Source organism: Hyalella azteca, unplaced genomic scaffold, assembly GCF_000764305.2.
Source record: "Hyalella azteca isolate HAZT.00-mixed unplaced genomic scaffold, Hazt_2.0.2 contig17496, whole genome shotgun sequence".
In the NCBI taxonomy this organism is placed as follows: domain Eukaryota; kingdom Metazoa; phylum Arthropoda; class Malacostraca; order Amphipoda; family Hyalellidae; genus Hyalella; species Hyalella azteca.
The window spans coordinates 195562-250950 of record NW_025947278.1 but is presented as its reverse complement, the minus strand read 5'-3'; the positions used below and the strand labels follow the sequence as shown (position 1 = coordinate 250950).

The 55389-nt window shown below is 40.0% G+C and overlaps 2 protein-coding genes across 6 annotated transcripts in view; both read left to right on the top strand.

The window, feature by feature from the left end:
- Window positions 1–3365: 3365 nt before the first annotated feature.
- On the top strand, window positions 3366–39743 carry LOC108677275 (protein lap4). 3 transcript variants are annotated; one of them, XM_047885295.1, is made up of 32 exons: window positions 3366–3452; window positions 4485–4605; window positions 4975–5267; window positions 5729–5862; window positions 6435–6546; window positions 6873–6969; window positions 7318–7393; window positions 9679–9815; window positions 11186–11215; window positions 14427–14549; window positions 14934–15158; window positions 15471–15719; window positions 16126–16149; window positions 17949–18033; window positions 18769–18932; window positions 19752–19892; window positions 20603–21175; window positions 21435–21524; window positions 21662–21742; window positions 21935–22423; window positions 25328–25444; window positions 26026–26205; window positions 27045–27203; window positions 27614–27745; window positions 28253–28363; window positions 28896–29015; window positions 33473–33569; window positions 34366–34425; window positions 35727–35898; window positions 36174–36339; window positions 37148–37211; window positions 38001–39743. In XM_047885295.1, exons 1-32 carry the CDS (start codon window positions 3418–3420, stop codon window positions 38024–38026), a joined length of 4683 nt encoding a protein of 1560 aa, XP_047741251.1. In that variant the 5' UTR covers window positions 3366–3417; the 3' UTR covers window positions 38027–39743. The 3 variants fall into 3 exon arrangements, with proteins under 3 accessions (XP_047741251.1, XP_047741250.1, XP_047741252.1); XM_047885294.1 differs by lacking the exon at window positions 16126–16149 and having other exon boundaries at window positions 21935–22717; XM_047885296.1 differs by lacking the exons at window positions 33473–33569; window positions 34366–34425; window positions 35727–35898; ... (1 more) ...; window positions 37148–37211; window positions 38001–39743 and adding an exon at window positions 29839–32294 and having other exon boundaries at window positions 21935–22717.
- A 4292-nt stretch (window positions 39744–44035) lies between these two features.
- The window catches only part of LOC108677278 (protein expanded), a 52460-nt gene continuing 41106 nt past the window's right edge, over window positions 44036–55389 (top strand). For 2 of the 3 annotated variants that reach the window (XM_047885291.1, XM_047885293.1), the window contains exon 1: window positions 44036–44573. The gene's annotated coding sequence lies outside the window, so the exon portion shown is untranslated. The remainder of the gene's footprint in view (window positions 44574–55389) is intronic. The other variant, XM_047885292.1, reaches the window with a different exon arrangement.

Sequence of the window (55389 nt, the reverse complement as noted above, 5' to 3'; positions counted from 1 at the left end):
CGTTGAATTAGGTTTTCTGCTTGATTTTATTGTATTTGTGGTAGAAGTTAAGAATCCTAAGCACCTGAATCCAGCACACCAGCAAATTTTAAGTAATGTCAGTATGTCACTAATGTGCCAGGCTTGTGTCAAACATAATCCTACTTCTATCAGCATAGTGTCAAACCAGAGATTTTTTGGAATCAGTTCATTTTTAATTTCCTCATTTACCTAATATTTAAACCAATTTCCTATGCAAGTATGTATGATCAGGCTGGTATCCAGTTCCAGGATACTTTACTCGCAGTATGGAATTCTGTATAGGTAATATATTATCATGTTAACATAATAAAATGTATCGAAAACTTACCACCTTACACCTTCCACCAAAGTGACAATTGATACTCATTACACTGAGCTCGTCCTGTCTCTTATACACATCTAGATGTGTATAAGAGACAGGTNATAATTTGTTCACGTTTTAGGCTTCCGAAAATATTTCAAACCTCTATCAAAAATATCATAATTAATCATTCTCTTGCATTGAGCATATGAACGTTATGCCTCGTGCTGCCGCATCCGCGATCGTCATTCGTTTCTGTCAGTTGCATGCCGGGACTTGCTCCGATGAATTGCGTGTTTATTGTGTGCATCATGGAAAAGTTCTTTGCTGTCACATTAAGAGACAAATCTTTAACGAACTAGTACTTTTTATAATTTTAATTGTTGAGTGCAAGCTGCCCTGCAGACACGCAACATTTCCAAGTTAAGTGATTACTTTATAGAAACTTTTTATACCTTTACCTATACGTGTTTAAGCCTATAAGAAGTTTATTTTTTTGCCTCAAATAATGTTGTATCGAAAAACTGGTCTAGGTGTATCGGGAATAATATGTGAACTGTAAATTTTAGAATTCCATCCTGCTTTACTGGTCTACTTATAGGACACAAAAATGATCTTGAGGGAGAGTCTAAAAAACTCTCTTCTTTGCCTAGTTAGTTTATCAGTGACAATGAAGTGAGTGGCATGATTGGAAATTTCCTACTTGAAACTATGGCACTAATAATCTCCATTCTACACACCAGGGTGAAGAAGGTGGAAGCAGCGTTGCCAATATATGGGTTTTTAAGCCCAAAGCATCGCCGACCATTTTCAAGATGCGTCGCCGGGTAATTTTTAATGAAAAGGCATTTACACTGAGTAATGAAAAACTATTTACAAGCCACAAACTTATTTACAAGGTTACATGCACGTGTTACCCCAAATAACTAATTTTACCCTAAAAACAGTCCGACTGTACAGCAAGTGTCAACTGAACATGTGATGATGCAGTCTGACTGCTCTAATGTGACCGCAACTATGATTTTGTTTACATTTTTTGGCAGGAACTCATCGCAACCAATTTCCGGACAAGCTTTACTGCATCCTGATCCATCCAACCTACTGTACTGAAAACCTTACTTTTTCTAAATAGTTGGCTGAAGACTGACAAATATATTAAATGCAAGAATTACAATCTAAATGTGTTGGCAAGATCTTCTAAAGGTGTAAATTTTGCTACTGAAGCATTGCCAAAGATCTTGCAATATTCATCCACTCTCTGCACAGTGGTACTACACAGTACACAGATTCTTCCTGAGCCTCCTAAAGAATAATACAACTCACAACTGTACAAGACATATCATATATTGTATTTTAGACATAGGTAATATGCCTTGAAAAACTTTCTTGCATGCGTTGTGTGCATTTTCTTGCATTTGCAAAGGGTGCCACTTTATATATTATGCTATAAAAAACATTGATATTGGGTCATTAATGATGGATAGTGAGAAAACAAGCTAACAGTTTTCTGAGGCTTTGAGCATGTTTCCTGAATTTCAAAGCTTTGCCTATGCCCTATAGTTGCATAGTGACAGTCACAGTGGAGTCAGTGGACAGTGCAATTCTAGGATTAGCTGTAATTTTCAGTATTGGCAAAGTGCACCTGGTTTTGGTACCCTCATGGTTAAATACCTTTTTTTCCAGAATTTCTTTCGGCTGAACAAGTTGCGACGACTTGGTCTGAGCGACAATGAAATTCCTCGCATCCCTCCTGACATCCAGAACTTTGAGAACCTGGTTGAGCTGGATGTGTCTCGTAATGGTGAGTTAGAACTTTTGAGCTGGATGTGTCTTGAAATAGTCAGTTAGAACTTTTGAGCTGGATGTGTCTCATAATGGTGAGTTAGAACTTTTGAGCTGGATGTGCCTTGAAATAGTGAGTTAGAACTTTTGAGCTGGATGTGTCTTGAAATGGTGAGTTAGAGCTTAAATAACCTAGTTGAGCTGTATGTGTGGTGAGTGTATACAATGACAAAAAAATCTTTGACTGCAATGACCAAAATGAATATGAATATATATAAATGTATGATTGTAGAACAATATCAGATGTCATGGTGTGAAAACCCACCAGTATCCTAGTATCCTAGATTTTTACTATTGGATGGCTTTCAAAAATTCATCCAATGCAGATGAAAAAACTAAATCATAAAATTATACCTACTTTATCTTAAAAACGCTATTTGAAAAATAATTTATACATATTTCTTAAGTTATAATTTAATTAAGTTTATTTTGCAGACATTCCTGATATTCCTGATAACATCAAAGCCCTCAAGAGCCTGCAGGTGGCTGACTTCTCCAGCAATCCCATACCCAAGTGAGCAATGACTCTGCAGACTTTTTTTCCACTTGGAACTTAATTTATTCATTTTTATTTTTTTTTATTAATTTATCAGCTAATTCATCTTGCCTATCTTAAATGTGTTGTATGGTAAACGGTTAAAGTTTTTTTATTTGATTTAGTTGCCCATTTTGAATGAATTTGTGATGTTGTTTAGTTGATAATTTAAATATTATTGTTTAAATTTTTGGTCATGATGTTAAATGTTGTGTATTTGAATTCTGGATGGCATATGTGTTGCATAATCATTTCTGATGACTTGAATCATTCTAGGATTTTGTTGAAGAATTCATGCTATATGTAATTGTCTTACCTCAATTCACCTATTTAATAAATTATTTATGTATTCATTAATTGATTTATGTATTCAGGCTATTAGTGGATGCTGAACATTAATAGGTCTTAGGCTATTAGTGGATAATAAAGACTAATAGGTCTTAGGCTCATAATAGGTCTTGAAATTTGACTGAAAATTGAGGCTGTGCATGATCTCTATCATTTATGAAGTACGGTACTTATATAATTAGTAAGTATCTAGCTTTGCTATGTTCTGGAAGTTTAGTTCTGCATTGAATTAATGATTACATGCTAGGAAAGAATGTTCCTTTCCATTGTCTGTAAAGTTATTCACTTTTGATTGAAAATATTTTTCTTGTGCAGGTTGCCCCCCGGCTTCACGCAGCTCAAGAACCTAACAGTCCTGGGCCTCAATGACATGTCCCTCACCAACCTCCCTCTTGACTTCGGCAGGTAGGAAGCTTACTCATGCATATAGCAACACACTCATCTGTTCCATATATCATCATTCCTGTCTCCATTGCTGAATGTTGAATTGCGCTGGTAGAAATCGTACTCATGCATATAGCAACACACTCTTCTGTTCCATATATCATCATTCCTGTCTCTATTGCTGAATGTTGAATTTTGCTGGTAGAAATCGTACTCATGCCTGTAGGGACACACTTTTCTGTTCCATATATCATCATTCCTGTCTCCATTGCTGAATGTTGAATTTTGCAGGGAGGAAGCTTACTCGTGCATATAGCAACACACTTTTCTCTCCCATATATCATCATTCCTGTCTCCATTGCTGAATGTTGAATTTCTCTGGTAGAAATCGTACTCATGCCTATAGCTATACACTTTTCTGTTTCATATATCAACACGCCTGTCTCCATTGCTGAATGTTGACTTCGGCAGGTAGGAAGCTTACTCATGCATATAGCAACACACTCTTCTGTTCCATATATCATCTTTCCTGTCTCCATTGCTGAATGTTGAATTTCGCTGGTAGAAATCGTACTCATGCCTATAGCAATACACTTTTCTGTTTCATATATCAACACGCCTGTCTCCATTGCTGAATGTTGAATTTCTCTGGTAGAAATCGTACTCATGCCTGTAGGGACACACTTTTCTGTTTCATATATCATCATTCCTGTCTCCATTGTTGAAGTTTACAACAATAACATTCCTATCATCAGAGAAAACAGCAACGTGCAAGAGAGAGTTTTGAACAGAATCGTGATAATTTAATTTCATCAGTACTTATGCCTTGTATATATGTAATCATTCCAAGTGTCACTCACAAGATGAGTTTTGAGTTTACATGTCATTGAAATTCATTATGAGTAAACGGGTGTTATTTTTCTATACTTTAAATTTGATGAAAATTTCCAAATTACATTTTTTACCTTTGATGATTTTAATTGATGCAATTTCTTATGATTGACCTTACAAAGGAAAGTGTAACGAAAATTTTATTGACTTTTCTTCCGGCAGCCTTGTGAACCTGACTTCACTGGAACTCAGGGAGAACTTGCTCAAGAGTTTGCCTGAGAGCGTTGCTCGGCTCACCAAGCTCGAGAGACTCGACATTGGTGATAACGACATCGAGGAGCTGGTCTGTATTACTTACTTTCTTTATCCTTAATTCCTTCTGTAATGAATTAATTTTTCTGCCTAAAGAGATATATACAGAGAATGATGGGATGTCAGCTGTACTCCATTACATTTTTCGTGCTGATGTCTAAAACATGCAGAAAAAAATTTAGATTGTTTTTTTTTTCATTCCAGTCATATTCAATGGTTGATTTAGAATTCAAATTCTTCATGTTGCTTCATTTTAATATTCACAACTATACTAGAGCTTGATTTTCAAGCGATAAGGTATATTTTTTCATTCTATTTGATAATTGTTGTTTCAGTAGAGCCTCAATGGTTCTAGATTTCATATGAACGACATTAATGCATATTTTGTTCATTTTGACAGCCAAGTCACATCGGTGACTTGCCATCTCTGCAGGAGCTGTGGCTGGACCACAACCAGATGAGTCACCTACCCCCAGAGATTGGCAAGCTCAAGAACCTGATGTGCCTCGATGTCTCCGAGAACCGTATTGAGGACATCCCTGAAGAGCTGGCAGGCCTCGTCAACCTCACAGACCTGCACCTCAGCCAGAACCTGATCGAGACGCTACCTCCCGGCATCGGCCACCTGCAGCACCTCACCATATGCAAGCTCGACCAGAATCGCCTTATTTCCCTCCATCCCAACATTGGACGGTGGGTATTGCTTCTTTATATTTATCATTAATCACTATAGTCTACGTGATTCATATTAATTTTGGTAATAAATTGACATTGGGCAATGTTTTTTTTTTAAACTTTAATGAGACATAACATAGGTTTATTCATGTAGGTAATCAATTATAAAGTAATCAAGTACATGTTTCTAAGGAGAATATAATGATTCTGTAGTATCTTTATTATCGTCCACTATCGAGTGTCAGGTTTCAAAACTAGGAAATTTATAATCGTTTGTACACATGCTTTATGTTGTACGTGATGATATATTTTACTTGAAATTAATATACTAATTATATGACCAGATTATTCAGTAAGCTTATTCATGAGCACTCTAAGTTAATTTTCACTTTCCCATTGAAGGAGTAAACCTCAATTCTAATGATGCCAGCAGCTTGTGAGCTCCTGGTTAATCCATGACAACATGTGTTTGTTTTCAGATGCGAATCTCTGCAAGAACTCATCCTAACAGAGAATTTATTGTTTGAACTGCCGAGTTCTATCGGCAATCTCGTGAGACTCACAAACCTGAATGTGGACAGAAATCGTCTTACTCATCTACCCCGAGAGATCGGTGAGGCCCTTGACCTTTTATGTTTATTTAGTGTAATTTGGGTCGGGGGTAAAGTAACTTGTAAATTTAAGCAAAACTGCTGCGTAAGTTTTTCGTCTACCTTTGATTTAACTGGTAATTGATGGAAGGCACCAGTTATTGATGATACTTCCAGGAATTGATGGAAGCATCAGACTGGATGCTTTAAAAGTGATTTTAAAGCATCCAGTAGATTCATTTCTCATTGTCTGTCTGGATTTAGAGCCTCAATAAGGTCTGTTTGTTAATTTGAAGAAACTATTTTCATGAATTTATTCATTCTTAATTGGTTTTGAAATCCATGGATTATTATCTGTCGCTTTATAGCAAAATATTAATGAGACATTCCTGGTATTTAGTAGCGTCATGAAATATTCTTTACTATTGTCTAGTGCTCTCAGGACACAAATAATTGTACTACCACATGTAGAGCTCGTGCTAATTGGTGTACTGTCTCTTCATAACGCTAATAAAAAGTGTTAATATTAAACATGAATTCATACATGTAGAGCTACATTCCTATTATTCATGTAAATATTAATTCATGCGTGCAGGTGAGCTGGTTAGCCTGGGCGTTCTGTCTCTGCGTGACAACAAACTCACGCACCTGCCCTCTGAGACCGGCAACTGCAGGAACCTGCACGTGCTCGACGTCTCTGGCAACAGGTCTTTCTGACGAGCAGCTTGCTTATTATTATAAGAAATCGCTTACCAGTTCCCATTTATAACGCTTGCTACTCCCCCGCCGGTGTTTTTTTTTATAGAAATGACGAATAATTTATCGCCTTTTAAGTAGGTTATAAATATTTGCTTTACGATCGCGTCTTGTCCGGGGTTGACTTAATGAAGTTTTCTCAGAATGCTGTAGGACTGCTTACGTGACCATGGGAAAAATTGAGGTTCAAAATTGTTCATCATTTCTATTTGCTGGCAGGGTAGAGAATGTGCTGCTTGAGATTAGCTAACTGATTAGCATTCTGTTGTACATGCAGACTGCAGTATCTGCCGATCTCAATCACGGCGCTGAACCTGAAGGCGGTGTGGCTGAGTGAGAACCAAGCCCAGCCGATGCTCAACTTCCAGACTGAGGTGAGAAGCTTCATGTCTACAACTGAACCATCAAAACTCAAATCTCTAAAGCAACTATACAAGACTGAAACTTGAATCTTGATTCTCTCGAACTGTTCAGGTTTGAGATTTACAGTTTCCGTATTTAATCAAAACATTGATTTCAAAACACTGATGGCGTCTTACCTTTTTACCTAAAAAGTTTTTCCATTGATTTAGTAGAAAACATATAATCTTATATTAGTGTGTATCACACAAGGCTCGACTTTTTTCGCGAAATATTTGATAGAAAGCTCGTGAGGTTGAGCACGCGTTTATTCATAGCAACCACGTTGCAATTTATGTATACAAACTTTTATTATGTATTAGATCATCGAGGAGACGGGAGAGGAGGCGCTGACGTGCTTCCTGCTGCCTCAGGAGGAGTACCAGCACGACGGTGGTGGTGAGTGGCGTGCCCTGGTGGCGGTGGTGGGATTATTGATGCTGTTCTTATTATTACTAATTAAGATTAACTGGTGCTATGCTAATGCTAGTCAGCTGGTCTTGCTGCTGCTGAGTTTTATTCTGTGGTGCAAGGAATTGAGGAAAGCATAACACATTTCCGCAAGTCGCTGCCTCCTGCTGATTGATAACCGCCATAAATTTGCAATATCTGCCTGTAACTAATATGCGACGCCGCTATAAGATGAAACAATACCGCGCTACGAATAATCAGTGCGACTACCAGACAACTGCTACATAAGGTCTTCATTTACACCTCGGAAACTTGGTTCTTTGTGCAATAGTGAAATTCTCAATTGAGTGCCAGTCGCTTCGCACTTGTGTTGTTTATCTGCTGCTGCTATTGTGCTCCTGTCGTTGCTAACATGTTTAAGTCTGTCCTTGTGGCAGCAAAAACTAGAACAAGGTTAGTGAGTAGAGAACACCACATGGATATATCGTTGTGAGAGATGCGCTGACATTTGCGTGCAGCTGTACGTAGTGAATGGCATCTGAAAGTATCAAAAACGCCCTAAGGACTGGACGACTCGTCTTTTTGATTATAAGTCAATATAAGTTATATTATGCGTAGTCCAGTGTACGACTATAGTTAATTATATGGCAACCTCAAATACGTCTCTAGTTGAACGTTGGGTAATGAACTACAATTAAAAAGAAACGTTTTTTTTGTCTGAAATCTTATTGAATTTAAATATTGTTTTGCGTTCGAATCAGAGTTCATTAATTTGCAACAAACATTCTGCAAATATTCTGGTGATGCTTGCGTACATGTCATCATCATTTTTCCTTCCCCTCGGTACAGCCAAATTTTTCGGTCAAGTTCATAAATTCACCTGTACATTGCTTATGCGGGCTCAGAAATTGCAGAGTATATATATTTTTGCGTTTTTTTATAACTTGTATTTGTATCTCGCACGTGAGACCTCCCACGGTAGAAAGTGTCAGGTGTGTATGGTGCATTTGTTTCCAGTGACAAAACTAGTTTTTGCGATCGAACACGAAACAATTCAGTGAAAAATTATGCGTATGCTGTAGTCCAGTTGCCGTCTTAATTGTGTTTTGATCAGGTCCTAAATGAGGCTAGCGCTGATGGCGAACTTGAGTAGCTTAGACGTCGTGTGTATGATGTATATGAGACAGTGAATGTTGTGTCTCGTCGCCTGGACATGAAGCCATAAATAACAAACGATAGTAAGAGTTCAGCTGTTGTCACATACGTCGATTGTGTACACTATCTCGTAACACTTGCGTACGTTGGTGCTGCAGTAACTCCTATGTACACAGTCTACACCGAGACACTCGCAAACCTTGGTCGTTGCATCGTGTGTCTCCTCCGGCAGTTTGTCTGCATCTGCTGAACAGAAATTATCAGCAGCACTGTTGTGCAAATGAATGAGAGTGAATATATATTATCTTGTGGGGTTCTACGTGTTAATAATATACTAAAAAAGCTTCATGCTTATGCCTTTCGGTTTTTATCTATCTTTAAAAAATTGAAATTTGATGAGCTGTTTTTACAGAGGTGAGTCTCGCTCTTTTGTGATTTATGCAAATCACCGTAGTTGGTATGTCTTTAATGCTCTGCGTGCGTATTATTAAATTTTTTATAAGTTTGAAGCTATTTTAAATATTTTAGCAGGAGCTGCAACCTAATGAGACAGGTTGCTTGTTTGTTTTTCAAAACGCGATTCTCGAGCGGCAAAGACGTCGCACAAAAGTTTTTTGAAAGACGATCTGCTGAGATGGAAGAAATTATTTCCTAACGTTCGCTCTCCTGCTTTGTTTTACATAAGAATTATCCATTCCGACTCGAGCTTCATTCCTATCAAATAAAACTTACCGCGCACCGCGCGGCATTCACGCGTAAAATAATATACAAGCCTTGATCTCCGGACTGTCAAATTGAGCTGCCACGATCTAACACTTGAACTTTCTAAGAGTAGCATTGTAAAACATGCAAAAAAGTTGACTTACGAATTAAATACGCGCTAATAATTATAGTCGTGTGGTGTTTGGCTGGAAATTGTCCAGACCTATTTACTATTATTTGCTGGAAATATAGGTTGAGAATCACTATATAACAACAGTGACTGTGAAGGATAAGTAACGAGTGGCGTATGTCAGGCACTCACTTGAGTGGCGGCGTGGATATATATTTATTATAGTCGATTATTAAGTATAATTATAATATTCGACCATGATAAATAATTCAGTGGCGTGTGTCAGGCATGAGTGGCGGCGTAGACTCGTGGGTGGGCGACGACGAGGACGACATGGACGAGAGCGGCGCCCACAATTTGGACGGCACGAGACACTCGGTCGTCAAGTTCCAGGAGGACCAGGACTACGACCTCGCTAAGGAGGTATGTTATTCTTCCTTACACTTACACATTAATTTATAAACTATTCAATAAATTAACTATTGTTAATCAATTTGATAATAAATTTGTGTCCGCTTCACCACTTTGATGAGCTCTTTATTCCAGTTCGCGGCAATTTTTAGTTGGACGTTTTGTTCGGTTTCCAGTCTTCTTCATTGAGCTTAACATTTCGGTTCCTCACACTTCTCTTAGTTTTTGTATGGGTTCTTGCTGTCCTTTTTTTAATTCATTTGTTCCTCGCACTTACTTCAATTGTTTGTTTACATATTTTTTCTTTTAATTCACTTGACTGTTTGTATTTCTTGGCACTTTCATTTTGTTGGCTGAATACGCGTATTATTTCTTCGACCTAGGAGGCAAGAATGCTGTACGAGTATGATGCAATACGCATAATTTACGACTACTCTTTTAATTTATGCACTTGTTCATTTGGCGCACTTTTTCATAATAATCTCTTGCTCATATTACACTCTTGTTCATTTTTCGCACTTTTAATTGAAATCGCTGCTTTGGTTCCTCTTACTTTATCCTTCTACTCACCTGTTAATTTTAGTCATATTGCATTTTTTGACATGTTGACATGTTTTAATGGACATTCGAACCAGTTTTGTTACATTTTTCGAATGGAGTTCACTAATGATATTTGGTAGTTTCATTCACTCTCATGGCTGCGTCAATGTTGTCGAGATTATGCCCACATCGCAGTGACGATTACTTCTCTTCAAGCTCTGTAGAATTTATAAAGTTGAACAAATATTTATTATAATGAGAGATAATTCATTACCACGAGTAGTCGACCAACGAACGAGGTTGGGTTTCGTGATCTGCATACTGAGCTAAGGCCGTTCTATCAAAATTCGTACAAGTACGGATACATTTAGCGGATTTCTTGTCTGTGATTGGTGGGTTTAACTTGAAATTGAAAAGCTGTCAGTGATTCGCTGACAGGGTTAAGAACTCAACTATTTGACGCGATGTCGTCGGTAGGTGAGCATCTCTCACATCGCTAACGCCGAATGTTCGAATGATTATACGACGATTATAGAAGCTAAAATGCACCTCAAGAGAATTCTAAGTTGGAATTTCATCTTAGCAAACTTGATCTATAATTGTAAGATGCTTTGATCTTAATTGAAATGCTCCAAGATAATTATTAGTGTCGGCAAAGATTGTTATGAGTTGATAAAGAGATCGTGCTACGTTATAATCTCGTTATTTTTTTTTTAGGAAATCCTGCCTTGGATCTCACTTTCATGGCAGCCATACTAAGTTTGGAAATTATGACAATGATAGGAGAGTAGCAGTCGTGCTCACGGTTCTTTTCTCCCTCTTTGTGCTGCTGATGTGTATAGCAATTATACAAACGACTTGTTGACACGTTGGTGAGTGAGTGCATGATCCGTGCCACTTGTTCAGTGCTCAGTGCCGAACCTGAGGCGGTCTTTTTGTTGTAATTTTTCTCCTATTCTGAGCTATCTCAGTCTCTAATATAAGATCGCTCTGATACTTTTGATACTTTAATGCATGAGCACTCGAATGTAATTTATGTATGAAGAAGAGTTTGATAAAAATGATATCGTTATCGAATTACGTGGAGGCCCCGCTCTACAGCTACGTCAGCTCTGCAGTTCTACTGTCATCTCTGACTCAGGATATAACGGGCACCGCAGAGCTTGTTGTAACGTCTGCTAATGTTCTTATTACTTCATCCAAAATTTTTTGATGTCACTTCCAAAATTCTTGTCACTGCTAAAATTCTTCTCACCCTTGCAAGAATTCTTTCTGTTACTCCCAAAATTCACATTACCCCGACCCAAATTCTTGTCATCCCTGCAATTTTTTGTTGCCCTAACATAATTTAATGAGTTTTCTGTGATTTTGGCCACGTTTGCAATTTTTATTGCCCCGGTAAAAATTATTACACTGCTGAACTTCGCATCAATGGCTCGTGCGGACATCTTTGCCTCCACACTTGTTACTCTCGTCGACATTCTGTCCATCTTCGAGATGAAGTTGTGTGAAGCTAGCCTGTGACAGTGATTCTTTGACGGTGTGATGTGGCATGGGGAAGTTGACCTCTGTCTCTTTCTCTGTGATCGCTGCGTGTTTTATGATGTTAACGCACCTTAGTTTTGAAACCTCAAGTACAAGGCAGGTTCGTTGTTCTTCACCGTTGAGAATCCAGTGCCTAGTTTAGTCGAGTTTCCAGAGCGTGAATTTTTGAACATGCATGGGATGGTGGTATTTTGGTCATTGCATCTGTACCGCTTTGCTCAGATATTGTTACGGCGAGTGCATTTTTTTCTTATCGAGTTTTTTTCTTTTGTCGGAATATCATATGTTGCTACATGCTCGAAATTTGTTAAGTTTAACTCTATTCCTTGTGTATTTTGGCAACCTTTTTAGCTCCTACAGTTCATTCCTAGAATTTAAAGTACTAGTTATCTTGTGAAGTGTGTCACCTAAACTTGCTAGAAACTTCATGGATTGCACGTTGCCAATATGCTTGTTATTGAGCGCTGCAACGTAAAGCTCGTTTTATCTGACAGTATATCACACTTTGGGGTTAAGTTTTCATGTAGTTTCGCTGTCAAAAGTAGTAATGTGAATTTAAATCGTCGCAGTCGGGACCAGCCTCGTGCGAACATGACTTGATGCGACTTGAATTCGTTATTGACGGCCTAGTTTGAGCTGTTAGCGAAGGTACTGCAGTCACGGCGCGAATTTTTACTGAGTTGAAGTTGTTATTCGGGTCCCTCTGCCTCTAGGCCAAGAAATACGTGCTGCGCAGAAAGCCCACCTCCACTCAACTGTTGCTCAAAACACAACTGCGATTGTTGTTGGAATTGTCGATCTTTTGATAGTGGCAACTTGGTAGTACGGTTTATAAGTTTTTCATTCATGACACTAAGGCCACTGGTAGTTTTATCACTGGTTTGCTGGACAGACCGAATCATTTCTTGCATTACGCAACACCCTGGACAAGTCAGGTACTTTTTATAAACCAGAATTGAATGGATGGATGGCTGGCTAAGTTCGCTATGAGCCGAGTTGCCCGAAAGCACTTGTCCTGAGTGAGATTCGAACCCGTGTAGCTGATGTGAGGGTCAGATCTTTCACCACAGCAACTCTACAACTGCGGTCCTCGCAACAGTAGCTCAGACCACAGTTGCATGTCAGATGCTCAGCTAGACAGCACTAATGCTGTCTGTTATAGCCGTCAATACCGAGCAATCTTGTACAAGATTTGCGACTTTGTAGGGATGCATTCTAGGTTGGTTTCATTGTATTTCCTTGCCCTGTGTCTTGTGCGAGGGGTTGACGTCTGGTACGAGTACCTTCATCGACACGCTACCCGTCTTTTTTGTTTGTGTCGGTTTTTGTATTATTCATTTGTAACTGCTGTGAATTTCATACGGAAATTGAACGTGATGCTGTTTATGAACATTTTTTGTTTCATGTGGGATAACGACCACAAGCGTTTCGAGTGGTTGTGTTTGTATTTTCATTTATTTATTTATTTATTTATTCAGCTTTGATAATTCTTATTTCTGACGGCTGACTCGCTTCCATCGTATTTTTTCGTTGATAGATGACAATTTTCACTGCTTTTCGTTGCTTCTGATCATTTGAGTTGACAGACAGCCCTTTTTTTTCTATTCTTTTGTTTCTCGTCATCATTTTATTTGACACTCCTTAGTTGAAGCTGCATTGTTGCATTTAATTATTTTGGGTAATAAGAAGACTTTTTGCAACATGTAATTGAGTAAGACGCTTTTAATTCTCTGCGCACTACTAAACGTTGAAGCATCTACAAGGCGGTATTCCGGAGCTAATTATGTGAACCAATGTATCATGCATTGGTTTACCATCAATGTACACACACTTGGTTCACAATGCATATAAATATTATGCTTTGCTTACTATTTGTATGCAAAGTGTGTTTGACCTCCTATTCATGTTGAATGGCCTCCCTTCCACTAATTTTTTCTTTATAGGTGTGGATTTATAGAGGAATTTAGGCTGTGACATATCCGTTCTAGTTAATGACCCATCCCTCATTTGTGTTTATCGTCTTAATGAATGTTTCTCACTCTTCTACTTATCCGCTGGTGATATCACTGTTGCTATTTTTCGTCTTAACAATGTCTAGTTTTCGGCTTTAAATATCAAACCTCTTCAAATTTGGTTTATCCGAATGTTTGTGCAGCATTGGTTTTTCCCTGTGTGGCTGGTTCAGTATCCAGTTTTGACCTCCGTAATCCAATTTTTATCCAGCTTCGCTTCTGTGGCCTTATTTTGTCACGTTTATCTAATATGGTTATTCGAAATATCAGTGGTCTTGATGGGTTTGGAGCCTTTTAGTAAACTGTGTGCGAGAACAACTTACGTCAGATTCGAATTTTAATTAGTCAAGGCTTCCGCGTGTTTCTAATGACAATTTGTCTTGCACGAAAGGTGTTTGGCTATAGATTATTACGTTGATGTTAATAGGAACGTTGGCGTTCGATTATATTTTGTAACGTAGATGTTAATAGGACTGTCTCTTTGCTGTGTTTCCTAACTTTGCGTAACGAGAGATTTGTTTTGCAGAGTAACTTCGTCCGGCACAACACGCCGCATCCTCGAGACCTGAAGGCTAAGGCAGAGAAGCTCTTCGGCAAGGGCGGCGTCCCACCGGCCACTGCCAACTCTTTTGCCACGCAGAACAATGCAGTGCGTTCCAGCTTATCTTACTGACACTTTGGAACTATTCTCCCATAATCTTGTTTGGTTGACCACCCATCTTGTTAAAAGTATCCAATATTATCCAAAAGTATCCGTCCATAATCTTGTTCGATTGAGCTTTCATTTCGCGGTACATCAACTACAGGTTTTCAATGTGAATTGTGACCTTTAACTTATCTTGTGAATGGCTGATTAGTTTAAGGTCTGTACTATTAACTGTACTATTAATTAATTGTACTATTTGCACCATTTGCTGTGTAACCCCATTTCGGGTTGATTCCTTCCATGTTGGTGTCTTCCATGTAACAAAAACGTTCAAATTATTTTTTCATTTGTTGAAACTTATTTGTGACCACAATCTGCGTTGTGCAGGTTCTGACGGAGGAGACCAGCAGAGAAGATGCAAGCTGTACAGACGGCAAGCCTCAGCAGCAGCAGAACCACAATGCCACTTACGTCGTGGAACCCGCTCCTCAGAACGCGTCCTCAGGCGTCACTGCCGCCACGTCGCCCCCGACCACCGCTACAACCACCACCACTACTGCTGCTGCCGCAGGCGTCGCTGCATACGACACCAACTCCAGTAACTCGCGTGAGGTCTGTCATGGCATGAAGGCCATTTGTCTACATTTGTTGATTGCCATTACTATTCGTTTTATAGTCTACTTGATCAATTTATGAAGCCAATTTTTACCTATGTAATGTTGAATCTCCTGTCTCAATAATTTTAATATTTAACAAAAAGAAGCTTGCAACACGAGGGATTAGTGCCCACCACTGTCTGGTGTGGATGCTAATCTTACTGAACCATCCGTAAAATCTCGTTGCTTATTTTTCTTTTTCGAAATTCTTCCTGCGTTTACTGGGAAAAATTTTACGTGCGGGTTAATAGTTAATTTCGTGGCTCAGGTTAGCAGTGATGACGAGAGCTCACAAGACGAGGAGCGCGAGAGACGTGTTGCGTTCGCCGAAGAAGCAGCAGCAGAACGAAGAGACGAAGAGGGCCTTGACGCTGATGGCGAAGACGACGAAGAAAGACGCGACGTGAGGCCAAGCCGGCTGCACAGACGTGACACGCCTCACCATCTCAAGAACAAACGTATCAGCGCCACCAACAAGACGGCTGATCTCGAAAAAGTCGCGGCCATCATCGCCCAGGTGGGACTATGGGCTGACATAGCGACGTACGCGTCCTCTAATTCCTGCTAGCTCCCCTCGTGTATGTTGGCTTCCTCTGACTCAAACCGTAGTAGCCATCTCCATTTTATTTTGTCGTTCCTGATTTTCATGCTCACTTGCCCAAGACATCAGTTATTTTTGTCAAAATGTAACGAAGATGTTAAATCAACTTTCATTACCTAATGATTGTTACTAATTTCTTCTGGTTGTTAACATGCGATTGATCTCATAAATCTGTCTCTAGTTAACCTATCCGCTTCCTCCTAAATTTTTCGAGGCTGTTTATGCTAATGTTGAAGTTATCAGTTAGTATAATGTTTAGGTATTGTAAATCTTTCCTTCCTGTTGGTTGAAGTCATGAAATTGATTCTGTTTTCCGATGCAGCCCGGAAATGTGGACACCATCAATGTAAGTAAAGAGTTTCACGTTCGTTTTACCCACACTCGTAAGTTAGAACGTGTTTATCACACCTTCGATGTCCCTCGAAAGCTGCTTTGCATGTAATAAATTATTTGTGCATCGGTTGCGAGTGTACGGGACAGCTTCATCCTGGGGCCACGGTTCTGTACCTGGGTTTCTTGATGGCTGTGATGCACGTTTATTGTTCGTCAATGTAATCGGGAATATGAGCGTCTGATAATAAAGCAGCTGTTTAGTTCTTAGCAGTGGCTCACTTCACCCTAAATGAAACTTCAGCTGTTCTAGGCATGGATCAAAGGATCAGGAAATTTCGGATTGAAGGCCAATGATGAATCTTTATGGCCTTAAACGATCTATTAATATCTGTTTTGTGCTCCATATTCGTTCACTTGTTAGCTGTCACGATGTCGGGTGAACGAAATATTTCATTAGGTGTGCCTTAATGAAACTCTCCATCTAAGCGAATGCCACAGACAAGTAGAATTTGGCTGAAAACAAGGCTGGTTTTGTGACCTTTGTTATTTTTATTACTCCCAACATTCTCATTACCCCTGCCCAAATTGTTGTCATCCTTGCAATTTTCTTGTTGCCCTAACATATGGCCTTAAACGATATGTAAATCGTTTACTTTTATTTATTCATTTGGTGACCTTTGTTGTTTTTGGTGACCTTAGAAGTGTTTTGGCGAATTTCTGGCTCCTTGCACCTTTGCTTCGTATAATACGATGGAGGGAATAAACTTGTCTTGTTTGGTGTGTATCAATAGCCTGGGCTTACATTGTTCCCACTTCTAAGGCCTGAGCTGCTTTCTCATTTTGCTTTTAACATATTGTAACTCTGAGGGGTCTCAATTGTCTATCTTGCTATGACCATTTGATGGGACCTAACAGAATGAGACACGTGGATCCGTACGATTCAATTACTCGGCACCGGTAAACCTACTGCCTTCATGTTGATTTGCTTGATTTTGCACCGCTACTTTCGTCAATGCACTTTTCTTTCTGTCGGTCATTTATTTCGTATACATCCCATTTTTTTCTTGTGGACTGTTCATCTACATGCGCACTGCTTCTCTATCGTTTATGCCAGTTCCTTCGGTCGAAACACTGTTCGCTCATTATTTAGTTAAAATCTGTATAACAAGGTGCGAATCTAACTAATTGATAGTAAATTATTTTGATGTTGTTATTTTGTTAAAATCTATTTTAAAGATTGAGGGTCAGTCGGAAATCTACACATCGCACGGAGCTTCGATCTGATACCTAGTGTATTTTGTCTATCGTTATATTTGTTGTCAACGAGCTTTTAACATGGCTGCCATTACTCTTTACGTCCTTGCTATTCCAGTCATTTGTTTTAGGCCTTCTTCCCAAAAGGCACCTCCCTTTTTCGGCCTCTTTGCATGCACGGGGGGTTGAATTGAAATAGTTTTTTAGCTCTTGTCATCAGGTTCGGTCGGAAACTCCTATGTGAGCTTCCAACTGAGATTGTGTAACAAATTTCGCTCTCCACAGGGAGAGCGTTTTGATTTCCCTGGCAACGACCAAAATGTTGTGTTCCTTACCAATTTATAGGTAACGATTTATTTTTTACGTTCATTCTTACAAGTTTCAGCTTTTTAGCTTGTACAAACCTTCAAACAATTTGGCTTTCCTCCTCGGCCTCCCTCGGTATCCGATAAGCCATCACGTAGTGCAACAGCTAAAGAAGAATCAGTATTGATTTGAATAGTTTCATGCACCTCATGCAAATGTTAGTAACTTCTCTCACTGTAAACTCTCGCTCAGCATCAGCAGCAGTTCCAGAAGCTCCAGGTGGATGGCAACGCAGCCTCACCGCTGGCGTCTCCTCAGCTGCCCAACAACCACATCGGTTAGTTCCAGGGCGTCTCTTAGGGAATTATTTTGTTAGATTGATTATTATAAGAAATATTTTATCTGAATGTAGTCAGGAATAAATGTATTACAGAGATGAAATGTACCATAGCTCTTCATAATCGTTATTGAAATGCGGTTCGTATTCAGAGCCGTATAACGTTAGTATAACGCGGTTCAGAGCCGTTTGTTATAGCGCGCAATAAGTATCATAAATTGGTATTCTAATTGGTGTTTTCTGACCATTATGCCAGTTATGTCAATCTACAGCCTTCATATAACATACTGTCTTGCATTACACCATTGCCGACCTATTTTGGACAACTTACCAGTATAAGCATAGTCTATATTCTCGTATAAATATGGCCTTGGCGGTATCCTGTTCGTGTATCGCCCAATCGCAAACATGGACATACAATAATAAACAACTTTATGATCATCATCCGATTTTTAAGAATCGGACTGCTGGACAGGTGACAAGTATTAACTTTTGAGACACAGTCGGTACTAGAGGCGTAACATTGCATTGAGGCCGAGCCTTAGCATGTTTTACTTCCATGTATTTGTCCAGTTTAGTATTGCTGAAGTTGTGTCCTCATAAGAATGAAAGGACGCATTCAAGACATTGTATGATCAGGCTTTGTGTCAAGACCAGAGACTCGTTAGTTATTAGTGTTCATTATAATGTAATACGCAGTGCGCATGCATGAGCCAACATGGCTTCGTCTTATAGGACCCGAGGTACGTCAGTTATCAGTGCGTGTGGAGCGCACGTCAGGAGGTCTGGGCCTGAGCATCGCTGGCGGCCACGGCTCGACGCCATACAAGGGCTCGGATCAGGGCATCTTCATCTCGCGTGTCGCTGAGGGCGGACCGGCCTATGCTGCCGGACTCAGGGTCTGTATCTTATCTCTGGCGTTTAATTATTTGATGAAACCATCAGTGATGTTTTGGCAACTAAAATGGCTGCTCAGGTGCCACGACCGAATTTGCTGACGGCCGTTACTCTCACGATTGAATAATTGGTTAAATGATTTCCTTGCTTTCACGATTACGTGACATGCAATATCTTAGCAGGTTGCGTTACTTTCATAACTTGGTGTGCAATTTTCAATTTCTATTGTCGAGTCTGTAAAAGCCACTGCCAACGGAGAGCTGCTTTACAATCATGGCGACTTCACATAGTCTGGTGGTGATATGAATCAATAGTAATTATCATTTTCGTATAAAAATCTTAGTCTTATTTTTGATGCTGGGGGAATTAGTTTCGGCCATTCGAGCTTCTTCACCATCAATCGCGCACGATAGGAACTCGCAGCATCATTAAACAGTCTCAGGAACTCTCGGTGCAATTAGAGGCCCAATAAGATGCTGTGAAGAAATTGCACGAGTCTTTGTTATAGTTAAATGCGAATAATTGCTGTGAAATGAAACGTGTGATAATGTAAGAACAAATACATAAAGGAGAAATAATGAATATGAAGTTGTAATATAAATGGTGTAGTGTTGCAAGGCCTTGGTTAATTCTTTAATTAAGCTCCGATTTCTGGAATGCTTTCATGTAGTCTTTCATTACTAATTATTTAGGCATTATAATGTATTGATGCAACAATGTTCCTTGATGTCACGCAAAGATTATTAACAATTGTCTGTTCAATTATCGAAGCAAGAAATTCATTGCTAAACATTTTAATTTCAAAGCATGAATTGTGGCAGGTGGGCGATAAGGTGCTAGCAGTGAATGGGGTGGAAGTGGAGGAGGTCGACCACTACGATGCCGTCAACATCATGAGGGAGGCGGGGGCTCAGCTCCACCTGGTCGTCCTCAGGGAGATTTCTCCTGCACAGCCTCTGCAGGTTGGTTTGCCATCATCATCAGGTTTGTTATGACTCTATGCGTTGGTCTGTAGGGATCCTCGGCAGGCCAGTAGCAGTGTTCCACAGGTCGATTACAGTCGTTCACGATGGGAACCAAAGTATCATGACACGTTGAGCGGCTGTACCACACATTCAACTATAAGGGTTGTTCCTCGATACAGATTGAGCTGAAGCTGTGTCAGAGTTGCTCTGTATTGCAAATTTTTTAACTACTCTTTAAATTTAAACTATAACCTGAATAGTTATTTTTTCGATTGATCGCGAATAGTATTTGGATAAAGGGCATTGACAAGACCGATCTATTGCTATTGATGCCATATGCTGGTGGCCGAAGCGTGGAACAAACATTGAATGTGCTCGAAAAGAAACTGTTGATGAATGCATGTGTTCTCATATAAGACTGCAAATTAATTCCAATGTAGATGACGCTTTGCTGAAGCCAACAAGAACAAACAATGTCACCTACATTTTTTTTGGCTATGACTGTTATTGATCTGGGTAGGACTGTCAGGTTAGAATAACTGCTTCTGTCAAGCCATTTGACGCTTTATTATGAAAACAGAGTAATTTTTAGTAATATACGTAATGATGATTGTAATCATTAAGATAATCTGTTCATGGATGGATGATAGATGGCTGTAAGATGTGCAGAGTTTTTTGCTTCAAATTAATGGTGCATTTTGATGAAGGTTGGCGAGGACGCAAGAGGAGCCGCCGCAGCGACCAGCAACCACGTGCCTCTGACTTCTGCGATGACATCTACGCCTCTGGCCGGAGTCTCGTCCATCACCAGCACGGGCATCGGGTCTTCAGGCGCAGGCGCTATTCCTCTCACGCCCGTCGCTGCAAGTGGCGCGCCTTCTGTACCAGTGGCGTCATCTTACGCCCCTCAGCTCTGTGTTGGTGCTGCATACCAACATTACTTGTCTGCAAATTCATATGCTGATCCTCAGCAGCCACACGTTGCTGGACAACAACAGCCCTATGGTGCTGGCCCGCAGCAGCCCTATGCTCCTGGCCTCCAGCAGCCCTATGCTTCTGGCCCTCAGCAGCCATATGCTCCTGGCCCGCAACAGCCCTATGCTAGCGGCCCCCGGCCCTATGTTCCTGGCCCGCAGCAGCCTCATATGACTGTTACCCAGCAGCAGCAGCCGCCCTATGTTACCGGCACACCGGCCCACACCTCATTGTCTGCTGCCGTGCCTGCCACTCCGTCTCAACAAGCTCCTGTGAACGGCGTCCCAACGCCCAACGACATGCAGGTGCGTCTCTTGCAGCTGCCGTTTTCCCTATAATTTAAAAGGCTGACGGAGAACTAGCGATGACTAACGGAAAAATTATTTTAAACAATTATGTATAGTATCTTTGATGAAATCATTTTGGAGAATATGACATCTTCCCGTAAAAAGTTTCTTATTAATTTTAATGTTTAATAATCTGCAAATAATAAATTTTTATTCCTCTCTGGCCACAATAAACTTATAAGACTTACTTCGTCTTGAAAAAATGTTATGTTAACAGCTGGTGCGCGAAACTATCTGCACGACGCTGGTGCGGAACCATGAAGGCCTGGGCTTCAGTATAGCTGGTGGCGCTACCTCGCATGACCAAGTGAGCAACTCTGACAGGATTCCGCTTCTTTTTAAAATGTTTATTACTTTTTTATGTGCTTCAATCTTAATGTTGGAAATTGTAAAACAGTTTTGGTTTAAATGTGACAAGTATCAACATTTCATGTTTGTCCGCAGCCTATTTTCATAAACTGCATCACGGAAGGCGGCGTGGCTGCCAAGGATGGCAAGTTGAGAGTTGGCGATCGACTCATTTCTGTAAGTATTTCTTTCCTTTTTTTATCAAATTGGACTTACTGTTATTTTAAGGAAATTTTTGTGATCCATACCCACAGTGCGATTTCGTGATTTATTTGATTACTTTTTAATTGCAGGAAAAAAATACCGAAATCCGAGCTTGCAGTAAGTTTGTGACGAGTATATTTAATGAAGCTTGTCTATCATTTGCAGATTAATGGCGTAGATCTGGACGGTGCTCGCCACGACCAGGCCGTCAGTTTACTGTCTGGTCTGGACCGCTTCGTGCGGCTCGTGGCACAGCGCGAGTCTCTAGTGACCGCTGAGGTTGCGAAGGAGATGAACGCTTCGGGGCTCGGCGGCTACTCTACTCTCTATAACTCCAACTCTTACATGGCGAACAGACCAAGTTACACAGGCTACAGGCGTGCGCAGCCCACATCACGACTCACTCCCTCCTCTTCAAGCACTGGTCTCAGCAATTCACCAAGTCTAAGTCGAGTCTCACTTACCAACACTCATGACCCAGTCGCTGGTCGCCTCTCAGGTTCAGCACTTCCCCCGCCTCCCAACAACGTCAACAACAGCAACGCCGCCGTGGTTCTCAATAACGGCGTCCTCGACAATAACACTAATGACACTAATAATAACAGCAGCCGCCCAAGAAATACGACTACCTCCATACAGGATGGCACCACTCAGGTACATGATCGCATAATGGCCCGAACTCGTCCTCTTACTAATGAAGATTTCGAAGCTATGATACCTGAACATTTTTTGCGCGGGCAAACTGCTCCCCAGAGCAATGGTTTGGTCGAGTCTGGCGGTATTCATGTGGCCATGCAGCATCCTGCTGTGCCTCATAAGCCCATGTTGCCTGCTGCTCCCACGCAGCTAGGCCAGATCACGGAAGTCTTGACTAAGACCACCTTAACGGAGACCACAGTAACTCGGCTAACTGATAATAGGCTCGCTGAGGTGCCGCTCATTATTGAGGTGGGTTTCACTGTGTCATCATCACGCGCTCTTTCTTTCACGGCGCTGCTTTTCCGGGACTTTGGTTGCTCGCCACTCTTCACTAACACATTTTCTTCTGCTCTCTCCATGACGCACTGGACAATTCATGGACATTAGTATTCTCTTCTAGTGATGGCTAGTAGTGCTGTTGCCTCGAATAATTATAGATTAAAATTTCAACTCTTGGCTCCGAATACGAGTAATTCATTTTCACTTAGACAGTCTTTCACGGTTTGATCCATTCACTTTCACAATAACAAGAATTGAGTTATGTCGTAAAAATTTGGTTTATAACCACACATTTTGTGTAGTATTCCACTTGAGTCTCACACTCTGCCCAGGCCGTCACTTGCTTATCACTATCTAAATTTTCACTATGTAATGTGTGTGACAAACACTAAAAAAGTTCAAGCTGCTAGTCATGGGTCATAAATTTTCTTCTGGTATTCTTGGTCTCACCACTCACACGCATGGTGGCAAAACGAATTTCTTATTCTGACCTGCTGCGTATTTCATCAAAGGTGTTACGTTCGGTTGTATTAAGGTGTTGGTATTCAAGATCTTTCCTAGTTCGCTCAGAGGCGTGCCATCAGGTAATGTTAAGTTGCCCCTGAAGAACTTGTGTTTGCCGCTGAGCCGCATCGCCATAATCGTTGCCGCCAGCCTGATACAACAGGTTTCTTTAAATGCAGATGTTGGATAGGCAAGGCTAAGCATTCTAAGTACAAATGCATACACATCTCATCTTGGCTCTGTGAACACTGCGTTTTATCCAGTTCCATCGTTAGATTCCCGTTTGATTTCATACAATAGAACAACGCGAGGTCCTAGTAGGGCTGAAGCCAGGCTTCATTGGTAATGAGCGTTTTTAGCGCATTTTCTCATTTATGGAAAAAATGCGCTATTGTGCTCGCCATGTCCGTCCGTCCGTGATTTCACGTTTTCGTCGGCGAGAAAATACGCTCTCTGTCACTCACTGCACTGAGTACTGAGTTATATTTTTATAATAAGAATCCTTTTGCTGTTATTGCCGCTGTTTCAGAAAGCGCCTTTTTGATCTCCTCGCTAGCTGTCTACTTATTATGGTTTAACCAGCGAATGCAAATTTCCTTGCAATCATTTGATTTATGTCCCAAATTCAACGGCTTATATAAATATTACTTAGAATATTCAAGAATATTTTCTTACAGGTTTTTATCAACATATAGTGGAATATTAGAACGTGTCTACCATTTGGTAGAAACCAGTTGTAGTTAGAGAAAGGGTTTTTTGAGAATAATTATGTACTCTAAATAGAGTCTCTTATTTTTATGCATTTTTTTTCTCGTAAAACGATGTTTCATTACTAAATCAAACTACATATATCATATCTAAATGGATCATATCTATATTTATATAATAATTATATCGTAACTAGATTATATTTAAAATCTGAATTAATTGAAATACATGAACACATTTTTGAACCGTTTTATTTGTAATTTTATTTTCGAATGCACTACAGCCTCTTGCTATTCGGATTTTCCCCAATATATTTGTTCTAATGAAATATATATTTGCTTGGAGTATGCATAGCGCTGCGCCCATTTTTTTCGGTTCATTCTTCGAAATGCATTAAGCTTAGCATTCTGCAGCGCGCATCCTCCCAAATTCAAAGCCTGTTAGCCTGTAACTGCTTTGTCAACTTCTATCGCGTCATGTTCTCGCTCTGCTGATGAATCGTACGTCTGGTACAATAGTATGTGTTGGCTGAAGTGCTGGGCATCGCTTTAGAGCTTTGGGTTCCTGCCTGGATTTGTTCGCTTGTGTATTGCTTGATGTATTGTTTCCTCTGCTGTGCAAACGTCTACTTGCTAACAGTTCTCTTCTAAAGCGTTCGCCTGGATAGCATATCTTAGAACTCGAATCTTCTTGATTTTAAATCGCTTGCGACTTAATTGATTTACTTTCTTACGACTGTTTGTGTCGCCTCTCGTGTGACCTCCGGTCTTCGTCTTTAATGTAAATGCATGAGCAACTTAGTGCGTCATTAATATTTCTAGAATATTCCTCTTACGTTATAACTTGTGCTTATTCTCGGCCACCTTCAAGAATTTTAATACTATGAAATTAGAATTTCTTTGTATGTGTTGAACAAACTTTATTTATTTCCAATTTAAATATTGATGTAACCATCCAGTGTATGAGACTTTATAGATACGTTGCTTTTGTGTGATTGTTGCCGGAAAAAGATGGCGCTATGAGTTAGTTTGTGCTGCTGCTTTAAGGTACCATCTCGCTATTAGGTATCTAGCTGCTTCTAGCTTCCTTGTTGCTGTCATGTCCCATGCAGCTGTGATGCGCCATGTTGCTGTCATGTATCATGTAGCTGTGAGATACCGTGTAGCTTTGAGGTACCGCGTAACTGTGAGGTACCGTGTAGCTGTGAGGTATCCTGTAGCTGTCATGTACTGAGCAGCTGTGAGGTACCGTTCAGCAGTTAGGTACCGTGTAGCTGTGAGGTACCGTTCAGCAGTTAGGTACCGTGCAGCTGTGAGGTACCGTGTAGCTGTCATGTACCGTGTAACTGCAATGAATCGTGTTGTGCAGGACGTGATATTGGAGAAGGACGGAGGACCAATGGGCCTCAGCATCATCGGCGGGTCCGACCATTTCTGCATGCCGTTCGGGTCTTCAGTCGACGACCCTGGCATTTACATATCCAAAGTGAGACCCCGCATTGTAATGTCAAAGTTCCTTTTTTGAAGCTCGTTAGCTGTAAGAAGTGAACCTGAGATAATAGAATAATGCCCAGACCATGAGAATATCTGCTATTCGTTTAGTTGTTCTTTCTTATTCATGTAATTAAACCATTTATGACTGAAAATACGCTGCCATCACCAATGCTCATTCTTATCAATCAGCTATGTACGCTATTCTAACAATGACCATCTGATAAATAAAGCTCTTGTAACAACGTTCATCTGATAAATAAAGCTCTTGTTACAACGTTCATCTGATAAATAAAGCTCTTGTTACAACGTTCATCTGATAAATAAAGCTCTTGTTACAACGTTCATCTGATAAATAAAAGCTCGTGTGACAATGTCCATCTGATAAATAAAGCTTTTGTTACAACGTTCATCTAATAAATAAATCTCTTGTAACAATGTCCATCTGATAAATAAAGCTCTTGTAACATCGTCCATCTGATAAATAAATCTCTTGTAACAATGTTCATCTGATAAACCACTTTTTATAACTAGTAGTTACGTGATTGTCAATCTGATGACGCACCATGTGGTCAGATCACGGCGGGGGGGTCGGCGCACCGCACAGGGCGGCTGCGCATGGGTGACCGCATCCTGGCGGTGGACGGCGTGGACATGAGCAACGCGACGCACCAAGAAGCCGTCCTAGCGCTGCTGCAGCCTCCTCACCAGATCCGTCTCACCGTACGCCATGATCCTCAGCCTCGGGGACTAATGGTCAGTGCCATGGTCTCTTCACTTCGTAGTGAAAGAAATACTGTGTTTCAAGATGCGCTATGTTAAATTGCTATTTCTTTCCTAGAAGGCCTTTATCTCGTACTTTAATGAAGTTTTGACTGTATAGGCTTGCTCTATCTTATCAATGATGCGAAACACCAAGTAATTGAGTTATATGCTTGTATTTGGGATTGGCGACTCGTTATACTTGGGTAAAATATTTAGATTTTAATGAGAGGCTGTTGTTATATTTGAACATTTTTTAATCAGAAACGAATGTTACTAAGTTTTTAAATTGCTAAGATTCGCTGAATTTGTTTGTAACTGTACTTGTTACTGTATTGCATTGATTAGGTCGTATAAATTTGAAGTGATTGAAGGTTTCATTATTATAATTTTATTATTGATCTGCAATCTCCTTAATTCAGTCAGGTTGCGACCGCAGCATCTGAGGCTTTACTCTGAGTATTTGCGTTTACGAGTTTTCGTATGAAATAGCTTATGGCAAAAATCGTACAGAGAGAGGGTTACAATAAAACACTGGTACGTTTTTATTAAATTGGAAAATTCAAGTCACATCCTACGTTTATAAAAATCTCGAGCACAGGAAAAAGAAAATTCGAATGCAATCAAAGTTAAAATCTATCTGTTAACATCTGTTAAACTTTCAAATTACCAGTAACATTGACCCATTGCAGTTCCGTTGAGTAGTACGACCGTCATAAACGACCTTACTTCACGCACACGTTTGCGGCCGATGTGAAGAATCGCCTTGAATGCTTATCTTCGTTGTGTATCTATTATCTTCGTTGTGTATCTCTTATATTTGTTGTGTGCAGGAGGTGATCATTAAGAAGGTGCCTGGAGAGCGCCTGGGCATGAACATTAAGGGCGGCGTTGGAGGCACGCCAGGCAACCCCTTCAATAAAACTGATGAGGGAATATTTATATCAAAAATAAATGCTTCTGGAGCAGCTAACAGAGATGGACGTTTGCACGTAAGACGCTGTTATAATTCTATATGTTTAAATCATAATCTTTCTTCTCACAATGTCTGATTACTCCTTAGCAATTTGCTTTAGTGAATGTTATATAATAAATTGCTTGACGCAAAGTGTTCTGAATATTAGCACGTTTCAGTTGATGTTCTGAACTAAGGCTGAAAACTCAACTCCTTGGATGTTTGATGGAACTTAAAACTAAAGTGTTCCTGTGATAACCAGTATTCAGTACAAAGGTATGTATTAATTAATCTGAATTATTTAAATATAATTCATTCTTTTTAACTTGAACTCGCGTGAAGTGTTCCTGTGATAACGAGTGGTATTCAGTACAAAGGTATGTATAAATAAATGTAAATTATTTAAACATTATTCATTCTGTTTAACTTTACCTCGCGTTGGTGCAGGTTGGCCAGCGCATCTTAGAGTTCAACGAGAGCTCCCTGCTGGGCTGCACGCACGACGAGGCCGTCACGACGATGCGCTCTGCCGGCACCACCATACGCCTCGTCGTCTGCGACGGCTACGACCATCACCTCGTGAGTGTCTGGGATACGGCCATCACCTCGTGAGTGTCTGGGATACGGCCATCACCTCGTGAGTGTCTGGGATACGACCATCACTTCGTGAGTGTCTGGGATACGGCCATCACCTCGTGAGTATCTGGGATACGGCCGCAATCGTATCTTATTCGTGTTCATTTCTAGCTCGCATTTAATTTTATTCGGTCACAGAGCAGTGCTCAAATCCAAAAACACGTAATCCTATGTTCATGCTTGCTACTCTTGCGTAGCTGGTATTCTTTGATTCTGTAATCATCTCTAAATCAAACTTTTATCACTCGACTCAATTCAAAAATGCCTTGGCATCCAGGATGACAACATCTCTTCCCGCAGTCATGATTTTTTCGCCAGTGGAGCAGATACGTTTAATTTACTGGCGCTTTTAATTTTTTTTGTGCCGTGAAAAAATATTTTTGCTTTATGTGTTGTCTTTAAAAAGTACTTTTCAAACGAATACTATTCACTAATCCTATTGCCTGACAGTCTCAGCAGCTGAAGGTGGAAGGGAGACTGGGCAACGACTCCCGCTCGGCCAGTCAGTCCGTCTGCTCTCTCGAAAGAAACGAATCAGAAGAACATGCAAGTCCGCAGCAGGTCCGAATTTATGAAATTTTAGTACCGTATTTGTCATATCTTTTTATTAAATTCATTTTTTAGTTGACCATGTACAGTATTATAAAATTATTTGCTTGAATCAGTAATAACTATTGGGTAGTTGAAACGCAACTTACTTCGATGATACCCCTCACTGCTCACATGAGGTACTCGCTTACGTTCAGGCCCATAATTGGTATTGAAAAGAAAAACATTATATTTTTGGGTACTATGAGCGATACAAACTCCGTGATCCCGATACCATAATTGTAACATCGTAAATTTGTCATTGTGCTACCATCTAAGTTTTGAACGAAGCTCGTCAATCAGTTACATGTAGCCAGTCAATTGCCGTGCGTGACCAGGTGTCATGGCACCAGACGCCAGAGTTGATGTGCTGTGTCATGACCAGGTGCCATGGCGCCAGAGTTGATGTGCTGTACCGTGACCAGGTGCCATGGCGCCAGAGTTGATGTGCTGTACCGTGGCCAGGTGCCATGGCGTCAGAGTTGATGTGCTGTGTCATTACCAGGTTCTGGATGTGGTGCGTGCGGCAGAGCAGCTAGCGGAGGAGGCAGCGCCGGCGCTCACGAGAGGCGATGCTAAGACCACCACCGTCGTGCTCGGCCAACAGCAGCAGCTGCAGCCACCGGTCAGTGCGACTTGTAGTTACTCTACTGTACAAGCTGATGCTTTAACGGTATTTTTTTTGTAATGTGACCTCTGATCTTGCCGTTTTTTTCTTATTGCAGTAGGTCTCTGTAGTATTGTATTTCTGCAGCATAATTTATTCTTGTGAACTGCATTCCTTACAAGTTTGTTATGTTCCTCGTGTATCAACTGCGTTCTATGTAATCGACCGTATAATTTTCAACTTGGTAATTCGTATTCAAATTTAATCTCCATTGAAGCTTAGTTTTCCCCTCAAATAGTTGTCATTCAACTGTAAAATTGTTTATGTAAACAACTTTTTTTTTTGTAAAAAAATGCTGTGAGCAGCACAGTATTTCAACATCTCAAGTAGCTAAATTTGTTGAAGCACGCTCTATTAAACAAGTTTTTTTACGACAAAGGAAGAGGTCACGTTTCAGAAAATGATTTCGGGGTTTACGGTGCATTATTGACGTTGTTTGGCATAACGTATATTGTTTACGCTATTGGGGCTATGGTATATTAACTTTGTTGAGCCTGTCGTACTGTTACATGATTAACTTATGTTGGGATACATTGATTGTAACGTTGGGACCATGGTGTATGGTTAACGCTGATAATGAGATTAAAGCTTTTACCTTGTGTCCTGTCCATGTATGTAAATTATTGCGTATCTGATGTACTGAGCTCGCTTTTATATTCGTACGCGGTATTTAATTGTAAATGGTTTGCCTGTGGTTGAGGTGGTTGCCATCTAAGCGTGTACAGGCGTGCGGGACAGACAGGCGGGTTGTTCCTCTAACTCGTGGCTGCTTCTGTTGCAGGCCGCCGCTACTGCGCCCGCCGCTGCCGTACAATGATGTCACATTGCCAGCTACTGCCTTCCTTCCTATACTACTGCCATACTACCTACTCTAATTTATCACCTTCATATCCTTATTATTCATTTTATACTACGCTTCTATTTTTCTATGAGTCATTACTCTCTTGTTTTTGTTAGTTACTACTTCCATCCTTATCTCATATTCATTCTTTCAATAATTCTTTCTTCATTGCCTTCCCTTACTCCTACCCTAGGCCTTCTTATTTCATTCCATCAGCATCTATTTTGTACTTCTTCCCGCTGCTTTATGCCTCTTGTTCCTTTTTTTTTAGCCCCATTCCTCTCCCTTCTCTTCCCTTCTCATGCCCACAAAGTCTCCAGGGGGTCTTAGATTGTCGTCATGTAAATGTTGTATATCATAAATTACTTTTCTACTATATTAACTTTATTGTTGAGGGTGTAACAGTGTAATGTATTTTGTCAGAACTTCCAAATGACTCTGTATACATCTATATTCTCATGATTTCAACGGTCTTTCACTGTCCTGATCTTCGTTGTACTGTATGTCGTTTCAGCGTGCGCGCTTGGCTCCGTTATTTTATGCAGGCAAATCGTCGTAAAGATTTGAACTAGTTGAGGATCTTGCGTATTTTCCCTCTTCGTAAACTAGAGAGTACTTACTGAGAATGAAATAAAATAGACGACGAATTTCATTATGTTTTGATCACTTGTAAGTATATAGATCTCGTCTGGATGAGCTGGATTCATAGCGTTGGGTTGCTAATGTGGAAAAATTGAGAGAATATATTTCCTTACCAGGGAAATTGCAACCTTATCCGGTATAATTTTCCTCCACGCATGACGGAGTTGGGAATGCAGCGTGTCAAATATTAGTATATTATATATTATATATATTAGCCTTTATAAGTCCGCAAATTGCCATTTTATCGTTGACGAGAATAATTTCAAAGTAGAAACAGCTCCATTATGTTGATCAGCTGGTGGATCTGAATGGCCAAATGTCACTCCTACTGCCCTAGAAGTACGTAAATCGAGGTAATATTTGTAAAGAAGAATATTAACTTGATTTAAACAGCCGCCACCTCTTCCGTTCCAAGCCCTACTGTTCTCTATTTTTTCGTGTACACCTAAGCCGTTGTTAGTTAGTTTCAGCTCTCGCCCCAAACTCGATTGATCTCTTGTCACTGTAGGTTCTCAAGACGGCCCGGCCACACTTTGCAGCGCTGTCTCTACTGCGATAAGTTACTCTTCCTACCTCAACTTTAATAGATATAGGTCTTTATAGTTTCGTTTAATTAAGGGAATCTCAACCATTTTTCTATATGATATCGCTTTCCACGTCTCCTTTTTTTTACAACGGTTAGTACAAATAGGAACACCGGACTTCGCACCTCCCAACAAAATTTGTGGTGAACTTTTAACTTTTTTCCCTAATATCTGTGGTATCCAAATTTTTGACACCACTAGCAATGTGGAGAGCCGTAAAACATTAGTTATATTATCCGGTTTTCCTGATAATGGTTTTATTTCCTGGTAATGGCTTTCCTTCTGAAAGGCGAGTCTCCGTGGCTTTCTGCCAGACGGCACTCTCAAGATGGATGTCATGATAAGTTCTCATCTCATTATATTAAATTTGTAAAATTTTTTACAGTTCGTGTTTTTTTTAGCAGCTTCATATTGAACATTCTTATGCATTTTCCCTCTACGGTTTAATTTTTCCGCCTCAGAGATGGTAGAATTTGTGTTTATTGTTACGCATGCTTACATTTTCTACATACGGGTCTACTTCTATTATGCCGATTACTCATGTGAACGCATGTGCACGCGGTTTTTAGATTTCCATTGAATTTATTCTATTGGTTCCGCCTTCCTTCATTGAGAGTAGCCTAATTCATGGGGCAATGATAGACAAAAAGTGCTTCAAGGCTTCATTTTGTCTAGTCTCTTTTAAAGTGCAGTCTCTGTTAGTGTGAAAACAAAGTAACCATGGCTGCAAGCTGTAAGACCAAACAATAATTCAGAAAAACGAAGCCATAAACATAAAATTTGTCGGCATATTTAATTCAAATACAACTGCATTTTAAATTTTTTAACTTATTAATATAGGAGATAAAGCAAATTAGATATAATCCTTGCAGCTATAAAATTAATCGAAGCCTGTCATTTTGGTTAATAAGTGTGATGTGTTTTTGTGATTTTATGTGCGAGTTCTGGACCAGGAAGTAAGAGCCTCAAAACGTTAGTGTGAAGTTTTTGTTATCCGATTTCACGTGCCTGGCCTCCATTTTCCGCTTGCCAAAAATGCTCGTTTCTTTGTTTATGTTTTGGAATGACGGGCTTTGGGTTTGCGGTGTCTTGTTTACTTTGTTAAGTTTAGCTCTTAGATTAAATGGTTTGTACTGCTTGATTGAACGCTAAGTATACGTGCCTATTTTGCCTTTTGTTTCATTCTTTCTATTTATCTCATAAGCTTGTGATTATTTAGGATTTTTGTCTAGTTATTAGCTAGCTTTGATTATTTTTCACTTGATTTCAGCAGTTATGCTTGGGGATTTTTAACTGATTTTTTTACTACGCCTTTATGTCTCAGACTTTTTTTGCCACGTCGTACCGTATGTCGTGTTTGTAAAATTCATTCTTGCTTTACGTTCAACGGTCTGCGATATGCAGGATTTCTTGGATCATATATAATCTAAAAACTCGATAGATTAGATGAGATTATTTTCGAGAAGCAGGAGTTGATTTGCTGCACTTATTTAGTAATGACAAGTAAAATCATTTTCCAGTTCGACGCATCCAGATGATTGATTATTTGCACGTTTAGGGAAATTCGCGGTTCACAGAAGTAAAGTACAATATTTTTTTGTTTAATTAAAATATTTTTTGCTATTATTATGATGAAAATAGTGTTTTCAGTTGGCACTTGAAATGGTCAACTTCATTGATACGACGCAGGTTTCTTTTCGCTTCATGAAATATTTATTATTTATATTCATGACTCGGGCCCGAAAATTCCTAGCAAAAATCTACCCAGAAAATACTTTGTATTCGAAAAGGACTTCTAGGTCGCGTGACGATTGGTTTTCCACTTAGTAGAAAAGCATATTGGGAGTGAGTGAACTGTTCTCAATAAGTCAATTGCCCTTGTATGATGAGATGAAGGGAACTCTGAGAGCAAGTCTACAGTCAGCAATGATTATCTTGGATGCTCTGAAATTTAACGCTTAGAATACGGAGATTAAAATTATGACTGTAAAAGATAGTGCAGCGGAGGGTTGCGCTCTCAAGTGCGTTCTTATGTTTACATTGACATTCGAACAATAGGTTAGTTGTTACGAAGTTATGTTTCACGACCTGCAAATTAACCAACATTAACCAATTGCCTTGATTGTGTACCTGTTAGTGCCCTGCGATAGTCAGTAGCTGACGTGATATTCAGTCACTGACTTAGCGATAGTCAGTAATTACCAAATAAATGCGACATAATGATATTCCTACCTGAACAGCGATAGTCAGTAATTGCCAAATAAATGGGACATAATGATATTCCTACCTGAACTATGGTTCAGTTATGCCTTACTAAGTAGCCTTCATTAAAATGTTGCCGTGGTCAGGCGCCTGATAAGTCGCCCGTCATCTCGCCGCACAGGATGACCCTCAAAGAGAAGATGAAGTTCTTCGAGGAGGAGATGAGTGAGAAGCATCCAAAAGGTGGGACCTAAGAACAATAATTTAGCGTCATATTTAACCTGACGCAATACTTTACATGATTATGTCTGTGTAACGCGGGACCTTTCGGGTAGTAGTGCATTATTTTTTTATGGCTCCTACATTGTTAATTTATGCTTCTGGAACGTTGGATACGATGAAGATAATTTCTCAGGTTGTGTACATTCATTAGTAGGATATTAGCATAGTTGAGCGGAAGTAGTCCTTAAATGCAGGTTTCATTGAAGACCAGTGGGTTATTATTATTATCAATTTTCTTCTTGTTCTTGATTTCGCGAATTAAACTTTTTGTTTGGCTTGAAAGTTAGAATATTATTGGGTCTCTAAGGATTTAGGATTGGGTCTCATTTTATTGGATTGGGTCTCATTTTATTGGATTGGGTCTCATTTTATTTTATTCCGGGTTAACACCGCACTGTTAAAATAATCATTTGTAGGAGTCACTGTCTCGCGTGGGAACGGGAATTGTAGCCATTCTGTAAATCTTTGCATCGACAGAATTACGTCCCAACATTTCTGCGTCAGAAATTAGACTGGAATAAAATGAAAAAATAAAAAATAAAACTGATGATGATTTTTAAGAATTATTTTTCTGTTTGCGTTCTTTAATTGAAAGTCTCATTAATACTTTCCATTAATAATTTTATCTTTTATTTTTCACCTTGTTTATGGTATTGATTATAGATTTATTTTAAACCTAATTATTATACGTGTTCTTCACCTATCATCATGTGTGCACTTTACTTTGAGTTGACGTTCGCTCGTTTCCCGCCTGCAGAGAAGAAGACGTTCTCGTATCTGAGTCCTGATGAAATTAACAGGATGAAGGAGTATGAAGGTGAGTTTAGGCTGCTATGTCTTCAAATTAATACGGAAATTTATCAGACTATTTAGTTGGTGATTTTTACCTTCCAGAACGATAGAGTTTCTCTACCACCCTCATCATACTTATGAATGGTTCGCTGCATCTCACCAGAGTGTATCGATTTACTCTCATCACGCTGGTTCAGGAATTTTCAACTTAATGCCATTTAGATATTGTTTCCTTTAATATTGTTCCTCTTTAGTAGTCAGAAGCCGAAGTTATGAAGTACTAATTGTTAGAGTGAGTTCACATGTACGCACGTGCTGGAGAAAATATCAGAGGAGACTGCCTTATTCTGTAAAGCTAGTATTCTGTAGAGGGTAGTTATTCAATATTAGCTGTCTCTTCTATCAGTCGTGTTGAAGCAGTCGAATTTAGATGACCGTTTGAAATTAAATTAGTTCGTTGTCGAGCGTCAATAAAACTAAGATATATTTGATGAAGCTCCTCCAGAAAAATTAGTACTCCTTGCAAGTAACTTGAATGGAACTAGAATTTATTAACAATCTTACATGAAAGCTCTTGCTGAAATTATGCTGTAGAAAGTATCGGATAAAAGTGCTTATTTCTCTGCATGGTTCCAATTCGTATGAAATTTTTCTGCTTAGCAAGTTCCACATATACACGAATTGGAAAAAAAATGAATTAAATATTAATCATGGGCTGGAAAGTGTTTTTTTTTTTTTTTGAAGACTAAGATGTTTCAAAAAGAACACCCTTTTTCATAATCGAACAATTAATTGAAACATCGATGTAGGCAACATAGTACCGTCGTATTCAACGAGGAGTATGTAAATGTTCTAGAAAAGTGGAACCGATTAAAAATTTATGAACTCTTAATAAGAAAATTAAATACAAATAGGAATGCAACACGTGCAAGCGCTGAGGCCGAGTAATGTCTGACGGACCGCATGCCGCTCACGGGCCGAAGTTCGCTCACGTCTGATAAAGAGAAAAAATGAGTAGAGTGTCCGGATGGTAATGATCACAAAATACATTTTGTGATTTTATTTTATTAACTGAAATATGGAGTCCTCATATGACTGCTGGCGTTCGGGTCCCGGACCGCCAATTGCCTTTGCTAACCTCCGAGCTCGAAGCTGACTGAGCATTAAAGAATTGCATGAGCAATTGAAGAATTGCATGAGCATTATTGAGCATAAATAATGCTCATTAAGAGCATTATTGAGGATAAATAATGCTCATTAAGAGCATTATTGAGCCTAAATAATGCTCATTAAGAGTATTAAAGAATTGTACAAACTCGTGTGCAGAGCGGCTGGCCAAGACGGATCCAATGCTCAACCAGCTTTCTGATGACGATGAGAAAACTGATGATGACGAGCTGGTGGATGAGCTGGCTCAGCAGCTGGGAGGCAGCCAACTGTCCCCTTCACAGCTGGCTTCTCTGAATAGGAATGAAGACCACCAGGAACCTATTCAGAGGTGAGATCTTGATGCTCAGGCTTTCAAATAAAAATATTTATGGGTTCCAATGGCACATTTACCGTAATTTTCAATGAACCGCAATGTTGTGGGAGGCATTTGGACATTGAGGCCCTGGAGGCCCTGATTCTACGACACCTTGTTTACGCATTACTTCCAACACGGACTGAATTATTGCGCGTTGTTGGTGAAAAGCGTGTTATATAAAGCGCTCGTTGTTTGTGGAGCTCTCATGACTTTATAAGTGCCTTTTTTAGCTTATGTTGATGTTTTAGAGTAAACGTACCGCGCGTACGAACCGTGAACGCTGAGAAGCGAGCGCAGCAGCAGACGACGGCCGCGGAAGAGGAGGCCGCGCAGCTAACGGCCGCAGACAAGCGCAGACTCGACGCTGAGAAGCGCGCCGCCTGGAGGAAGGAACGTCTCAGGAGTCTCGAAGATGTGGGTTACGAGGGGACGAGGGTCTCGACTGTTGGGGGCATGGGTGTTGACTGTTGGGGGCATGGGTGTCGACTGTTGGGGTTGTTGGGGGCATGGGTGTTGACTGTTGGGTACGTGGGTGTTGACTGTTGGGGGCATGGGTGTCGACTGTTGGGTACGTGGGTGTTGACTGTTGGGTACGTGGGTTTTGACTGTTGGGGGCATGGGTCTCGACTGTTGGGGACGAGGGTCTCGACTCTTGGGGGCATGGGTGTTGACTGTTGGCTACGTGGGTGTTGACTGTTGGGTACGTGGGTGTTGACTGTTGGGTACGTGGGTGTTGACTGTTGGGTACGTGGGTGTTGACTGTTGGGTACGTGGGTGTTGACTGTTGGGGACGAGGGTCTCGACTGTTGGGGACGAGGGTATCGACTGTTGGGGACGAGGGTCTCGACTGTTGGGGACGAGGGTCTCGACTGTTGGGGACGAGGGTCTCGACTGTTGGGGAAGAGGGTCTCGGCTGTTAGGGAAGAGGGTCTCGACTGTTGGGGACGAGGGTCTCGACTGTTAGGGAAGAGGGTCTCGACTGTTGGGGACGAGGGTCTCGACTGTTAGGGAAGAGGGTCACTGTTGGGGAAGAGGGTGTTAGGGACGAGGGTCTCGACTGTTAGGGACGAGGGTCTCGACAGTTAGGGACGAGGGTATCGACTGTTGGGTATCCATAGTATTCAACCCGATGCCACATAAGGTTGCTTGCTATGCTCTGTTTTTCTTTTAATTCTAAAAAACTCGTGAAAACATTAAATTATTTTTCTTCTGCCTGCCCCAGGACGCTGTGGAAGCTCAGCACGTCATTGACCAACTCACCGAGCTCTCCAACGCTTCCTTTGAAAGTGAGAATTTGAAGAATCATTTTCATTTTGATTAACAATTAGTATACGCATAAATTAACTTTCTCCAATGTCAATGTCATGATTTATTAACTAAAGTTACCGTTAAATTCGAATATTTAACTAATGATATTTTGCAGAGAGTTTATATATACTCTTTATTTTAATTCATTAATATGTTTAAACTGATGAAAAACAGAAACTCGAGGCAATCGCTTGCCAGAAATCGGTGCGATCCTTCTTCATTGTTCATGTCCTCTTCCCGTAGACTTTGAAAAAAAAAATAATTATTTAGAGATAAATATTTTATGCACGCTCGACAAATGTCTGTCCGCAGCTCTCCACGAACAGTGCGCTAAAACTCGTTTTAAATCGCTTATTGTGGTTATTATTCTTACAATATTGCTGTAAGTACAATGATTACCATGCTTTGACAGTTTTCAAGTAATATAATATTCAAGTTTTAATGTGTTAATGGAGAGAAGTGATAAATAACTTGCATTTTATTTGAATTTGTCACTGTCGTTTTATTTTGTACTGATTAGATGTTTGGTACTTGAGGAGAAGATGTAATTTGATTGCTTTAGCAGTGCTACTGCGGATTATTTAGTTTGTGTTCCGCTGTAAGACGAAAATATTCCTCCTTATTTATTTACAGTAGATTAACACCGACAAAAAATTATCCACTTGTAATCTATATGGGATGGATGGTCAATAAAAAATATTTATCAATTTTGTCTTAGAATTTTTGATCATAATTCTTAGTGTGTGAACGTCGATTCATGCTCTCAGGTGGACCAGACGACTTCAAGCCCTGACGCTGTGATGGTAACGGCTTGTGATGGTAACGCTTCATGATGCGCGTATACCTCTGCAGAACTCACACAATCACCTCTCCCGCCGTTGTCACCTTCCTCACTATTCGAGGGATCAGAGACCTCGACTTTGGTGTGCAGTTGTCCCTTCAGGAACGATTTTAGGCTAGCGATCAAATTTCGTATTCTTGTTACGTAATAAATACTTTAGTGTTTTGTATTTACAATCCACACAGTGGCAGCTGTGAATTGCTAGCGCCAGGGTCACATGTTCAAGAATTCTACTTAAAATTTCCTAAAAATTAAGTAAAATTTGACGTTGGACAACAGATCTATTTGTCAGTTGCGTATTTCTTCGTTTATGTTTGTTCTGACAGTGATGTTTTTTAGTCTTTCTTTAGGCGTGTTGAGCGAAACACAAACTATATAATTTGTAATTATGACCAATGTTCGTCGAAAATAAAATGTATAATCGGCTATCATAGAAGGTTAGCGAGGACCCACAAGGTCCATTTTGAGGGCGTTCGATGTAGATAGCTGTCGGTTGATGGTTTCTGTATTATAATACGAGTAGTATTGTTTTATTTCATTCAAACGCAATTGTAAATCACAGGCGAAAGTAATTAGAATAGTTTTGTTGTGACGACAATACCAAAAACTGTTAATAATCTCACTCTTTGGTCAACGATCATTTTGACTTTTCTTGTAAGGATCCTGATACGTTTGGCGATACATGGATTTTTCTATCAGCTGAAGATGTGTTACTTCATCACATTGCCCAGTGAAATGCCGTTTTTGTGTATACATCTAAAATTATGCACTTCAGTTCTCATTTAGGTTTAAACCTTAGTTGGTAATTTTGGTTTGTTTCTTGATTGCAAACCGCGTGAGATTTCAATTTATCCTTCAAGCTTGCTCATATGATGGCATTAAGGAATGAGCTTCAGAAATATATTGTCCCCCAATTTTATTGTTTAGCTACTTTTAATTTCAAGCTTTAAGAGACTTAGTATGATAAGTCATTACTCTCGATTAACAATTTTTTTTTTTAGTTTATGTTTCGTGTATTTTGACTTGCTTTTCTTCAACGCGTTGTATTCTGTCCAGCCGTGACTCCGCCTACATCACGTGTGCCACAGTCACGCCTGCGCTAAAATAACTCTACTTTTAATCATACCATCGCGTGCATTACTTGTTCTGCATTCATACCTCAGCCAGCATTCGTTTAGTTCATCCCTTCGCACATCACCCTAAGTACTGTTGTTATGCGTTCACGCGCATCCATTGTTCTGTTGTCTTGCCCCCGCTAGTATCCGCTGTTGATACCTTCCTCATGCCTTCACTAACTCTACTTCTGTTAATACCGAGCCACCGCAACGGCATGGGCGTTGCGCTCGCATCTTCGGCAAAACAACTTGTATGGTAATCAAATCTCCACTAGTATCACTTGTTTTGCCCGTGGCGAACGTCTGCCTTCGCAGTGAATGGTTCTTCACGTTTCCGGTATGATTTTTAAGTCCACCAATGTGTGGGCCATCTAATTAGTCGAAGGAGAGAGATGTACTGCCCTACGCCGGCCACCAGTTACTGTCTTGCACGAGTTTGGAATGTAACTTTGAATCGATATTTTTCACCTGTAATTAATATGTTGATGCTCATGTTGGAGTGACATGCAAGATTTTAGATATTCGACCGATTGTGAATAAACAAGTACTAATGATGCAACGCTTTTTATTATTTTTTCATGGTTTTGCTATATATATATGGTTCCTCGATTTACTCCATAATTATCTTAATACTCTTCGTCAATGTGAGATTAAGTCTCATGATCAAGTCGAACAGAACTTGATTCCCACTCCAATGACTTAAGGAGCCCATAAACGATCAAGCGGCTTGATCATGCATGATTGTCCTTGTAGGAATCCGTTTGATTGAAGAAGTTTTATTGATGGAAAGATGCGCATGTTTCTAGGAAGTAGGCCAAATCAGTATTTATTAAATACGGATCGCACTGATCTCTTTTCCGATGGTAAAGAGCTTTAAAAAAAAGCTTGAAGGCCTGATAAAGATTGATTGAAGCTCACGTCAATCCTATGACTCAAGCCACTTGATCGTTTAGGAGCTCCTTAATTAGGACCAGCGATGCCCAAAATAAGATGCCCGTGCAAAAAAATGGGACGCGAGAATCTTTCTTGTGGCTCGTGAGGCATGAGTTTGATTCCACCTGGCTCAACAGTCTCGGGGGACATGAACTTTAAACATTACTTAATTTTAGCTCACAAAAATCCTAATGCCTAACACAAGATAATCTGGCTACGATTTACAACTTTAGCCTCGCGCCCGTTTCCAGCGGCCTACAGTTAATTGTAAACAGCTTATTATCTTAAAACTTTAGTTATTTGTTTAATTGATTTTTATTCAAGTTAAATGCAATTACTACTACATATTTGCGGCTATTATGAAGTGTCATTAGTTTGCGGAGACTTAATGTGATCTACAATTTAGACTCGTTTTATTAATGCCTGCGTGGAATCGTGGATGCGTGCATCAATCTGCGTTTGTAAGTGTGGATGATAATGATTAGCTTTACAAAAATTTTCACACTTGAATAGATCTGTTAATTAATTATATGCCGTTTGTCAATGAACTTCTTCAGAATTACTTTTAAATTAATAAAAAACAGAGTGAGCGTGAACATTCCAGAAACATGTATTATGAGATTAATATGTCGGAATGAGCATCGTCACGCGGAAAAAGAGAACAAAAAGCTGCATCTTAGTGTACCGTATACAATATAAGAGTCTCGGAATTATATCCGCTTCAGTTTTCTATCACAAATGAAACGAACAGAAAACGAGTGTGATATTTCTACCTGAAGGAACAACACTAGCACCTGAAATTTCAAATACCTGTTTTAAACCACTAAATGAACTTGGAATTTATCTTAACTGATGAATGATCGAGACGAATAACTTGCGGAAAGGTAAATTATCCGGAAGAGGACGAGCTACGTGCGAATCAAGGAATTGCCGCAATTATTATCCCGACTGACTTCAAGTAATTTATTCATTTATTTTTAAGCCAAAAAGGGTGCTCTATATTCATCTTACTCACTCATTGCAAGAATTATTGGTAGCTAAGGTAGGTTAGTAATTACAGCCAGTGTAGCTGCTCTTTATTAATTTTGCACATTCATCGCAGACATCATAGATAGCCAGTCCAGAGCCTAGCCTCGGCAGCCGGCCGGCGTCTGCGGTTGCTCGCTTCTAGGTAGCCTCAGGCTGCGCTCGTCTCTCTACTAAATTAGCCTATTCCGCGAAAGACTGAGATTAATCTCATGCATGCATAATGTGGGACCACTGTACGAACTATGAGTGCATACTTTCGGAGTACTTATTAAGACTCTTGTGGTTATTATACGATGGAAAATAGTGTTTATAAGACAAATTTTCCTGTTTTTCATTGAAATGTAGGCCACATTTTTGATATTTTTTTAATAATATAATTAAATAAGAAAATGAACTTAAATCAGAATTTTAAATGAGTGTCAAATATGTGCTGATCAATTCTTTTTACTTTTTTTTTTACTTTTTACCGATGGTAGCAAAAGGTTTCTCCTGACGAAAATGAAAAAAATTATTAATATTTATTTCGTAAAGAGGGAAAAGCGCACTCAGGCGTGATTTCGTACTCATCGGTTAAATATTCCGTTCATAATTCCGTCGCAATCAGCAAAATTTTAGGAAATTTTTCGTGCGCAGGAAGATTGCACTCTAAGCGTTCTATGATTTTAAAACTCGAAGCTCAATTATGTAATAGTCATGAAAATTCCTTATAGAATTTTGTACGCATTATTACGGATGTTGAAATTCACTGGTTTAACATCGATCTTTCATATGCTAATTGCTATTTTAGTTTTCATACCGTCAATCTTTTTAATTCTGAGCACTTCTAAGTAGAATTATGCCACTTGGTTTAAATTTTGAGATCCAAATCCACTGCTTCTACGTAGATTGTATTGCTCAGTTTTCCATTAAAAGCATTGAAATGTAAGCGGCAATGATTTCAAAATATTAAGAATTATATTACACAATTTTGTATCAAGGTAACTAATATTTTCGATTTTTAATAAATCAAAATAATATGATCCTCGCACGAAAATGCCTGAGTCCACGTTAACTTCAAAATTATCCTAATTACATTGTTCACAAGGTACTGCATGGAAGTCTATTGCTAGGGTTACGAAAAGACGTTTAAGCGTTGATGAGAGTCGAATGAAAGATCCCAACGCTCGACAAGTATAAAGTACTGTCAACCTTTTTTAATGATTAAATTTCACCACTCTTCAATTTGCTTTAAGTTTAGCAGCAAAGAAAAAAAAATTGAATCGCAACGATCTAATCATAGTTTCCTCACTGTCATTCAGATACCAAACAGACTTTTGCACAAATTTAGCGTTTAAAATCTGTACAACTATAGTGCAATATTAAGAGTGATATTTTTTTTAATTACTTCAGAGCAGAACTGCTAAGTAACAAACGTTTACTATTGGCAGCCCTACGTCGCTGTGACATCTCTTATCAGTTTCACTGCCTCAAATGCAGAATTTTTATTTCACACTATCATCACGTACATTATCGCTAAGATTTAGGTTCAGTTCCAGCCATTAGGTTGAATTTAGGCAGAAAACAAGAATTAACTAGAAAATTCACTGCCTAGATTTTATTAGAGTGAAAAATTGTTGAAAGATGTGATTTTGTTGTTGGGTTAATGAAAATCATCATTTACGCTGTCAGCCTTATTTAGCCCTAATCGTGGACTGTGAAACGTTGAAACAATGGAATTACTTCACTTTGCAAATTTATTCAAGTCGTCAATTACTGATAATTAAGGGCATCAATAATTCAATATTCAAACTAAAAAATAGCCAACATACATTCAAAGGACGAAAAGTTCATAAATATTTAGTTTCTTGAACCACAATGACAATGAATGGAGAGATGTTTCATCATCAGAGCAACCAGTGACTTTGCCTGTAACACGTTGTGTGTTCACTCAGGGAGTCGCCGCAGCATTTTTGTTTTAAGAGGTACGTCAAAAGTCTCCTCAGTGACCAATCCGAGAGCTCCTCTGGATGCCGTTCACTCAAATGAGATTCAGAGTGTCGGCCGAACTTAGTGAATAATAATCGGGTCGATGTTGACTCGCCTATTGGGGCGAGTTTACTAAACTGCCTTGTGTGTTAGAAGCAAATATTTTCCTATTCACCTCCTGCCATAAGTTGTACTTCAAATGCTGTCCAGGAAAGAGCTGCGTTTTGTTCTGTGATTGATGTTTGTTTAGTGGCGGTAGCAGCAGCTGCGCCGGCTTTTGTCAGCTCTTACTGACAGATTTTGGTGCCCAACGTAGACCTGTCAGACAATATCATGAGGTCGTACTTAGGGAAGGTTCATATTGGAGGAGCACTCACAGTAATAGCGATTATATTATTGCAAACTGATGCATGGGAGGTGATGTTTTCTGTTCTCCCCTTGCGCCAAGGCACGGCGCTTATTTTTATTTTCGTTTTCCTGGCGATTTCCATGTAGTGGTATTTTTTGTAAAAAAATTGACTGGCATCTGGGTGAGTACACTGACTTTCGTTGCGATATTTATACTCACGGCCAACGAAAAAAGAACTCTTGATCAATTTATTAAGGTTGATCAACTTTATCTTGCAAATTTCAAGCAAGGCTCTGACCATAGACATTGTGCTAGACAGCTAGAGTAACATAAATTTCTTAATACGCTCTCACGTAGAATGTTTGCGACATGATTTAGTAGCGATGTTTTACATTACTCTTGTGCACTAATGTCTTCACTGCAACCCAGCAACAAGAGAAATAGTTAGGCTGCCAAGTTAATCAGCAGCGGGCCATCGAATTAGGGGTGCAACGGGAGCAGGCGGCGCGGCTCCTCCTGCAAGCGACGGGCATGCCATAGTCCTTAAGCCCACTCAGTGTAGCTGACCAAGTGGTCGCGGTCACATCTTGTCTGTGGCTAGGCTGAGCTCGTGTGTCGCTCTCGCTGTACCTAACTTCTCGTCCATCGAGCTCTATCCGCCTGCCTCTGAACACAACTTGTGACCATAGACGTCCAGTGCCGGTGAAATTGACTGCAAGTGCCTCTTTCTCAGAGAACGGCACTCAGGGGCATAGGCCCCATAGCTTTCCTGGATAATGCGCCGGCAATTTTAAAGCCCTGTACTTTTTCTGTTGCCCGCCTCAGCACAGGTGGGTGCTGCTACTGTGTGATAATTAGTGACCGCCCTAAGTTAGCCTCCAGCACATACTTGTACCTCCGACTCTTCCATGGCTTGCTGTAGGCCCTCATAGCATTCGCAGCTCCATTGAAACGTTTTTTGTGCTGTGCTTTATTATTTTTCAGTTACTAGTCCGTGCAATAATTCCAAGTGATGTCTGTGTTTCATGTGAGAAAATCATTAGCCCATCGATAGCGTCCCGTTTCAGTGTTAAGCTTGGCGTGTGCCCAGCAGGATAATTTGTTGAAGGTGAGATTTTCTAATCAAAAGAATGCCTTATATAATAACTGGTATTTGGTTATTTTATGTACTTATACAAGCGTTTAATAACGCTTGTATTCCTCTAAAAAAACCAGCTGTATTGTTGATAAGGAAAAAAATATATCTTTCGCTAATATGATAGGTAGTCATTTTTCCAACTTCTAAGCCGTGTGCCGCAATGAACGTCGATCAGTCCATTGCGCCACTAGCCTGTTGTTGCCGGAAAGGAACCAACAGGCTCTAAACCCGACGTGCCGCCGAAAGTAACTAAGGACCGGACCGATGAAAAAAATCTAGAATTACTAATATACAGTAGACTAGAATTTTTATTACATCTAAACGTTATTTAAATATGTCTTCTAAGTTTTCGATATCGATCGTTGTAGGTACGTGGATTGAACTTTCCAGATATTTGCAAACGTCCAAATTTTGTTCGCGTTTAAGAGTACTTTACTTACCTGTGACAGGTGATGATGCAATAATTAAATTAGGAGGTCAATGGCTTAAAGCATGTAGCGACTCATAAGCCACGTGCTTGTTCTGTAAATTTATTAAACTTCGTTGTAAATTAATATGGACAAAGAAGAGGATATGTTATGTTATGAGGAGTTATGATCTTTAATGCACATGGTACCTCAATGTTGACATTCAGAATCTCAAAGTTATTGAGAAGTTGATGACCTTAATTTTAGGTATAATAAATTAATTAACTTCGTGCATAATTTCTTCCATTGCTCATGCCCTTTTAACCGTTCTAAAGTGAACGAGGAATCAATCAAATTGATTTCTTTTCGCCGGAGGTGGAAATTAAATTTTCATTTCACCAGCAGCTGTTCATGCAAGATGAATGAGTGCTACTGGAACTGGTCGTCATGGAATTATTAAGTATCAGAGAGGAGGCGAGTGAGAGATGTGGACCAGCAGGTTGTTGCAGATCTTGTAGGTAGCGCCTCGGCATGAACCAAGAATGCCGCGAAGCTCCTGACTCCAATCAATGGGCAAGATATCGCCGCAGTAAATTCTCAGTGTAGAAAAAAAAAGAGGAACTCTTGTCGTACCTGGACGGACCTATATTGTGTCGTGTTCATTTAACCAATTGTTTTAGAGTCTTATTAGGATACGTCCAAATGAGGTAGTCGCTCGAGACATGATTTTTAAACATTTTTCTTGTTTTTAGCATGGCTGGTGGAGTTTTCATTCGCGAATACTTGCAGATGCAGTATACTATATTCGCGTATACATGCAGTTCACAAAACATTAGTATCAGCTCGTGAAGCTCTCTGGTCTTGTGCATGGAAAATATATTATTGTTTTATAAATAATTTTGGAATAATATGTATTCCATTTATTAAGTTCAAGACTTTATTAGCTTGACGTAAGCTATTCATAATTGCAATTAATAACTATGAACCCGTTATCGAACATCATAAGTTAAATGATAACGGAAGTCCAGTGGAATTGAGATTTCCTTCAAAGTTTATGCGCAATTTCCTCGGGCAATCTCTCACTATTACGTTGTTTTCGATTGTTTGGTTATAAAATTATAAAATGCGTACTTACCTTAATTAATATCTTAAAATGCCCCTGTGCACCATTGCACATTTTTTCGGACGACAGAAAATTTTTAATTGTATATTATTATTTTTTATTTTAGTTCTATCTAACTGCTTGAATGCTGTTCTAGTCATTAGATTTGTCCACGGTGCTTAACTTCGGGTCGGAGATTTACTTAATAGAACTCAGACATAGTTTGCTAAAAATTAGATTGAGTAAGTTCAGCTCTGGTAATTGATTTCTTTTATACTTACAGTGCAAATTAGACTTAAATTATTTAAAGATAATATACTACTTTACTCTTAAAATTTTATATGTATCAAAGGTTTGGAATGTAAGAATAAATTATTCCTGCTGAGTAATATTGAAAGAGCATCATAGTGCACGATTATAAAGTTATGTGTTCTAGGTCCTAGCGATGTGATGCATGATCTAGGAGCTCATACATTCGGCAGGAGTTTGTGGTCAATGACTTGAGGCATGATGCTTGGTTATTCATGTTCACGTCTTGGCGGTCTAACACCACGCTCACTGCAATATCTCCCTCGCTATCTTGCTCGTATTCATCACCGCATCTCATATCATTGAGTCTAATGACAAATTCTTGCCACTACAACCCCAGTATGGCTGAAATTATCTGGCAATAAACATTTGAGTTGCGCTCTGTCGTCTGTGAAAGCTTGGCAAGATGATGCAAAAAAGTCCCTCTGGAATTCTAGTGATTTTTGCGCGGCGTGGAGGGAGGAGGCTGATGTCCTTGGCTCTGATCTTCCAGGGCAACCTAGTCTCTAGAGAAGGCGTTCGCTGCCATCCATCGACAAGGGCTTCTATTACTTACAAGCAGTGTATTCTCACTGTTTAAATAAATGAATCATAATTTACCAGTAAATAAGATTATTAAAAATATTTAGAATTCGAAGTAATCCGTGTCTACTAGAAGTCTTGTTTAAAAACATTTTTGCCTCGCTTCTAAATTGGAGTAAAACATTTTCTAAATGGGAGAAGTACATTATAATTTATCATTTATAGTGACGTCTCTAGACTGATAGGAATGCTTGTTGTATGACTGCCTTTTTTGTGGTTTGGTCGTTTTATCGTTTTTGATTCTAGTCGAATTATATCGATGAAGTCCATACCTACTGTTAGATTATACCTACTTAGATCAAATTATGATTCATTTGCTAACGAAAACGCTCAAACTGGATGTGTGTTTTATTTTCTTATTTTTATCGATATCCGGAAGTAAAATTAAACTGGAAATGTATTCATAGAGAACTACGTGTTACTTTGTTTTGCCGACCGCACAAAGTGCATATTCGAGTCATCTGTTCCTTGCTCGGCCATCAGGTACAGCGCACTTGATTCACTGGTCGTGGTTGGGTGTTCCGCATGCTACCTTCGTTGCCTATGTGGCAACATTATAATAAAAAATTCAGCTTACAGTCATTATACCTAACCATGGGAAGTAATAGGAAAAAAATAGAGCCAAGGCATCTGATTTTTTATGGAGCAACAGGTACCATTTTTATTAAGTTTTAAATGCTGTTATTGCCGACGATATCCTGATTCATCTGTATTTGCCGCAATTGCTTAACCTCTTCTGCATTAATAATTCTGTGATTAGGCAGCATGTTAGTCGTTTGTTATTAAAAATTAACTCGTCATTCAAGGATGCGACGACGTCTAAAATTTTGACCGTACTGCGCCCTCAGCTTCGGACAGCACAATAACTTTCATGTAGTCTGTTGCCGTAGAAGCATAAGTGTTGCTCCTGCAAACTCTTTATTTTCTATGGCAGTCAGTCGGGCTTTTGTATTACTTATTTTCTGCAAGATTTCCTATTGTGGCTGTCCTCATTCCCTCTATACCGTCTTCATTTTCATTTCAAAAATAAATATCAACTTTTTGTTTATATGGCATTAGTAATTAGTTATTCTAAAACAAAATTAATGACGTCATATGTTTGAAACACTTTGAAACTCAGCTGTTTCCTATTAGGTATTTCGGTTCTCACACCCATAGTTAGTGTGCCTAGTTGGTGAGGCGGAAATGCCAGAAATCAAGTCTTGGAAAAACACAAGGTTCGGGTTATTATTTTTCACCTCTACTTGCCGACACGCATTTTTAACATGAAGATTTATGCGTTTTCATAGTTTTACTAATATTTTAAGCAAAGAAATATAACCTTAGCATTAAAAAATTGTAAATCATGTGCATCTTGAGGGAGTTATACAGACATGTTCGATGCTTTCGTGCTGTATGCTGGCGTGAATATTTAATGAACTTCGTCATTGATTTAAGATTGATGTTGGCATATTGAGAGGGCAATTCGTTCATGAGTTAGTGCATGAACAGTCTCTCATCGAGATGAAAATGGATTTTTCAGCTTAGATTATCTCTGTTTTATTGAACGCAGTGCTCACTCTGAAAATGGTTCCGGCCTGATTTAGTTCTTAATGAGACAATGCTGCCTGGTTTTGCCAGGTTTGAAGTCTGAATGGCAAAGGTGATAGGATAGGCCGAAAGGAAGCCGCAGTGACGACGGGAAGCGAAGAGGAGGAGGCGGCGGGGAGGAGGAGACAGAGAGAGGAGAGGCAGGGGCTCATAGCAAGGCAACATTCCTGGGTCTACCAAATGCACGCGAGCGCTGCGAGGTCGAGCGGCACAGAAGACCCGCGCAGCTCTGCTTCCATAAATTGGGAGTAACGTCCAGCATGTGCCTCAGCTGAGCACGCTGCTTCACGTCATCGTTCTCAATTACTTACTGTGCTATGATTTTTCCTTTGATCCGGGCTATGATTTTTCCTTTGATCCGGATCAAATGGCATTAGATTCTTCCGCTTTCTCCATGAAAATTGCTTATACATCTGCTAAGTGATAATTTAGCCCAAATTGAGTGAAAGTTATGGCATATTCTTCATTCGTGAAGCGCACTTGGGTCACATTAGTGTTAGAATTAAACTATAAATTCGACCATAAGTATTATTCTACCTTTTCCTTCTTGAAACGTGCCGAAACTATGTGCAGCATTTCGGATAAATATGACAAATTAAACGCGATGGTTTCGTTTAGTCTCGGTACAAAGCGTCTTGCAGTGTCTCATAGAAATCATCCAAGTTGTTCTATTAAAGCACAATCTCATCACAATAAATATGCAACACAATACTGCTTCTAGACAACCTAACGTAATTAGACAACCTTAAACCTAATCCTAAGAATTTCATCACTTCGCAATGAGGTACTTCTACTCCGGCCCGTTCATCATACGCTGTGTGCGGCAGGCTTGCTTACGAGGCTGGTGGCGTACCGGCAGCGCGCTGTGTCCAGCAGGCTTACGAGGCTGGTGGCGTACCGGCAGCGCGCTGTGTCCAGCAGGCTTACGAGGCTGGTGGCGTACCGGCAGCGCGCTGTGTCCAGCAGGCCGGACCACGGGCCGTGCCGTAAAGTAGGCAACTAACCGGTTCCTACGGCTCATCCAATGAGTGGAAAAAACGTAGTACTGCTTTAGAATTTATTTTTCGCCGTGCATCTTTGAATTACATCTCCATTTCCTTTAAACGTCGTCGAAAATTTTATTATGAGGACTGTCCGCGTCAATATTATTCAAATTCGTCATCGCACATCTTGGCTGTTATTTTGACAAGCATATTATTAGGAAACGGGAAATCATGCTTTGATATACAAAGCTCACAATTTTCAAACAATATCAGCGAAGAAAATTTAGGTATAGAATAACGGGACGTGCTCCAGGAAGCTGAGACAGAGGAGGGTCCACATATTATTTACAATTTTGAATAAATTGTCTTTTAGCTCTGGAATGAGGGCAATCCAGTATGAGAAAAGAAAACTGTCAGTGCATCATCGAAAACCGTAGATTACATTACCAATTGAAAAATGAGGTGTTGGATGAAGAGACAAGAGGATTTAAAAGACTCGAATGGATTGTATTGATGAAAATTATGTGTATCGATGCAGTAATGTTACTACGAAAAGACCACGCATAGTATTGGCCCCAAAGGGAGTGGGGAGGCAGACCATATATCTGGTGAGCAGGATGGAGGGACGTCCCAGGTATGCGTCGAGTCGTCACGTTTTTGGGAGGGCGCAGCCCCGGCTCGCTGGAATGCAGACCACGGAAAAAAATGTCGAGTAAAATACGTGTAATTGTCACTTGAAACGAAGAAGAGGGAGAGGACGGCTGAAGCTCGAGCGCGAGCATCGCCTCAACATGGTGGCAACATGAGCGTGAATTTTGTCTCAGCATGATGACAAATTTGCCTCAACACGACGATCATTATAAATACAAACTTAGACCTCGGAACGAGGAACAGAAGGAACAAATCTAGGACCATCATGAGCAAAATTTGATCCACAGCATGAGAAATGCGGTCACTGGCTTTGAAATAATCTGTCCGTAGCACGGACTCTGCGCCTGCGCGATGATTTATGGGACACTGATTTAGTTTGGCGCAATATTTAGAACTTCAAGTTTAATCGAAACGTAAAAATGAAGCTGCTGATTATTTTCCTTCGCCAAGTTTCTTAGATTATTAATTTTATATCTTGGATTTTTCCTTATTGCACGTATAGTAAAAATGTATGAATATTTGTTCCGTTTTGTAAGCTGGTGATGATAACGGTTACTGGCACGGCCATCCTCTTGACCATTTCCGGCTACAAATGTCTGCTTGTTATTTTTCTTGTGAAATTAATAACGCTTAAATATGATTATATGATATCGTCAGTCACGAAAAGATCCGGTCAAATGACACGATTTTAGATCTTCTGTGAACAAGGCACGAAAAGAAAAAGAATCGGCGACAGGCCACATCAGGCCTACACTTCAGCGCCGAGATCACTATGTTATGTTATGATTTATTATTATGCATTTATCCAACCTTGGCACAAACTTAATTATCAGCGTTTTGAGTTTGGTAAAAATTAATACGTTCGGGCTTTCCAACGGTTAAAGTGTCGAGTGTAGGATCAGTACTCAAGCCTCGTTGATGTTCATCAGCAGATAATCTGCGTAGGAACATTCAAGCGTGCGAATCTGAAGCTTGGCCTAGGTAATTTATCCTAGTTAATATGTGTTAAATTGATGTTTCCAGTTACCAATCAATGCACACATAACGATATGTCTCAATTCAATTTCACCAGAAAATGGTTGTCACTGTGCAGTGCACATGGAAACATTTTCATTTCAAAATTTCTGCGTTGAGGTTAGTTTTGAATGGCATTGAAGCGCGTCGAACGCATCTTAGCTATTTTTAACTTTCAACCACTGAGCGTTTCGGTTGCTCTCAAAGTAATAGAATTTATGCAGTCTGTATTCCTGCTTTTGTTTGCAACCACTGTGGATCAGTTAGTAGCTTCAGAAAGTCGCATTCTAAACTATTCTGATGATTAAAGCGGAAATAAATAATCGTAATTTCAAGTTCAAAGATGGCTAGAGCCATTTAAAAAATCTTTAATTGCCATTTAAAGTTTTAAAAGCCATTTAAAAACTTTAATTTAAACTAGCTGGACAGTTTGTGGTATCGTAACTTATTTTGAGATCTGTTCTCTAGACAAGAAAAACAAATTACTTGCAATGTTTGAGAAGAGGCGAAGTTGTTGTTGCTAGCGCATGCGAGTGACGTTTTGCAGCAGCTCGCATTCACTACTTCGAGCACCCAAAGTTTAGGTTCAACTAGCCTATGTTTAGCCTCTTTGTTTGAGTATTGACTTAAGAAGGCACTCCTTTTTAGCCTTACAATCTCAATTAGAGCCCTTGAATAAAAGAAGACTTACTACATGAGCCCTTTTAAAAAGTGTGGTTCTATTCTGCGTCTTTCCTTCCCAATTCCTGATTGATCTATTTTTAATGGGGTCCACATTTGCTGACAAGATCTTTTGAACGTTCAACAGCGCCCAAGTCTCTCGTGTTCTTCGGCTTTTAAGAAAGAAGTATTGCAGCCGACATTTGATGCTAAACGCAAATAGGTCTTGATGTATGTTAGGAACTTTCAAGTGTACCGGACAAACGGAGTTGGGCAAATGTATTTGTTTTTCCTGTAAAGCAAATAAGTCCAGTGATGTTTATCAGCAGTAAGCTTTACATAACTTTGACCAACGTCTGCGTCATATGCTGTAGCGAGCAATAATTAAATTAACGTGACAAATTCTTTTAAAGCATGTATGCCGCCAAGAAGTTGGATGTTATATAAATTTTATGTTATTCGCATCTTGATTTAACCGGAAATGATTATGTATCACCCGAAAGTAAGACTTCTGAAAAAGTTTCCACATGAACATCATCAAGTGATTTTTCTAGCTGTTTTCTAACCAGTGAAGTACAAGTTTTGTGGCGCGCCTGGTCTGCTGCGCGTTCACGTGCCCTTCTGCCAGGAATGTGAAATACTAAAAAATGGACGTCATGGCTGCGCATTCGCCGTGATCGTCTCGCTACCTTCGCTGTAAAAGGAATGCGACCTCGGTAACAGCCAGGTCAAGAAAGGTCAGAGATTGGAATTTAACAAGGGAGAGAATAACGAATGAAGATAAGTCGATACGTGTCATACCCCCCAAAAATGATTCGTCAATGTAGATATATCAGTTCTGCTTTTCGCGAAGAACATTATTTGGTAATAAATAAATTTGACGGGTATATCGGCGGTGAGGAAAGATGAGATCTTGTCTTGAATTTGGACTGTTCGTTTCTGCGTGGTATGTAACAGGTGCTGCCAACGAAGCCCGTGAACTCATTATCACGATCCCGAAATTGAAACTGTGCAAGAATTCAGGGGTTAAATCCCTGCGATCTTCAAACGTTCCATTCAATGTTCTCAGTATTATAATAGTTGGTCAATGTAGTTTTCGTATGGTTGATCAGTTTGGCTCTTCATCGAAGATATCAAATTAATTTTATGTGAAAGCTTTTTTCCGATGATCTCCGACACATCGAAGTTTAGTTCTGCGATTACCTTCATCACTTACGATCTGTCTTATTTTATTGATCACTTTAATTCACGAACTTCCAACATGGCTATAAGGTGTTGTTGCAAAGGGCGGAATTTGCCCTCTTTCACATATCTCGCCCTAACATCTAAGGTTCTACCCATGTCCAGCAATGACCTTTGCTACGACCCTAAATCGTCAAGTTAGGATCGCTTGCTTCTCTGAATTATAGCTTCTAACTGGAGCACAGCATTCCATGGTGCTATACAATAACAGACGACATTGCATGGTGCAGTACAATTTCAGTACGTCCTTGCATGGTGCTACACAAGTGCAGCACAGCATTGCAGTGCGCTCTACTTTTGGAGTACTTCAGTGCGTGTTGTAGTTCAGTTTGCAGGCAATTACACCTGCTGGAATGTTTTCATTTGTTATACATTTGTTTTCATCCGTCTCTTGTGCTGGAAAATCTCTTAGGATGCCAATGATCTCAGTGATTTCATGAGCAGTGAGTTAGTGGTAAGGAAATTTGGCAAAATTGTCATCTACTATAAGATATAAATTATGAATGTTTGTAAGTTGCGTTTTGAGACATTGCGTTAGCGTGGAAGGAGAATTTCAACAGTAGTATGAAATCGCAGAAATGCCAGCTCATATTGTATGAATTTGATTGATACATTTTGACTATTACTTTCGATGTGCAAAATTCAGTTTTAAATTAATTCTTCTGCAGAAAATGTTAAGTGCGGAAGTGTAACACTCATTCCTGATGAAAATATTTTCAGCTTTTCCGCTGGTCGAAAATAAATCAAATGATACGTTAGCATAGTTGGTGTTTGTAACGTTGAACGATGTTGCTGGCGTCGATACTCCTGAAATATGAACCTCTGTCCTGTTGTACTGTTGCCTTGGCTCGTGAACTGGAAAGCGGATTCCAAAGGATAATCAGGATATGATTGATGTTACAGTCAATGCATATCAGTAATTAATCCTGGAAATCTATCATTTGTTATCTAAATCAGTGTTAATGACGAGTGAAAGATACGTGCTGAGACTGCTGCTGTTCTTTAAAGGTATCATTGTTTTCACTTAAAACTCGTCTGGTCATATTCATCTCAAATGACTGTTTCCTGTTATTTTGTTGAGAGGTAAATTTTGATGTACGTTTGCCGCTGCAACTTTTTCAGTTGACGGTGCAGAGCAGTGTATGAGTAGCACAATACAACATGTCTGTGATCGTAAGTGCTGCAACGATGGTTACCTCGTGATTTACGTTTGTGATTGACAGGTTCAATTTTAATTTCGTATCATGATTTAATGACTTGCATATCAAATGGTTAGCGATTTATTTGAGTGTCTTGGCCTGGTTCCCAGATTTTCTTCAATCACGCTGTGGTCACCGCATCAGACTACCATCCACCGTTTGCTTTACAGATTTCTCCAATCAGAGCCGTGTTAGAAACTCTCGTTAGTCTCTCATAAGTAACGTGTTTTTATAGGACTAACTTGATCACATTCTCGTGAGTATGTTGAGCCTGGCCAATGGAGTCGTAGTAGTGACACCGAGCCCGTGCCGATATGCTCATTGCTGAAGCTGCTCCGCACCGCGGGGTCGGCTGCCGCCCTTCTGGGAATACCTTATTTAGTGGATATTCAATAAGAATTTTTAATTTTCCGGACAAACTTAGGAAGAAACAGCTGATGTTGGAGTATTTTTTGTGTGCTTAGTTCGACTGTCCCACCATCGCATCCCAAGGGACCTGTTGCACTTCAAGGTACTTCCCTCGGAAATGTATTGCCGCTCGAAAAAGAATGGCGACTGGAAGAACTAGTCTCGATGGGGCTTTCGAACTCTGTTTGGTCTGTGAGTGCATGCGTGCGTTGGTGATGTGGGCTAGTGTAGCATTCTCACACCTTTGTATTGTTCGGAGTGACCACACAAACCCCCTATCCAAACAAAGCCCTTCTCCCTTCCTCACCCTCGCTGCTCTCGAGCGTCCCACCCTGCGCGAGCTTGGCTAGCATTCCAGCGCCTGTGTACGACCGCCTGCTGCTGCCCTGATACTGCTGCTGCTACCCTGATACTGCTGCTGCTGCTGCCCTGATACTGCTGCTGCTGCCCTGATACTGCTGCTGCCCTGATACTGCTGCTGCAGCCCTGATACTGCTGCTGCTGCCCTGATACTGCTGCTGCTGCCCTGATACTGCTGCTGCCCTGATACTGCTGCTGCCCTGATTCTGCTGCTGCTACCCTGATACTGCTGCTGCTGCTGCCCTGATACTGCTGCTGCTGCCCTGATACTGCTGCTGC

Bases quoted from the DNA above. Each gene is read 5' to 3' on its own strand.
- LOC108677275 (XM_047885294.1), top strand. From the start codon at position 3,418: ATGTCCCTCACCAACCTCCCTCTTGACTTCGGCAG. The intron at 21,743-21,934 runs GTAAGTATTTCT...TATCATTTGCAG, and splicing joins TTGGCGATCGACTCATTTCT to ATTAATGGCGTAGATCTGGA. The intron at 28,364-28,895 runs GTCCGAATTTAT...TGTCATTACCAG, and splicing joins AACATGCAAGTCCGCAGCAG to GTTCTGGATGTGGTGCGTGC.